The sequence below is a fragment of the Triticum aestivum genome, chromosome 3A (genome assembly GCF_018294505.1).
Source record: "Triticum aestivum cultivar Chinese Spring chromosome 3A, IWGSC CS RefSeq v2.1, whole genome shotgun sequence".
Lineage (NCBI taxonomy): Eukaryota > Viridiplantae > Streptophyta > Magnoliopsida > Poales > Poaceae > Triticum > Triticum aestivum.
The window spans coordinates 257799653-257871741 of NC_057800.1; the positions used below are offsets into that span (position 1 = coordinate 257799653).

The 72089-nt window shown below is 45.3% G+C and overlaps 1 protein-coding gene, 1 non-coding gene and 1 pseudogene across 3 annotated transcripts; 1 reads left to right on the plus strand and 2 right to left on the minus strand.

Annotated features, from left to right (window-relative positions):
• The first annotated feature begins 34212 nt into the window (after positions 1–34212).
• Positions 34213–37586, plus strand: LOC123061137 (pentatricopeptide repeat-containing protein At1g80270, mitochondrial). Its single transcript, XM_044484089.1, has 3 exons — positions 34213–34448; positions 35072–35627; positions 36057–37586. The coding sequence occupies exons 1-3, from the start codon at positions 34414–34416 to the stop codon at positions 37302–37304; spliced, it is 1839 nt and encodes a 612-aa protein (XP_044340024.1). The 5' UTR covers positions 34213–34413; the 3' UTR covers positions 37305–37586.
• Positions 37587–38077: 491 nt separating this feature from the next.
• LOC123061138 (eukaryotic translation initiation factor 6-2-like) lies at positions 38078–40555 on the minus strand (annotated as a pseudogene). The gene is made up of 5 exons (XR_006428555.1): positions 39370–40555; positions 39158–39254; positions 38936–39068; positions 38613–38854; positions 38078–38510 (listed from the first exon to the last, which is right to left on the minus strand). The product of XR_006428555.1 is annotated as a eukaryotic translation initiation factor 6-2-like (transcript).
• Positions 40556–51713: 11158 nt separating this feature from the next.
• Positions 51714–51820, minus strand: LOC123063815 (small nucleolar RNA R71). The gene has a single exon (XR_006430571.1). It is a non-coding gene; the product is annotated as a small nucleolar RNA R71 (small nucleolar RNA).
• Positions 51821–72089: the final 20269 nt, after the last annotated feature.

The following is a 72089-nucleotide window of genomic DNA, read 5'->3' on the forward strand; positions in this document are numbered from 1 at the left end:
CGCCGTGATGTGGTTCCTCTATTGTGCCCTCGAAAGGGATCAAACAAACCCGACAAAAATCATAAAGTGACATCTCCTTATGCTCATCATATAAATAAAATTCCACCATAGGTGGTGAGCTCCTAGAATGGAAATGAAAGTTTTGCACAAAGATATTGGTGAGTAAGAGATACTGGTCGCGTTGGTCGTGGAGGAAGGCGGTGAGGCCTGCATTCTCAGCCAATTCATAAAAATCATCATAAATCCCGGCTGCTCTCAGGAAATCATCAGAAGGCCATTCACATGACCGAACCTCCGCGGTGCGAGGCAGATTATATTTGGGCCTCTCTCCTTTTTCATTTTGCTTTTCCTTCGAGCTTCGGCTCGATGAGCCCCTCAAAAATCTCTTCATTATTTTCTGAAAAAATTCTGAAATTTTTAGTAACTTCAAAATAAAAGTGAACCAAGCTCAACAAAATTGATAGCAACAACTCCTACAAGTGCCTAGAGCCTATATCATGCATTAGAACTACTTTGACCATATAAATTTGACATGCAAGCTCAAGAACAGGGTCACCTAAGCAGCAAAAATTTGCAATGAATAAAGCACTAGAACAAAAACTAATTGGACCAATGGAGGAGTCACATACCAAGGAACAATCTCCCCAAGCGGTTTTGTGAGAGGTGCTTTGAGCAAGGAGATCGAAAATGGCAGCAAAATGAGCTTGGACTCGGGTTTGAGCTGGATATTCGTGTTTGTGGGAGGAAGAAGGAGTGTGTGGGTGCGGGAATAAGTGGAGGGGGGCCACCATGGGCCCACGAGGCAGGGGCGCACCCAGGGGGTAGGGCACGCCCTTCACCCTTGTGGTCAGGTGGAAGCCCCTCCTGTTGTGTTTTGAGTGCCAAATATTCTCAAATATTCCAGAAAAAAACATGTTTAAACTTCAGGGCATTTGGAGAACTTTTATTTTCGGGGTATTTCTATATTGCACGGATAATTCAGATAACAGAGGGAAAATACTTATTTTTATTTTATTTAATATAAATAACAGAAAGTAAAAGGAAGGTACAGAGAGTTGTGCCTTCTAGTTTCATCCATCTCATGCTCATCAAAAGGAATCCACTAACAAGGTTGATCAAGTCTTGTTAACGAACTCATTGCGAATAACATGGAACCGGAGAAATTTCGAATAACACTATGTTACCTCAACGGGGATATGCACATCCCCAATAATAAGAATATCATATTTCTTCTTGACAGTAGGAAGAGGAAATTCAAAACCTCCAAATATAATCGATGGAATTTTTCCAATAGAGTTGATACTATGAACTTGAGGTTGTTTCCTCGGAAAGTGTACCGTATGCTCATTACCATTAACATGAAAAGTGACATTGCCTTTAGTGCAATCAATAACAGCCCCTGCAGTATTCAAAAAGGGTCTTCCAAGAATAATAGACATACTATCGTCCTCGGGAATATCAAGAATAACAAAGTCCGTTAAAATAGTAACGTTTGCAACTACAACAGGCACATCCTCACAAATACCGACAGGTATAGCAGTTGATTTATCAGCCATTTGCAAAGATATTTCAGTAGGTGTCAACTTATTCAAATCAAGTCTACGATATAAAGAGAGAGGCATAACACTAACACCGGCTCCAAGATCACATAAAGCAGTTTTAACATAGTTTCTTTTAATGGAGCATGGTATAGTGGGTACTCCTGGATCTCCAAGTTTCTTTGGTATTCCACCTTTAAAAGTATAATTAGCAAGCATGGTGGAAATTTCAGCTTCCGGTATCTTTCTTTTATTTGTAACAATTTCTTTCATATACTTAGCATAAGGATTCATTTTAAGCATATCAGTTAATCGCATACGCAAAAAGATAGGTCTAATCATTTCAGCAAAGCGCTCAAAATCCTCATCATCCTTTTTCTTGGATGGTTTGGGAGGAAAAGGCATGGGTTTCTGAACCCATGGTTCTCTTTCTTTACCATGTTTCCTAGCAACAAAGTCTTTCTTATTATTACGTTGATTCTTTGATTGTGGGTTATCAAGATCAACAACAGGTTCAATTTCTATATCATTATCATTTCTAGGTTGAGCATCAACATGAACATTATCATTAACATTATCACTAGTTTCAGGTTCATTACCAGATTGTGTTTCAGCATCAGAAATAGAAATATCATTTGGATTCTCAGGTGTATCAATAACAGGTTCACTAGAAGCATGCAAAGTCCTATCATTTTTCTTTTTCTTCCTTTTAGAAGGACTAGGTGCATCTATATTATTTCTCTGAGAATCTTGCTCAATTCTCTTAGGGTGGCCTTCAGGATACAGAGGTTCCTGAGTCATTCTTCCAGTTCTAGTAGCCACTCTAACAGTAAAATCATTATTCTTACTATTCAGTTCATTGAGAAAATCATTTTGAGCCTTAAGTACTTGTTCTACTTGAGTGGTAACCATAGAAGCATGTTTACTAATAAGTTTAAGTTCACCTTTGACATTAGCCATATAATCACCCAAGTGTTCAAGCATATTTGAATTGTATTTCAATTGTCTACCAAAATAAGCATTGAAGTCTTCTTGCTTAACCATAAATTTATCAAACTCATCTAAGCATGGGCTAGCAAACTTAGTAAATGGGATTTCAGCTTTATCATATCTATAGAGAGAATTTACCTTTACTACCTGTGTCGGGTTATCAAGACCATGAGTTTCTTCAATAGGTAATGGATTAAGATCATATGTTTCTTCAACAGGCGGTAAATTAAGACCGTGTATTTCTTCAATAGGAGGTAAATTCTTAACATCTTCAGCTTTAATACCTTTTTCTTTCATAGATTTCTTTGCCTCTTGCATATCTTCAGGACTGAGAAATAGAACACCTCTTTTCTTCGGAGTTGGTTTAGGAATAGGCTCAGGAAGTGTCCAATTATTTTCATTTGTCAACATATTATTCAATAGAATTTCAGCTTCATCCGGTGTTCTTTCCCTGAAAACAGAACCAGCACAACTATCCAGGTAATCTCTGGAAGCATCGGTTAGTCCATTATAAAAGATATCAAGTATTTCATTTTTCTTAAGAGGATGATCAGGCAAAGCATTAAGTAACTTGAGAAGCCTCCCCCAAGCTTGTGGGAGACTCTCTTCTTCAATTTGCACAAAATTATATATATCCCTTAAGGCAGCTTGTTTCTTATGAGCAGGGAAATATTTAGCAGAGAAGTAATAAATCATATCCTGGGGACTACGCACACAACCAGGATCAAGAGAATTAAACCATATCTTAGCATCACCCTTTAATGAGAACGGAAATATTTTAAGGATATAAAAGTAGCGAGTTCTCTCATCATTAGTGAACAGGGTGGCTATATCATTTAATTTAGTAAGATGTGCCACAACAGTTTCAGATTCATAGCCATGAAAAGGATCAGATTCAACCAAAGTAATTATATCAGGATCAACAGAGAATTCATAATCCTTATCGGTAACACAGATAGGTGAAGTAGCAAAAGCAGGGTCAGGTTTCATTCTAGCATTAAGAGATTGCTGCTTCCATTTAGCTAATAACCTCTTGAGTTCGTATCTATCTTTGCAAGCTAAAATAGCTAAAGCAGCTTCTTTTTCAAAAACATAACCCTCAGGAATAACAGGTGATTCATATTCATTAGGGGAGAGTCTTCATCATCACTTTCATCAATATTATCAGATTCAATATTTTCACTCTCTCTAACCCTAGCAAGTTGTTCATCAAGAAATTCACCAAGTGGCACAGTAGTATCAAGCATAGAAGTAGTTTCATCATAAGTATCATGCATAGCAGAAGTGGCATCATCAATAACATGCGACATATCAGAACGAATAGCAGAAGCAGGTTTAGGTGTCGCAAGCTTACTCAAAACAGAAGGTGAATCAAGTGCAGAGCTAGATGGCAGTTCCTTACCTCCCCTCGTAGTTGAGGGATAAATCTTGGTTTTTGGATCTCTCAAGTTCTTCATAATGATAAGCAGATATAAATCCCAAGTGACTCAAAGAATAGAGCTATGCTCCCCGGCAACGGCGCCAGAAAATAGTCTTGATAACCCACAAGTATAGGGGATCGCAACAGTTTTCGAGGGTAGAGTATTCAACCCAAATTTATTGATTCGACACAAGGGGAGCCAAAGAATATTCTCAAGTATTAGCAGCTGAGTTGTCAATTCAACCACACCTGGAAACTTAATATCTGCAGCAAAGTATTTAGTAGCAAAGTAATATGATAGTAGTGGTAACGGTAGCAAAAGGTAACGATAGCAAAAGTAATGTTTTTGGTATTTTGTAGTGATGATAGCAATAGCAACGGAAAAGTAAATAAGCGAAGAACAATATATGGAAAGCTCGTAGGCAATGGATCGGTGATAGAGAATTATGCCGGATGCGGTTCATCATGTAACAGTCATAACCTAGGGTGACACAGAACTAGCTCCAATTCATCAATGTAATGTAGGCATGTATTCCGAATATAGTCATACGTGCTTATGGAAAAGAACTTGCATGACATCTTTTGTCCTACCCTCCCGTGGCAGCGGGGTCCTATGGAAACTAAGGGATATTAAGGCCTCCTTTTAATAGAGTACCGGACCAAAGCATTAACACATAGTGAATACATGAACTCCTCAAACTACGGTCATCACCGGTAAGTATCCCGATTATTGTCACTTCGGGGTTAACGGATCATAACACATAATAGGTGACTATAGACTTGCAAGATAGGATCAAGAACTCTCATATATTGATGAAAACATAATAGGTTCAGATCTGAAATCATGGCACTCGGGCCCTAGTGACAAGCATTAAGCATAGCAAAGTCATAGCAACATCAATCTCAGAACATAGTGGATACTAAGGATCAAACCCTAACAAAACTAACTCGATTACATGATAAATCTCATCCAACCCATCACCGTCCAGCAAGCCTGCGATGGAATTACTCACGCCCGGCGGTGAGCATCATGAAATTGATGATGGAGGAAGGTTGATGATGACGATGGCGACGGATTCCCCTCTCCGGAGCCCCGAACGGACTCCAGATCAGCCCTCCCGAGAGGTTTTAGGGCTTGGCGGCGGCTCCGTATCGTAAAACGCGATGAATCCTTCTTCTTTATTTTTTTCTCCCCGAAAGCAAATATATAGAGTTGGAGTTGAGGTCGGAGGAGCTTCAGGGGGCACGAGGTAGGGGGCACGCCCGCGCGCCCCCCACCCTCGTGGCTAGGGTGTGGGCCCCCTGGTCTTCATCTTTTGCAAGGATTTTTTATTATTTCCGAAAAGATGTTCCATGAAGTTTTAGGTCATTCCGAGAACTTTTGTTTCTGCACATAAATAACACCATGGTAATTCTGCTGAAAACTGCGTCAGTCCAGGTTAGTTCCATTCAAATCATGCAAGTTAGAGTCCAAAACAAGGGCAAAAGTGTTTTGAAAAGTAGATACGACGGAGACGTATCACACACATACTAGGATCAACACTCCCCCTATATTTTATAGACAAGGCATATCTTGCAACAATACGGCTAACACTAAGCAAGATAGTACATGTGAGCATAATGTAAATAGCACAAGATAGCATAAGCTCAATAAGGTACGATAAAGTGCATATGTCTTACACCACATGATAGAAAGGTCTCACAAGCGCAAACCAAACCAAAGCAAACGAGGTCCAATGACAAAGCAAACGAAAACACGACTCACAACTCGCAAATCCTACACTCTCTCCCCCTTTGGCATTGAGACACCAAAAAGGCAGAGAGGACACCTACAACACAAGTGGTGGCTCAAGCAGAGTAATCACTCGCATGCTCCTCGTCAGACTCTCAGATCCGCTGGATATCTGCTCGCCAAACGTCCTCAAGATCCGCTTGTCGCGGCGGCGACTCTCCTTCTAAGCAACATGAGACCGGTACTGCCCCTTGGCCTACATACAGAACAGAGCCTTCATCTTGTTCTTCAGCTTCTTAGCCCAAGAGGGCTCAGAATATGAAGGCGAGTAGCCAGCAGAGCTGTCCTCATCAGCATCCTCCTCCTCAATCTCATCTGCATCCACATCCATCTGAGCAGCCGCTGCCTCAGCACGGGTAGTAGTGTTGGCCCACTGGGGCTTGACATAGAGCTTGATGGGCTCATGACAAATCCAGTTAGGGGCAAGAAACTCATCATTAGGATAGAGCTTCTCCCAAGTCCTCGTGATCAATAGAAATAGGTAAGGTCCATAGATGGGTACCTTACGGGTGAACACCGCAAACCGAAGCTCGCACCACATGATATGTGAGACACCAAGTGGTTGAGTCTAAGAGAGACGCGCCTCCTCACAGATGAGCATCATATCCACCAGATAGGCATGCACTTTGTCCTTGTCACCAATGCGGGGGGAAAGAGAGTTGTGGAAGACGCGATACATGATGTCGAGGAAGGGGTTCAGCACCCACGCCTTCTTTCCACTAGGAAGCAACTTCTCAACATAGTAGGGCTGAAGCTTGTTCTTGTTGGCTAACTCGGGATTGGCATGAGGGCATACACCAACGGGTGTGTTGAGCCCCTCATCGGGAACCTGAAGCAAATCCATGAAGTCCTTCCATGTAGCAGTCATCCGCTGCCCGTTGGTCATCCAGGTCATCTTCCTTTCCTCATCAGTATGGAAGTGGACCGAGGCAAAGAAGTGGGCCACAATCTCAGGGTCATAATCCAAATGGAATGAGATCACGTGCTCAATGCCAAACTGCTCCACGAGGTACAGAGCCTCACCAAAGTAAGCATGGTGCCTATCATCCCTCATGTGATGCATGTCGATCCAGTGGACACCCACATAGATGTTCTGCTTGGCCTTGATCACATCCACATAAGTGAGATATCGCTGCTTGATCCAGAACAGATCATTCCTGCTGAAGTTGGCACGAGGATTCACATAGGGGTTAATCTTCCTTCGAGAGGCAAACTCAGCAAGCGGTATCTCATCCATGCCCTTGGTGGGCTCCTTGAGCTTGGTGGCGGTGGTCTTGGTCCTGCATTGGGGGCATTGGAGCCCTCTGGAGCTTCGTCTTGGTTGTGCAGACGCTTGGAGCCCGTGTCACGACTGGGATTGGAACGGCGAGCAGGAGCACCGGAGCCACCACCTAAGACACAAAACACAAAAACACGCACGAGAAGCGAGAAAGATCAATGCAAAGACCACATCAAAACAGGTGAAACAAGTAGAACTCACACTTGGTAATTGCCACTTGGGAGATTTGACTACAACGGTAGTACCACATGGCTACGCGGTACTAAAATTTTAGTGCTGCTCCTAGCCACGGTAGTACCGCGTCGGGGTGGAACGGTAGTACCTTGTCTCGGAGAGGCAATAAAACTTTAGTTCCACGCCTCGCGCGGTAGTACCGCTCCTGAGGAGCAGTAGTACCATACGCACAGTAGTACCGCACCGGAGATGCGGTAGTACCGCATGGTGTCAGATCCGAAACCTCAACTGGATCCAAGCACAACTGTGACAACAAAGTGGTACTATGGTTGATCAAATCTACCACGGGGCAACATATCAAGTACCATCTCTACACATTACTACTCTCCTACATCCTACTCTTGCATAGATTTAGCCTAAAATCTCAAGAACAACATGCATCTCCCCAAAAACCTAGAAACGAAAGAACGAATCACAGAGAGAGGGATTTGGGGAGAAACCTTGTTCCATGGCAAGACGAAGTGGTGGGGAACGATCCCACCGGACGGAATGCGAGGAGAGCGGCCGGAGATGGAGATCCGGCAAGGGTCTCCGGCGCCGTTCTTGGGCAGGAGAGAGAGAGAGAAACGATGTGGGGAGAAAGAGTGAATGGGTATGGGGGAGTTGGAACTTCCCCTGCCCGCTCTTAACCCCCACACGCTCTCGATTGCGCGGTAGTACCGCGTGTCATCGCGGTAGTACTGCCTGGGCAGAAGTACCGCACCGAGGGCGGTAGTACCGCTTCCCCAGGCGGCAGTAAAAAATTATTGCCGTGCTGGGTGTGGTAGTACAGTGCGCAGCTCCTGCTGTAGTACCGTGTGCCCAAGAAAATGCAGTTTCAAAACAAAGAAGACCAAAGGGCCTTTGCGAAGAAACCTTCAAGCGAACAGACGCACCAAAACACAGAAACACGAGACAACACACACAAGCACGACATGAAGAAAGAGAGACAAGAGACAACGAGGACTAAACAAGCAACCCAACCTCTCCAAAGAGAGGGCGGTGGCTGGAGCCACCTATGTTTGAGTCAATTGGTATGGCGCTGCGAAGAATTATCCTTGGGCCCATGACCAAAACTCGTCTTTGAAGCACAAGTACCATCAACAATGGCTAATGTGAAAGAGTTGATCAATTTATTCATAATGGAGGAGGAGTAGTTCATTGAGAGAACAACACTCCCCCTATGTCCATGCCTACACCTAAACAAGATAACAAGTTGAGTATGGTGGGGTATGCAAGGGTTCAAGAAACATTGCTCGAATCAATGATATTTAGCTCATGCCTTAACTCGCGAAATCTTGCTTCATCCAAGGGCTTCGTGAAGATATCTGCAAGGTTATCAAGAGTGTTGACATAGTTGAGCTCGATCTCCCCTCGCCTAATATGATCCCGGATGAAGTGATACTGAATCTCAATATGCTTCGTCTTGAAGTGTTGCACCGGGTTGAGAGAAATCTTGATGGCACTTTCATTGTCACACCAAAGAGGCACTTTGTCACAAATGACACCGTAATCCTTTAAAGTTTGCCTCATCCATAGAAGTTGTGCACAACAACTACCGGCAGCCACATACTCCGCTTCCATGGACGAGAGAGACACGCAACTTTGCTTCTTGGAAGACCAACTCACCAAAGAGCAACCAAGAAATTGGCACCCTCCCGAAGTTGACTTCCTATCCACTTTGTCTCCCGCCCAATCGGAGTCCGAATAGCCCACTAGGTTGAAGTTAGATCCTCTTGGATACCATAAGCCAAAGTTTGGGGTATGAGACAAATATCAAAAGATTCGCTTGACCGCCACATAGTGGCTTTCCTTAGGTGCGGCTTGAAACCGTGCACACATCCCCACACTCAACATGATATCCGGTCTAGATGCACAAAGGTAAAGCAAGGAGCCAATCATGGAGCGATATACCTTTTGATCCACCGCTTTACCATTGGGATCTATGTCAAGTTGGCATTTGACGGGCATTGGAGTGGAAGCCGGCTTGACATCACTTAGCTTGAATCTCTTGAGCATGTCTTGAGTGTATTTGGCTTGGTTGATGAAGGTTCCTTCTCTTCGTTGCTTGACTTCGAACCCGAGAAAGAACTTCAACTCTCCCATCATGGACATCTTGAACTTGGAGGTCACGAGTGCGGCAAATTCCTCATTGAAAGCTTTGTTAGGGGAACCAAAGATAATATCATCAACATATAGTTAGCACACAAACAACTCCCCTTTGACCTTCTTAGTAAAAAGAGTGGGGTCGATTTTCCCAATTTCAAAACCACGATCTTGCAACAACTCGGTAAGGTGGTCATACCATGCACGTGGGGCTTGCTTAAGGCCATAGAGTGCCTTATCGAGTTGGTACACATGATCGGGAAAATAGGGGTCCTCGAACCCGAGGGGTTGCTTGACATATACCAACTCATTAATAGGACCATTAAGAAATGCACTCTTCACATCCATTTGTTGTAACTTAAAGTTATGATGAGAAGCATAAGCAATCAACATGTGAATGGATTCAAGGTGAGCAACGGGAGCAAAGGTTTCACCGTAGTCGATACCCTCAACTTGGGAGTAGCCTTGAGCTACCAAACGAGCCTTGTTGCGAATGATAATCCCATGAGCATCTTGCTTGTTCTTGAATATCCACTTGGTTCCAATGACATTATGGTTCCCCGTTGGCGTTGGCACCAATCTCCACACCTTGTTGTGCTCGAAGTTGTTGAGTTCTTCATGCATGGCATTAAGCCAATCCGGATCCTCGAGCGCCTCATAGACCTTTTGGGGTTCAACACAAGATACAAATGTGTGATGTTCACAATAGTTTGCTAATTGTCTACGAGTGCTTACCCCCTTTCTTAAGCTTCCAAGCACATTTGTCATGAGATGATCTCTGGTGGATAGCTTGGATGCGATCTTGGCGGCACGATGCTCTAATTCCTCCTCTAGAGAGAGTTGAGGAGTGGTTACTTGATCATCTTGAGCGTCGTCTTGAGCTCATTCTTGATCTTGAGCTTTCTCTTGATCTTGAACTTGCTTGGATGAGAGAACTTGACCTTGGGCATCACTTAGTGATTCAACACCATCTTGAGGTTGATCTTGCCCTTGGTCTTGTTCATGAGGTTGAGGGCCTTCACTTTGTTCTTCGAAAGCGTGTGGGCCTTGGGTTGGTGATGGCTCCACGTGAGTGGAACATTGTCCTTCTCCTTCGGCCACAAGGGGATCCTCAATGGGTAGGATAAAACCAACACCCATTCTTCTTATGGCTTGGGGAGGAATTTCATCACCTACATCACAAGTGCCACTTTGCTCCACTTGGGAGCCGTTATTCTCATCAAACTCCACGTTACATGTATCCTCAATAAGTCTCGTGGACTTACTGAGGACACAGTAAGCATGGGAGTTTGTAGCATAACCAACAAATATGCCCTCATGAGCTCTACCCTAAAATTTAGACAAACGAACACCTTTCTTGAGAATGAAACACTTACACCCAAACACCCGGAAGTACTTGAGGTTGGGCTTGTTACCGGTGAGTATATCATATGGAGTCTTGTTCAAGCCTTTGCGGAGGTAGAGCCGATTAGATGCATGACACGCAGTGTTGATGGCTTCAGCCCAAAAGTTATATGGAGACTTTAACTCCGCCATCATGGTCCTTGCCACATCCATCAACGTCCGGTTCTTCCTCTCCACTACACCATTTTGTTGAGGGGTGTAAGGTGTGGAATATTGATGCTTGATCCCCTCATCACTAAGAAACTCATCCAAGGTGTAGTTCTTGAACTCGGTGCCGTTGTCACTTCTTATTGTCAAGATCTTTGCATTGTGTTGACATTGAGCTTCATTTGCAAAGTCAATGATGGTTTGTTGGGTCTCGCTCTTCCTCTTGAAGAAATATACCCAAGTGTATCTTGAATAATCATCCACAATCACCAAGCAATACTTTCTACCCCCAAGACTATCAAAGGATGGAGGCCCAAAGAGATCCATGTGAAGGAGCTCCAAAGGCCTCTTCGAGTAAATGATAGTCGTGGGAGGGTGAGCCTTTTCATGTAGCTTTCCTTCGATAAAAGCACTGCAAGCATGATCTTTAGCAAAACTAACATTTGTTAGTCCACGGACATGGTCCCCCTTGAGAAGACTTTGCAAAGATCTCATATTGACATGGGCTAAACAGCGATGCCAAAGCCATCCCACATCAACTTTAGCCATTAGGAATGTCGCGGTCTTAGTGGGTCGCTTCGAAAAGTTAATCACATAGAGACCGTTCTCGACATGCCCAACGAAGGCTACTTTAAGAGTCTTGCTCCATAAGAGGGCCACGGTATCAACATCAAAGAAAGTGGCAAAGCCCATGAGTGCAAGTTGACGAACGGAAAGTAAATTGTATGCAAGGGACTCAACAAGCATGACCTTCTCGATCATGAGATCATGAGAAATGACAACCTTGCCAAGTCCCAATACCTGAGAGGACGAGGCATCACCCCACTCGACATTTGTGGGCATATATGGAATGTTGTGAACGTCCACCACCAAGTCCTTGCTTCCGGTCATATGATTAGTGGCTCCACTGTCGAGCAACCATGATCCCCCACCAGAAGCAAACACCTACAAGAGATCAATGCTTGGTTTTAGGTACCCATTTTGTAATGGGTCCTTTGATGTTAGTAACAAGGGTCTTAGGAACCCAAATATACCATTCAATGTACTCATAAGAAGAACTAACAAATTTGGCATAAACATGTCCATCACTAGCACGGCATAATACATAAGAAGGGTTAAAGTCGCCGGCTTTGTCGGGAGGGGTAGCATTGCCCTTCTTGGCATCACTACCCTTCACATTGCTCTTCTTCTTCTTAGAAGCACCCTCTCCCTCCTTCACAAACGTTTGCTTGAGAGGGGGAGGTCGTTTGGCCTTGTCATCCTTCGTCTTGCTCTTGGACTTGGGTGTGAACCCAATTCCTTCCTTGGCCACAACTTCCTTTTGATTGCTCAAAAGGTCATTGAGGTTCTTCTCACCTTGTATGCATGACACAAGGCCTTTCTCAAGTTGCTTCTTCAAATTTGCATTCTCCTCAACAAGATGCACATGCTCACAACATGGGTTAGTAGCATTTGCATTATCAATTAAGACCATATGAGGAAAGGTGGCTTTCTCCTTGGTTAGCTTTACTTGGAGTTGATCATGAGACTCTTTGAGACTAGAATGAGCACCCTTCAAGACCTTGTGAGCCTTGTCAAGTAAGTCAAACTCCTCCTTGAGTCTAGCAAGATCAACCCCAAGCTTGGCCTTCTCGGAGTTTAGCACATGAGATACAATAAGAGCATGATCAAGATCTTTCTTTAATTTAGTGTGGTCACTATTGTATGACTCCTCAAGAGCCAAACGAAGACCTCGCTCTTCCTCAAGAGCATTGGAAAGATCCGAAATCTCATCGGCATAGTCACGACTATGCCCCTCCATCTTAGAGATGGTATCTTCGTGAGCCTCGATCATGTCATTGGCTTCACCAAGTTGTTCCAAGAGAACAACAAAGTGCTTCTTGGATTTACCCTTGAGTTTACTCATAAAGGACTCAAATTCATTCTCCTCCACATTGGACCCCTCATGTTCATCAATGCAATCCGTCAATGAAGGATTATTAATGATGGTAGTTTTGATGTTGGGAGTTACCTTGTTGGTGGCTTTAGCCATGAGTCACTTGGTGGTGATGTTCTCATTGGGTGAGTCGAAGAGAGACGCCCGTGGAGTTGTTGCAATGGCAACGGAGGCCATGGCAACTGACTCACCATCTTCACCATCATCATCCTCATGGTACTCTTCTTGTGCCACCAACCCCTTGGGAGGAGTCTTCTTGATGAAGTTGCTCTTGTTGGGGAAAGACTTGGCCTTGTCTTTTCGGATGAGCTTGCCACCATTGTCTTCCCTTTTCTCATAAGGACATTCGCAACAAAGTGGCTCACATTGCCACAATTATAGCAAGTCCTCACTCGTTGCTTGACCTTTGTGCCACTTGAGTTGTTCAAGTTGAAGTTGGGCCTTGTGTTCTTCTTGCTCCAAAATTGCCTTGAAGCAAGAGCCATGTGTTCATGATAAGCATACTTTGTATCTTCAGGATTGCTCTCCTCTTCTTCTTCTTATTATTATTATTCCACACTAACTTTGGCCTTGAAAGCAAGGTTGGGCTTCTTTGCTCTTTGAGAGCGTAACACCGCATTGTCGGTGGTCTTGTCCAAGATGCTCATAGCCACAAACTCATCCGACACTTCACTTGAGGACAAGGTGTGGAAGTCCGACCTTTGACGAATGACGGAGGACATGGCCTTGTGGTAAGGCATCATGGCCTTGAGGAATTTGCGCTTGATCCAATTGTCATCCGTATCCTTGCTCCCATGATCTCGAAGTGAGACCGCGAGAGTATTCAATCTCCGATAAAGCTCACGAGGTTCTTCATCTTCTTTCATTGCAAACTCATCGGCTTCATCTTGCACCACTTCATAGTTGGAGCGTTGAATGCTTGCGCTTCCCCGGTAGAGGGACACAACATGGCGCCATGCATCCTTGGCCACAGTGAATGGCCGGAGGTGAGCAAGATCTTCGGGTGGAATTGCATCTTGGATGATGAAGAGAGCATTCTCATTGAATTGATTGTCCGCGGCTTCTCTAGGGGTGAAGTTGCTTCGGTCATGCAGATAAAAACCTTCTTTAATGATTCTCCAAAGGTTAGTATTAACATGATTCAAATGACGCTTAAAGTGATAAACCCAAGAATCAAAGTCCTCATTTTTTACAATCTTAGGGGGAGGACTGGCATGATTCAAATGAGTGGAAGGAATCGGTCCACCATAAGTAAGTGGAGGTTCCACATGGGCAAAGATGTCGTTGCCAATTTTACCACTAGAGGAAGGAGCCTTTTCACTAGTAGCTTCCCCCTTGTCAGAGTTAGCATCCGTCACCTTGTTAGTGGGATCACCCACTTTCACTGGCGCGGTAGATAGTTTAAGCCCTTCTATGAATTTATTAAACATGCTTTCAACCTCGGTCGTCATGCAGGTTTTCAATGTGTCTAAAGCCACATTGAATTCCTCACGAGAGACCGTGGTCCCCCCATCGGCCATAGATGAGATCGGATTCGCATCGGAGTGCTCCTCCTCACTGTCTACGGTGTCAACCATACTCTTTGGACGGTAAAGTCCTTAAGAAAGAGACGAGGCTCTGATACCAATTGAAAGGATCGATATAGTTGACTAGAGAAGGGGGTGAATAGGCAACTAACAATTTTTAGCTTTTCTTTACCAATTTAAACTTTGCATCAAAGTAGGTTGTCTAGATATGCAACTAGGTGAGCACCCTATATGATGCAACAAGAACAAGTACACAAGCAAGCAAGGGATATAACACAAATAAGCTTGCACAAGTAAAGGCACGAGATAACCAAGAGTGGAGCCAGTGAAGACGAGGATGTGTTACCGAAGTTCCTTCCTTTTAATGGAAAGTACGTCTCCGTTGGAGCGGTGTGGAGGCACAATGCTCCCCAAGAAGCCACTAGGGCCACCGTATTCTCCTCACACCCTCACACAATGCGAGATGCCGTAATTCCACTATTGGTGCCCTTGGAGGCGGCGACCGGACCTTTACAAACAAGGTTGGTGATATTTCCACAACTTAATTAGAGGCTCCCAATGATACCACAAAGCTTCACCACAATGGAATATGGCTCCGTGGTGACCTCAACCGTCTAGGGTGCTCAAACACCCAAGAGTAACAAGATCCGCAAGGGATGAGTGGTGGAATCAAATTTCTCTTGGTGTAAGTGTAGATCTAGGCCTTCTCAACCAATTCCTAGAGAATCAACAAGTTTGATTGGCTAGGGAGAGAGATCGGGCGAAAATGGAGCTTGGAGCAATAGTGGAGCTTGGGGGTGGAAGAGATGGTCAACTCGGAGAAGAAGACACCCCTTATATAGTGGAAGAACAAATCAAACCGTTATCCACCAACTCAGCCTGCGTAGCACGGTACTACCGCGCCGGGGACGCGGTACTACCGCAAGGGCACACGGTACTACCGTAGGGCCCCGCAGTACTACCGCCCTAGCACCAGAAACCAGAACAGCCCAGATGCAATGAAGCAGAGGGCGGTAGAACCGCTGGCGCGGTATTATTGCTCCCCCTTGTGGTACTACCGCAAGGCAGGGATGGTTCAGATTTTGGGAAGGCACGGACATATAAAAGTACATCCCTGGCAACTTTCGCTGAGTTGGGACCTATGCAAAAATCCGACACGGTAGTACAGCAAGCCAGGAGCGGTACTACCGTGCGGGGTGCGGATGTAGGATGTAAAAAATTACATTCGCTCCTACTGCCGCGCAAGCTGCTGAGCCTGGCCAGAGCGCGCGGTACTACCGCGCACCTAGCGCGGTACTACCGCGTAGGGCACGGATGTAAAAAAATTACATCCGCCCCTACTACCGCAAAAGCAGCAGCGCCTGTCTTGAGGCCACAGTACTACCGCTCCAAGGAAGCGGTACTACCGTGGGCACTTGCGGTACTACCGCGCCAGAGGCCGGTACTACTGTCGGTGTCAAAACCGGCGGATCTCGGGTCGGAGGTCCCGAACTGTGCGTCTAAGGCGGTTGGTAACAGGAGGCAGGGGACACAATGTTTACCCAGGTTCGGGCCCTCTCGATGGAGGTAATACCCTACGTCCTGCTTGATTGATCTTGATGATATGAGTATTACAAGAGTTGATCTACCACGAGATCGTAGAGGCTAAACCCTAGAAGCTAGCCTATGATTATGATTGTTGTCGTCCTACAGACTAAACCCTCCGGTTTATATAGACACCGGAGGGGCTAGGGTTACACAGAGTCGGTTACAAGGGAGGAGATCTACATATCTGAATTGCCAAGCTTGCCTTCCACGCAAAGGAGAGTCCCACCCGGACACGGGACGAAGTCTTCAATCTTGTATCTTCATAGTCCAATAGTCCGGCCAAAATATATAGTTCGGCTATCCAAGGACCCCCTAATCCAGGACTCCCTCAGTAGCCCCTGAACCAGGCTTCAATGACGATGAGTCCGGCACGCAGATTGTCTTCGGCATTGCAAGGCGGGTTCCTTCTCCGAATACTCCATAGAAGATTTTGAACACAAGGATTGTGCCCAGCTCTACAAAAAAATTCCACATACCACCGTAGAGAGTACAATATTTCCACAAATCTAATCTACTGACAACTTTTCATAACATGACATCACGCCATGGCCCGGTCATTATTCGAACCGTTTTTCTCAACCAGCTACCGCACATATTGCGAGGCAGTTTTCTTGGTATGTCTTGTCGAAGCAGAGATTGTATCCCCTTATCACGGGATTCTCATCAATACGGATGTGGGTAACCCAACTGCGCCTGCTGGTATGACTCCTCGATTTTAGGCAAGTTCCGAACGGCCACGCGGAGGACGCTTGATATTCATCCTCTTTATAAAGGGGCACAGACCTGTCCTTTTCTTCTCGCGCTCAATCCTTCCCCTCCCCCACCTCGAGTTCCAACACCCAAGGTTCAGGCTATGCGCCTCAGACCTTCAACCATGTCCGGATCCAACCTTCAAGGCCGGTGGATGGTCTCCTCTGTCACAGAGGGGGACATCAAGAAGCTAAGGGAAGCCAAGTATCTGACCGCCGAAATCTCGCATAGGTTGCCTGCTCAAGGGCAGGTCATCCCCACTCCTGAACCCAACGAGAGCGTCGTATTTGTTTCCCACTTCCTCCGAGGGCTAGGCTTTAGTCTTGATTCCTTTGCCAGAGGGCTTATGTTCTATTATGGGCTCGATTTCCACGATCTAGCCCCGGATTCCATCCTTCACATCTCGTCATTTATCATCGTGTGTGAGGCCTTCCTACGCATCACCCCACACTTCGGCTTATGGCTCAAGACCTTCAATGTTAAGCCGAAGATGATCGATGGGCTACACGCGGAATGCGGAGGTGCCATAATAAGCAAAGTCGTCGATGCTCCATGGCCAAAGGGTTCCTTCCCGGAGGTGTCCAACTTATGGCAGCGGGAGTGGTTTTACATCACAGCTCCCTGAAGTACTAAGTGGGTAGCTGCCTCCACCTTCCGTTCAGGCCCCCCGCCACAACTGGCGTCATGGGTCAACAAGGGGTTGGACTGGGGCCAGTTAATGACGTGCCGACATTGCAAAGTCACATCCGAGATCTCCTCAAGAGGGATGTCAGTATCGTCAAGGTAATGCAGGTTATGCTAGTTCGTCGGGTCCTGCCATGCCAACACCGATCTCTCCGTCTGTGAGAGTTCAACCGGGAAGGACCGCGAACTATTCAACAATTCTTCGGCATGACGCTCGAAGGGATGTATGGATTGTTCTTCGGATCACGGATAAAGTGTCCGGACACCACCGAGGATGCGGGTCTAAACTGCAATCGTTTAGATACCCATGTAAGTTATTCTGCGGCCGAACATGCTGTCTATTTATTTATCACAACATCGTTCTGAAAAAATTGCTCTTGGCCAGGACTGGATAAGAAAGGCGAAGATGATCAGGTGTTCAGCCCCCCTTCCTGAAGGCTCACCGGATCCTGTGCTAGCTAGGATGCTCGAGCACGCACTTTATCAAGTGCCATCAGGGGAAGATAAAGGCAGAGACAAAGAAGCCGAAAGCGGGCCTCACGCATTACTCATCCAAACCGGGGGAATTAGTGTCTCCGCGAAGGAGGATAATCGGGGAGAAGAATCTAGAATCCCCTCTCCCCAAGGAAGGAAAATAACCGCCCCTGAAGACCTGGAAACGAAGGTTTCCAAACGAGGGAAGAAACCTTCGCCAGGGGGCCCTGCCCCGGAGGGCGTCCTTACCGCATAGTGCCCGCAAGGGGGCCAGCCCTCCACCGAGCTGTAAGTGAATCAAGAGTATTTTTGGTAAATATATCCTGCTTTATCTCCGAGGACAATAACTGAGACATATATCTTGCAGTCCAGCTCGTAGCCCTTCTCAACAGAGTTCGTATTTGGGGGATCTTCTTCCGGAGCTGATGGAGAGCGAAACGCCTCCCCCTGCCTCCCCGCCTCCTGGCGTGGACGACCCTGAGCTGTCGTCACGGAGGGTTTCTCCTAACCTGCCAAGGCCAGAAGGTAACCCTTTGGCCACCCGAAGTCCGGAATATTCATCTCCTACGGAGAGCAACAGAAAGAGTCTGGGACTGTCCAGTGCATGACCATACGCACTGATGAGTCTTTTGGAGAAAGCGGCTATCTCAGAGGCGCATCGTACTTTAATGGGTACGGCGGTTGAGAGGATTTCATCCGCCAAAAGTGGGTTGCATGAAGCTTTTGTGAGTCTGCTAAGAGGCTTTGAGGTAGGCAAAGTAATATATAAATTTTTTTGATGGTACCGCACACGCTAGGTGTGCTCTATACAAATAGTAGCCCCTAAGACTCTGGTTGCTGTCCGGAGGCGTCAAACAGAGGATCGTAGTCCCAGGTAATGATTGTGCTACTTTCATGTGCAGGCAGCTGACGGTCCGGTGGCTCGCCGGACTGCTTAATTTGCCGGACTTAGCCGGCAACTTGACGCGGCAGATGCTGACATCGCGCTTGTGAACAAGCGGCTTGACGAGGCACAGGGTATGTATTTTCGGGTGGTCAACAAATATTAAGAGGAGCATGATGCTAGTATCTATAATGTGTTGTGACTGCACATGGAGTTGCCGCCGTGGAGACCCTTCGGGCGGAACTTGCCCAAGCCAAGGAACAAGCCAGGAGGAGTGATGCTGCCGCCCTAAAGGTGGCTGAAGAGTTAAGAGCCGAACAGGCTACTCGTCGCCAAAGCGAAGATAAAATAGCCAACATGGCTATTGAGCTGAAGGATGCCGCTGACCGGTATGAGCTTCTTGAAAAGGAAAGCCAAGCGAAAGCGGCGGACCTGGAGAAAACCATGGTAGCAGCCAAGGAGACCCGCTCTAAAATCAGAGCAGTGAAGGAGGAGCTTCATCAAGCCGGAGATATCACAGCTGGGAAGCCCTTTTTATTGCGGACGAAGTTCGGAGATCCGAAGTATGCCCCTCTGGATCAATTATAGAGTGTTGCAGACGTGTATTCGGACCTGGCAATGAGTGCTGCTGATGTGACTGAGTTTTTCAAAGATCAAAAAGATCACGAAGTGGAAAAGTTGTTCTAGTCATAGTTCAGTGCTCCAACGCGTCCGCTGCTGTTAAATGAGCAAATGGCCGAGTGGGCTGAGCTCCATAGGTTGTCCGGGCTTGCCATGAGGTCTGTCGTGGATCATATTTGGCTGGAAGGACCAAGGCCAAATAGTTATTTTGGGTTAGTGCAAAGATTCATTGGTGTTGTGCCACATATCGATGCTGTAAAGAGGTCGGCGTGCATAGAGGGTGCGCGGATGGCTCTTGCCCGTGTTAAGACATACTGGACAGAGATGGATGCCACCGCTATTGCAACCCGGGGTCCGACCGTAGGCCAGGTCTCGTCCGAGCACTATTTTGAAGAAGTCCTAGAAGACGCTCGTCTAATAGAGGCTCGGTGCTCGAAGAGTATCATGTTCGAGTGACATGTATCCCAATTTGTAAAAACAGTGCTATTTGGCTTATAAAAGGCTGTGTTTATACTTTTGCCTGAAAGTATTATGAGGCCTCCTGTGCGGCCATTTTATGTATGTATATAACCTGAAAGTTTGCAGTTGTCGGCTTCAGCCCCCACGCATATAATGCGGGGGTGTTCGGAAAAGCGCGTATTCACACTTGATCCAACGTCTTGGTCCATTAAGGAGGTGATAGCGCGGCGAACAAGGCAATCAGACTATATTGCTTTAACACTTTCACTTAGCCATAGGAGTTTGACAGTGGGGCTACTATATAGCCCCTGGTACTTCCGCGCTTATCCAAATGCGGTGTGCGTACATACATGACCGAGAAACCAGTCCTTCGTTAATGCGGAGGAATCGCGAAGATTCCGCTGAGTCCTCGAGTGGTTGACCAGTCTCGCGCTTTATCATGACAGTCAGTTTTCGGCTTTCTCTACTGAGGTGCTCATCCAGATGAACCAGGGCACAATCGCAGTAGTTCTCCCGGTGCCACCTTAGCCGATAGAGCGGAACGTAAGGTAGCAAAACACGGGAGCCGGGCAAACCCAACTATTGACCAAAGACATGATTCGGAGCTGATGCATATAAGGCCAAACTCGCGACGCCGAACACTCCCTAAGGTATTCGGTCTTTACAATGTATACTGGGCTGAGTAACGCCCTCGATAATAAGCCCTGAATTTCCAGGTACGTGCATTAGTCTGACGTGACGAAATGTCAATAACGCCAACATCCCTCTTGGTTATGTTGAGTATCCTGAGGGTGTGAAGCAACAAGAGACAGTAAAAAAGGTTTACACAGGGTCTTAATCTAAAAAGAAACCTTTGAACGGGGCCCTGCTGCACGTCTGCGCCTGTGTCTCCGTTGTGCCGTATCCTGGAAGGGTGTAGCACGATGATCATCTGTAAGAGAGAAAAGCCCAGGTGAAAGTTTTCGTGCGAAAAATTGGTTATTCTTAATAAACCTTTAAAATTCAATCTAAATAAGATCAAGCCGAACTGTAGTCCTTTTTACATGTGGGAAGCCCCTAGCACCACCTATGGGGGTATATCCATCGACCCAGTCTTGGGTTTATCTGAGCTGTTACAGCTAGTTGTGCGCCGGACTCGTCTAGCCGTGTCCGCGGTCTTGACGACCTATCATTTATTCTGGTTGGAGAGGGCGTTCAGTGTTCGGCTGCTAAAGCCGCCACACGTTCTTCCGCACGTAAGGAACGTTCTATGTTTCTGCTAACTATGATGATGCCACGTGGACCGGGCATCTTAAGCTTAAGATAAGCGTAATGCGGTATTGCATTAAAACGAGCGAAGGCCGTTCTTCCGAGTAGTGCTTGATAGCCGCTTCGGAATGGAGCGATGTCGAAGGTTAACTTTTCACTTCGGAAGTTGTCGGGAGAACCGAATACAACCTCTAGTACTAGAGAGCCCGTGCAGCGGGCCTCTGGGCCTGGTATTACTCCTTTAAAGGTAGTATTGCTTTGGCTGATTCTTGTCGGGTCTATCCCCATTTTGCGGACTGTGTCCTGATATATCAGATTAAGACTACTGCCGCCGTCCATAAGGACTCGGGTGAGATGGTATCCGTCAATTATTGGGTCTAGTACCAAGGCAGCCAATCCTCCCTGCCGGATATTAGTCGGGTGATCCCTGCGATCAAAAGTGATCGGGCAGGCCGACCAAGGGTTGAACTTGGGGGTAGAGGGCTCCACGGCATGTACGTCTCAGAGTGTGTGTTTGCTCCTTGTCTTCGTTACGTGAATCATGTTCACTGTTTTGACCTCCGGTGGGAATTTTTCTGTCCCCCGGTGTTCGGCTGGCGAGGCTCATCCTCGTCTTCGCTTGGTGTCTCCCTCCCCTTGTGTTCGGCGTTTAGCTTGCCGGCCTGCTTGAAGACCCATCATTCTCTGTTGGTGTGATTTGCGGGTTTGTGGGAGGTGCCATGAATCTGACATAATCTGTCTAGAATCTTGTTTAGGCTGGATGGTCCATCTCTGCTACCTTTAAATGCCTTTTTTCTGTTGACCGGGTCGAGAGCTCCTGAATCCGGCGTTTACCGCCATGTTGCCTGGATGTCTTCCTTGTTTTGACGCTTGCTTTTATTGCGTTGTGGTTTTCCATTGCCATCCCTGACTTCGGATGTGCCTGGGTCGCTAGTGCCGCTATGAGCCAGGCAACTAGCTATCTTCGCCCACGCAAAAGCGGGTCATAAGGCTTGTTAGGGCTGCCATTGTCCTCGGTTTTTCCTGGCCGAGGTGTCTGGCGAGCCATTCGTCCCGGACATTGTGTTTGAAAGTCGCTAAGGCTTCGGCGTCTGGGCAGTCGACAATTTGATTCTTCTTAGTGAGGAATCTGTTCCAAAGCTTTCGGGATGACTCTCCGGGCTGTTGAATTATGTGACTTAAATCGTCTGCATCCGGAGGTCGGACATAGGTCCCTTGAAAATTAGCCCAAAAAGCATCTTCAAGCTCTTCCCAACTTCTAATTGAGTTTTCGGGGAGGCTCTTCAGCCAGTGCCTAGATGGTCCTTGCAACTTGAGGGGCAAGTATTTGATGGCGTGGAGATCATCTCCGCGAGCCATGTGGATATGAAGGATAAAGTCCTCAATCCAGACCCTAGGGTCTGTCGTTCCGTCGTATGCCTCTATGTTCACGGGTTTGAATCCTTCTAGGAATTCGTGATCCAGAACCTCATTGGTGAAGCATAGGGGGTGCGCGGCACCTTGGTATTTGGATGTGTCATGGCATTCTGACGGTTGTAGTGTTCAGTTCTAATTCTGTGTCGGAGCGCGCTTCCTAGATCCGTAGATGGACCTGGTCATACCGGCTTTTTGGTGCAAGTCCTCACGTAAATCGTGTGCTGACTTATGTGCGACACTGTTAGCCGCCCTATCGCGGCCACGGGGTGGTCGATCCGGCTGATCGGCTGTTTTATTTTTCGGCTTTATAGGCTCTAAGGCCTCGTCATCGAATTCGGGCAGCAGCTTGCGTTTTGGATAGCTCTTTGTGTGGCGGCTGCCCTGTACTTTTCTTTAGTGTTGAGTACTTTGTTCCATCTACTGTTGAGTGTATTTTGCGCGGCCTTAAGCCTTTGCTTCTGTTTCTTCAGACTCCTCACGGTGGCGATAAGCCTTCTATGGAGGTCCTCTTGCTCCAAGTTCCTTCCCGGGATGATATGTGCATCATCGTCCGGACTGTTCTCCTCTTCGGAGGCAGGTTGATGAGCTTTACCCTTGGCGTCGCCGTGATCGGACAGCGGCTCCGTGCTATGTTCGTTGTCCGCTGGTTCATCCTGCTCTGTCGCTGGGTCCATGTGGTCGTCATTTGCTTTGGAGTCGACCGGGGTATTGTTCTTTCTTGCGCTGTTATCGCTGTTTTTGCCGAGGCGAGGTTTGGAGTGGCGCCTACATCGTCGCTTTGGTTGCTTCTCGAGGGAATTATCCTCCGCTGCATCCTTCCGTTCCTCGTCATTGTTTTCTTTGGGTGTATCCACCATGTATATATCATGTGATGAAGTGGCTGTCCAGCGCCCTGTGGGCGGTGGTTCCTGTTCCTCTCCTGCATCGTCGTCCATACCGTCGATGTCTTCGGAGTCAAAATCAAGCAGGTCGGTTAGGTCGTCGACAGTGGCTATTAAGTGGGTGGTGGGTGGGGAATGAATTTCTTCGTCGTCCGCTTCCCACTCAAGCCGGACATAGTTCGGCCAAGGGTCTCCTGACAAGGAGAGAGACCTCAATGAATTTAGCACGTCGCCCAAGGGTGAGTGCTGAAAGATATCCGCGGAGGTAAACTCCATGATCGGTGCCCAATTGGATTCGATAGGCACATATGCAGGCGGTTCAGAGCCTGTGGCCGGGGACGAATCCAAGGATCCGGCAACACAGGTCTCATAGGAGGTGGAGTCAGTGTTCGGCTCTATCGCTGCTGGGTGTGCGGCCTCCGTGGCGGGGTCCATCCACCTGTCCTCGGACGGCATGATCTGCTCCATATTGAGGGCCGGAGTAGCCACATGTGTGATCTCCCAAACACCGTCCGGCGGCAGAGCTAAGTCATGTTCGTCGCGACTGTGCGGTGCACCTGACATGGGCTCGAATTCGTCGAAGATCAAGTCTCCGCGGATGTCGGCAGTATAGTTCAAGCCTCCAAACCTGACCTGATGGCCAGGGGCGTAGCTATCAATCTGCTCCAGATGGCCAAGCGAGTTGGCCCGCAGTACGAAGCCACCGAATACGAAGATCTGTCTGGGGAGAAAAACCTCACCCTGGACCGCATCGTTGCCGATGATTGAAGGAGCCATCAAACCTTATGGTGATGACACAGTGGAACTTTCAATGAAAGCACCAATGTCGGTGTCAAAACCGGCGGATCTCGGGTAGGGGGTCCCGAACTATGCGTCTAAGGCAGATGGTAACAGGAGGCAGGGGACACAATGTTTACCCAGGTTCGGGCCCTCTCGATGGAGGTAATACCCTATGTCCTGCTTGATTGATCTTAATGATATGAGTATTACAAGAGTTGATCTACCACGAGATTGTAGATGCTAAACCCTAGAAGATGGCCTATGATTATGATTGTTGTCGTCCTACGGACTAAACCCTCTGGTTTATATAGACATTGGAGGGGGCTAGGGTTACACAGAGTCGGTTACAAGGGAGGGGATCTACATATCCGAATTGCCAAGCTTGCCTTCCACGCGAAGGAGAGTCCCACCCGGACACGGGACGAAGTCTTCAATCTTGTATCTTCATAGTCCAACAGTCCAGCCAAAATATATAGTCCGGCTGTCCGAGGACCCCCTAATCCAGGACTCCCTCAACTACCGCAAGGGCCTGCGGTACTACCGCTCCTAGGAGCAGTACTACTGCATGCCCAGATCAGCAAATATGATATTTTGCATAGACAAGAAAAGACGGATGATGCTCCAAAGTGCCAAAGGAAAGGCGGTGCAAAGGAGTAGACGTGTATGTGATGATTCCACCCAAACCTTTCCAAAGCGGACCCCCTCTTAATAGTATGGCTTTCCTACGACTCAAATCCACCGAAAAGAAACATAGAGAAACGTCGTCTTCAATAGTCTTCGAGGGGTACCAAATCGTCTTGTGCCTAGTGATGAAATGTCTGAAATACTCAATGCACACGATTAGTCCGCAAAAAGCATTGTCATCAATCACCAAAACAACTAAGGGATAAATATGCCCTTACAACGTTGTTGACGAGGAGGCCACCGGAGGCGTGCGTTGGAGCAGAGGAGGACAAGGCGTGTCGTCCTCCCCGTTCGACTGAAGTAGAGGTGGGGCAGGGAACCTCCAGCGATGCCATGACCGCAGAGAGGTGGCTGGAGGCGGCGGGGTCCTTAGATCCGGTCGAGATGGGGAACGACGGCTAGCGTGGTCGTCTCCCAATGGAGCTGAGGCAAGGGAGGAGCAGAGCTTGGGGCGGCCGGACTTGGGGCTCCATGGCCACGGCGGAGCTCCTGCGGATGTTGTTCCAAGAGAGAAAGAGAGGTCAGGGAGGTGAGACGAGGAAGGGAGAGAAAGAAGGGAGGAAGGAAGAAGGCGGAGGGGCAGCGCTGCTGCTGGTCTTCGTCGGTGGCTTGCGGGCGACACACTGCTCCAGCGAGGCAAGGCGCGGTGATGGAAGTCGAGGCCTCAGGCGCCTCCGAGCGTTGAGGCTATGAGGAGCTTTGGTGCGGAAGAACTGGTGCGATGGGGGCCTTGCGATCTGGTGGGAGGTGGCTGCGGGCTGGAAAGAGCTGGTTGGGGCGTGCGGAAAATAGGGAAGTTGGTCGGAGGCGACGCTGGTTGGCGGGGTGGATCCCGAGGGAGAGGAGTGGCGGCGTTGAGGAGGATTGGTGATACGTCTCCAACGTATCTATATTTTTTGATTGCTCCATGCTATTATATTATCTATTTTGAATGTTATTGGGCTTATTTTTTACACTTTTATCATATTTTTGGGACTAACCTATTAACCGGAGGCCCAGCCCAAATTGTTGTTTTTTTGCCTATTTCACTGTTTCGTCGAAAAGGAATATCAAATGGAGTCCAAACGGAATGAAACCTTCGGGAACGTGATTTTCTCAATGAATGTGATCCAGGAGACTTGGAGTGGGCGTCAAGAAACAAATGAGGCAGCCACGAGGCAGGGGCGTGCCCACCCCTCCTGGGCGCGCCCTCCACCCTCGTGGGCCCCTCGTTGCTCCACCGATGTACTTCTTCCTCCTATATATATCCACGTACCCCCCAAACATCCAGGAGCACCACGAAAACCTAATTCCACCACCGCAACCTACTGTACCCAAGAGATCCCATCTTGGGGCCGTTCTCGGAGCTCCGCCGGAGGGTGCATTGATCACGGAGGGCCTCTACATCAACTCCATGGCCTCTCCGACGATGTGTGAGTAGTTTACGTCAGACCTTCGGGTCCATAGCTAGTAGCTAGATGGATTCTTCTCTCTCTTTGGATCTCAATACAAAGTTCTCCTTGATTCTCTTGGAGATCTATTCGATGTAATCTTCTTTTGCGGTGTGTTTGTCGAGATCCGATGAATTGTGGGTTTATGATCCAGATTATCTATGAACAATATTTGAATCTTCTCTGAATTCTTTTATGTATGATTGGTTTATCTTTGCAAGTCTCTTCGAATTATCAGTTTGGTTTGGCCTACTAGATTGATCTTTCTTGCAATGGGAGAAGTGCTCAGCTTTGGGTTCAATCTTGCGGTGCTCGATCCGAGTGACAGAAAGGGAAATGACACGTATTGTATTATTGCCATCGAGGATAAAAAGATGGGGTTTATATCATATTGCATGAGTTTATCCCTCTACATCATGTCATCTTGATTAAAGCGTTACTCTATTGTTATGAACTTAATACTCTAGATGCATGCTGGATAGCGGTCAATGTGTGGAGTAATAGTAGTAGATGCAGAATCGTTTCGGTCTACTTGTCGCGGACGTGATGCCTATATACATGATCATGCCTAGTTATTCTCATAATTATTCGCTTTTCTATCAATTGCTTGACAGTAATTTGTTCACCCACCGTAATACTAATGCTATCTTGAGAGAAGCCACTAGTGAAACCTATGGCCCCCGGGTCTATTTTCCATCATACAAGTTTCCAATCTATTTTATTTTGCTTTATTTACTTTCAATCTATATCATAAAAATACCAAAAATATTTATCTTATTATTATAATCTCTATCAGATCTCACTCTTACAAGTGGTCGTGAAGGGATTGACAACCCCTTTATTGTGTTGGTTGCGAGGTTCTTATTTGTTTGTGTAGGTACGAGGTGACTTGCGTGTGGTCTCCTACTGGAATGATACCTTGGTTCTCAAAAACTAAGAGAAAAACTTGTGTTGCTTTACTGCTCCACCCTTTCCTCTTAAAGGGAAAACTAACGCAGTGCTCAAGAGGTCACAAGAAGGATTTCTGGCGCCGTTGCCGGGGAGATCTACGCCAAGTCAAGACATACCAAGTACCAATCACAACTCTTATCCTTCGCATTACATTATTTGCCATTTGCCTCTCGTTTTCCTCTCCCCCACTTCACCCTTGCCGTTTTATTCGCCTCTTTCCCATCTGTTTTCTTGTACCATGGCCGATTCAAAAAGGGCTAAGGGTTCTCTCCCGGGTTTTACCTTGGATAGTCCCTCTGTTCTCTCTAAGCTCATAAATAATGATGTTATGGAAAGACCTACAGGGGTTATCAATGAGAGTTTGAATAATTTTGATGAAGATGATCTCAGAATTTTTCGTTATTTACTTGATGAATCTTTGAAAGACGCTTGGGATAGGCAATTAAGGATTCGAGCTAGCTATGTGCCCCAATATCAAATTGAGGTTTACCTGAAAAGCTTTTATATTGGTTTGCCCTCCTCATTCAAGCAAGTTTTAGATTCTATCTTTGAAGAAGGTTTTCTTGAGGGGGATCCTATTGGTACTTATGGAAGGATGAAAACTATATTTGGACACCCCATGTGTGAGAAGGTTGAATCTACCTCTCTTTTGTGCTTTTACCAAAATGAAATTATCAAAGAAATGAGGGCTAGCTTAGATGCCAATTTCCGTAACATACTTAATCTTTCTTCTACTATCAATGGCCATGTGCTATCTCAAAATAGAAAGATAAATGCTATGGAAAATAATTTTTCTCTTTTCTTTCCTAATACCAAAGATGGCAATACCTAGATCTATCTTCGCTTTTATGCCTAGCTAGGGGCGTTAAACGATAGCACTTGTTGGGAGGCAACCCAATTTTATTTTTATTCCTTGCTTTTTGCTCCTGTTTAGTAATAAATAATTTATCTAGCCTCTATTTTGGTTGTATTTTTTGTGTTTAATTAGTGTTTGTGCCAAGTAGAACCGTTGGGAAGACTTGGGGAAAGTCTTTTTGATCTTGCTGTAAAAAAACTGAAACTTTAGCGCTCACGAGAATTGCTGCCATTTTTTATTGAAGAGCTATTTAGTTAATTCTTTTTGCAGATGATTAATATATAAATTCCTCACGTACATCAATTTATTTTAGAATTTTTGGGTTCCAGAAGTTTGCGTTAGTTACATATTACTACAGATTGTTCTGTTTTTGACAGATTCTGTTTTTCGTGTGTTGTTTGCTTATTTTGATGAATCTATGGCTAGTAAAAGAGTTTATAAACCATAGAGAAGTTGGAATATAGTAGGTTTAACACCAATATAAATAAAGAATGAGTTCATTACAGTACCTCGAAGTGGTGTTTTGTTTTATTTCGCTAACGGAGCTCACAAGATTTTCTATTTAAGTTTTGTGTTGTGAAGTTTTCAAGTTTTGGGTAAGGATTCGATGGATTATGGAACAAGGAGTGGCAAGATACTAAGATTGGGGATGACCATGGCACCCCAAGGTAAAATACAAGGACACCAAAAAGCCTAAACTTGGGGATGCCCCAGAAGGCATCCCCTCTTTTGTCTTTGTTCACCGGTAACTTTACTTGGAGCTATATTTTTATTCGCCACATGATATGTGTTTTACTTGGAGCGTCTTGTATGATTTGAGTCTTTGCTTTTTAGTTTACCACAATCATCCTTGTTGTACACACCTTTTGAGAGAGACACACATGAATTGGAATTTATTAGAATACTCTATGTGCTTCACTTATATCTTTTGAGCTATATAGTTTTTGCTCTAGTGCTTCGCTTATATCTTTTAGAGCACGGCGGTGGTTCTGTTTTATAGAAATAATTGATCTCTCATGCTTCACTTATATTATTTTGAGAGTCCTTTAGAACAACATGGCAATACTAAAAACTTTCATGTAAGTGCATTGAATACTAAGAGAAGTTTGATACTTGATGATTGTTTTGAGATATGGAGATGGTGATATTAGAGTCATGCTAGTTGAGTAGTTGTGAATTTGAGAAATACTTGTGTTGAAGTTTGTGATTCCCGTAGCATGCACGTATGGTGAACCGTTATGTGATGAAGTCGGAGCATGATTTATTTATTGATTGCCTTCCTTATGAGTGGCGGTCGGGGACGAGCGATGGTCTTTTCCTACCAATCTATCCCCCCAGGAGCATGCGCGTATTACTTTGTTTTGATAACTAATAGATTTTTGCAATAAGTATGTGAGTTCTTTATTACTAATGTTGAGTCCATGGATTATACGCGCCCTCACCCTTCCACATTTGCTAGCCTCTCTAGTACCGCGCAACTTTCGCCAGTACCATAAACCCACCATATACCTTCCTCAAAACAGCCACCATACCTACCTATCATGGCATTTCCATAGCCATTCTGAGATATATTGCCATGCAACTTTCCACCGTTCCGTTTGTTATGACACGCTTCATCATTGTCATATTGCTCTGCATGATCATGTAGTTGACATCATATTTGTGGCAAAGCCACCATTCATAATTCTTTCATACATGTCACCTTTGATTCATTGCATATCCCGGTACACCGCCAGAGGTATTCACATAGAGTCATATTTTGTTCTAAGTATTGAGTTGTAATTCTTGAGTTGTAAGTAAAAAGAAGTGTGATGATCATCATTATTAGAGCATTGTCCCAGTGAGGAAAGGATGATGGAGACTATGATTCCCCCACAAGTCGGGATGAGACTCCGGACGGAAAAAAAAGAAAAGAGGCCAAAAAAAGAAGAAGGCCCAAATAAAAAAATGAGAGAAAAAAAATAGAAGGGACACTGTTACTATCCTTTTTCCATACTTGTGCTTCAAAGTAGCACCATGATCTTCATGATAGAGAGTCTCCTATGTTGTCACTTTCATAAACTAGTGGGAATTTTACATTATAGAACTTGGCTTGTATATTCCAATGATGGGCTTCCTCAAATTGCCCTAGGTCTTCGTGAGCAAGCAAGTTGGATGCACACCCACTCAGTTTCTTTTGTTGAGCTTTCATGCACTTATAGCTCTAGTGCATCCGTTGCATGGCAATCCCTACTCACTCACATTGATATCTATTGATGGGCATCTCCATAGCCCGTTGATATGCCTAGTTGATGTGAGACTATCTTCTCCTTTTTTGTCTTCTCCACAACCACCATTCTATTCCACCATAGTGCTGTATCCATGGCTCACGCTCATATATTGCGTGAAGATTGAAAAAATTTGAGAACATCAAAAGTATGAAACAATTGCTTGGCTTGTCATCGGGGTTGTGCATGATTTAATATTTTGTGTGATGAAGATAGAGCATAGCCAGACTATATGATTTTGTAGGGATAACTTTCTTTGGCCATGTTATTTTGAGAAGACATGATTGCTTAGTTAGTATGCATGAACTATTATTATTTCTATGTTAATATTAAACTTTTATCTTGAATCTTTCAGATCTGAACATTCATGCCTCGATAAAGAAAAATTACATTGAGAAATATGTTAGGAAGTATTCCACATCAAAAATTATTTTATCATTTGCCTACTCGAGGATGAGCAGGAATTAAGCTTGGGGATGTTGATACGTCTCCAACGTATCTATAATTTTTGATTGCTCCATGCTATTATATTATCTATTTTGGATGTTATTGGGCTTCTTTTTACACTTTTATCATATTTTTGGGACTAACCTATTAACCGGAGGCCCAGTCCAAATTGTTGTTTTTTTGCCTATTTCAGTGTTTCGCCGAAAAAGGAATATCAAACGGAGTCCAAATGGAATGAAACCTTCGGGAACATGATTTTCTCAACGAACGTGATCCAGGAGACTTGGAGTGGGCGTCAAGAAATAAACGAGGCGGCCACGAGGCAGGGGGCACGCCTACCCCCCTGACGCGCCCTCCACCCTCGTGGGCCCCTCGTTGCTCCACCGACGTACTTCTTCCTCCTATATATATATATATATATATATATATCCACGTACCCCCAAACATCCAGGAGCACCACGAAAACCTAATTCCACCGCCGCAACCTTCTGTACCCAAGAGATCCCATCTTGGGGCCTTTTCCGGAGCTCCGCCGGAGGGGGCACTGATCACAGAGGGCCTCTACATCAACTCCATGGCCTCTCCGGTGATGTGTGAGTAGTTTACTTCAGACCTTCGTGTAACGCCCCGGACACACCCGCCGATGGTCGTTACTCCTGGCGAGATCTAGACTGGCCCCACAGATCAATACTAGTCTTTTCTGCGCACTTTGTCCTCACTCGTGCGCACCCGGGAGCAACTTCCCGGTCGGTCACCCATCCTGAAACTACTCCAGGCTGAGCACGCTTAACTTTGGAGTTCTATTTGAATGGGCTTCCGGAAAAGAAGGAATTCCTTATTTATATGAGTAGTCTATCATCCCTATAAGCCAGGCTATCACATACACCCCCACTCAGAGGAACCAACGTCTTCGTCGGGCCACAGGAACATTCCCTCTTGGTACATACATCTGTGCATCCAGTCCGGTACATGTGTCATGCCGTGTGCCATGACAGGTCACAAACGTCATGAACAACATGACCGCGCACCTATCCGCAAACATCCGTGTAACCACGAGGGTCGGCTCTGATACCAACTTGTAACGCCCCGGACACACCCGCCGGTGGTCATTACTCCTGGCGGGATCTAGACTGGCCCCACAGATCAATACTAGTCTTTTCTGCGCACTTTGTCCTCACTCCTGCGCACCCGGGAGCAACTTCCCGGTCGGTCACCCATCCTGAAACTACTCCAAGCTGAGCACGCTTAACTTTGGAGTTCTGTTCGAATGGGCTTTCGGAAAAGAAGGAATTCCTTATTTATATGAGTAGTCTATCATCCCTATAAGCCAGGCTATCACACTTCGGGTCCATAGCTAGTAGCTAGATGACTTCTTCTCTCTCTTTGGATCTCGATACAAAGTTCTCCTTGATTCTCTTGGAGATCTATTCGATGTAATCTTCTTTTGCAGTGTGTTTGTCGAGATCCGATGAATTGTGGGTTTATGATCCAGATTATCTATGAATAATATTTGAATCTTCCCTGAATTCTTTTATGTATGATTGGTTTATCTTTGCAAGTCTCTTCGAACTATCAGTTTGGTTTGGCCTACTAGATTGATCTTTCTTGCAATGGGAGAAGTGCTTAGCTTTGGGTTCAATATTGCGGTGCTTGATCCGAGTGACATAAAGGGAAATGACACATATTGTATTGTTGCCATCGAGGATAAAAAGATGGGGTTTATATCATATTGCATGAGTTTATCCCTCTACATCATGTCATCTTGCTTAAAGCATTACTCTGTTCTTATGAACTTAATACTCTAGATGCATGCTGGATAGCGGTCGATGTGTGGAGTAATAGTAGTAGATGCAGAATCCTTTCGGTCTACTTATCACGGACGTGATGCCTATATACATGATCATGCCTAGATATTCTCATAATTATTCGCCTTTCTATCAATTGCTCGACAGTAATTTGTTCACCCACCGTAATACTAATGCTATCTTGAGAGAAACCACTAGTGAAACCTATGGCCCCCGGGTCTATTTTCCATCATACAAGTTTTCAATCTATTTTATTTTGCTTTATTTACTTTCAATCTATATCATAAAAATACCAAAAAAAATTATCTTATTATTGTAATCTACCAGATCTCACTCTTGCAAGTGGCCGTGAAGGGATTGACAAGCCCTTTATTGCGTTAGTTGCGATGTTCTTATTTGTTTGTGTAGGTACGAGGTGACTCGCCGTGGTCTCCTACTGGATTGATACATTGGTTCTCAAAAACTGAGGGAAATACTTACGCTGCTTTACTGCTCCACCCTTTCCTCTTAAGGGAAACCAACACAGTGCTCAAGAGGTAGCAATTGGATGGACTGGACAGGCTAGGGCTAGGGTTGCCCCCTATATATAGCAAGTGGATTTTTGGTTAGGTGCCATCTGGTCCCTTTGATCTTAACCGGACAGGGTGTCATAGGGGGTGGGTGGGCGCGCCCTGGTGCCTTGTTGGTTGCAGGTGGACCCCCTCCGATAGATCTTCGCTCCAGTATTTTTTATTTATTCCCTAAAAAATCTTCAAAATGTTTCGTCTAATTTCTAGAACTTTTATTTCTGCACAAAAAACAACACCATGGTAGTTCTGCTGAGAACGTCAGTCCGGATTAGTTTCATTCAAATCATGCAAATTAGAGTCCAAAATAAGAGCAAAAGTGTTCGGAAAAATAGATACGACGAAGACGTATCAGACCACGACTCGAGCATGCACCACACGACAATGGCAACCACAGGCACACCCTTGCCGTCCGGAACACACGAACCTTCTCACCCTCCTTGAACTGCTTGAGCAACCCCCTCGCGTGATTCACGAGCAATGGTACGCTCGTGAACCGGGCGATGATCTCGCGGGCGATGGCGACCTTGACCGGATCGGTGCCGACCTAGTTGTCGACCATCATCTTCCATACATTGGTCTTCGCCATTGGCGGCACGGGCAGTTGGTTGGTTGGTTAGGGATTTGAGAAAGAGAGAGAGAGAGATGAGGGTGATAGAGACGAGAAGGGAGGCGATGGGACGAGAGCGACGAGAGAGAGGAGTGGTGGAGTGGAGGTGACTATTGAATAAGGCCGCGGCGATTTGATTACTCGGCGTGTGTGACCGACAAGTAGGCTCGAGACGATGACCCTAACGTGTGGTGCCAAACCAGAGCGCGCGTTGGTTTCCAAAAATGCGAGGTGGGTTTGCACAAAAATGCGGCGACACTAAAACGACGGACCAATTGAGATGAGGTGACCGTTCATAGGACCGTATTTGTTACATATTTTTATGTATATAAGAACCGTAATATTATGTTTCTAAAGTTGCAGTACCAAAGTGTTGCACATGAAGGAAGAAAAGTGTAATTTCTCCGCCTAGCGCCCCAACAAAAATATCTAAACTCTCCTCGCCGAACCGCGCCTCTATCCCATCCATTCCCCTCTTCTCGCGGGCGGCTAGGGTTTTAGGTTCCCCTCTCCCCGCTCCCAAAAGGCAGCCCGTCTTCCTCTAGGGTTTTAGCCGCCTCCCTCCCCACCCCCCCTTGCTGCGTTCCCCTTCCCCGCACCGCCGCCTCCCCTTTCCCCAACGCCTCAGGCCACCGCCGCCCAGCAATCTCCCGTGCCGCAAACATGTGGGCGCTCCGCCGAGCCGCCAACCCCCTCAGGTACCGCCCTTCCCCGCCTCCCTCTAGGGATTCAGATGCTCTTGTCCGGATGATGGGTCAGTGGCTTCAGCGGACAGTCTGACGCGTGATCTGTTCCATTAGCTCAGTATATTTCGTCTTGTCGCGGCGACGCCAGTTAAATCTCTTCGTCCTATAGATTCCTTTGATTTGATTCCCCGTGCCGTACTAGCGCGATCCCCATTTAATAATAGGTCGCGATCTATCGTAACCATTGATAATAGCATCTCCAGGTGATGGGAGGTGGAAAGCTCGCACCGTCGTTGGGTTCATTTATTCCTTGATCTGCTCTGTAGTCGGAAATCGCAGTTCTCACCCCGACACCCCTGCTTCCGCACGATGCTGTTGGATGTCCACGTACCTGAAGCCTTGGCATTTCCCCGTTTCCTTTTTTCTTTCTGATGCTTGATTGAAGGACCATACTTGTCCTTTCTTTTACTTGATTGATGTCCAATTATGTGCCCATCTTTCATGAAATGAGCCAGTTATACCTATTTTATCTGCCTGTGGCTGCTTGCTCAGGACTATATAACATGCATCTTGTGTTGCATACACAGTTTAATTCTGTTAACTGGTTTAGCTGACATTTTTTGCCTCTGATTCAGGGTCAGTGCCCGCCAGGTTGCAAGTGTCCGGAGTTGCGCAAGCCTTGACGTACTTCTAAGTGCTGATACTAAGAATGCAGAACGACACTGTGAGCAGGGTTGCCAGAAATCGTGTTGCTGCAGTACACCAAAGCCACCAGCCTGTCGGTTGCCGTTCTCATCTGGCTGGTCCATGTGGAGTAGGAGTTTCTCTTCTCAGACTAGTGCAAATTCTGGTGACAAGGTCGATGACTTGGAGGACGGGTTTTCTGATCTCGAGGTTCCGCCAGAAGCTGATAAAAAGGATGTGGAGTTGCCATCTGAAGAGAGTTCTGATGATGATGCTGTTGATGGAATTGGCTTGTTGGGAGATGATGCTGATGCAAAACCTGACAAGGAGCCAATGAAGAAGGCCTCCCAGTCCCCCCTTCTCAAGGTGATGTTGGAAGCTCCAAGGAATGGTGTCTCTGGAACACTGAAGAAATGGCTTGATGGTGGCAATACATTTGATAGAAGTGATATCTTTTATGTCATTATGAACCTTAGGAAGCGGAAGTTCTACTTCAAAGCATTGCAGGTGTTTAACTTTTGCCCTGTATAACTTTTCTGTCTATTTCCCCATGATTGTGAATTCTTTTTTTTTACACGCTGCTCATATTATGGATAGACATGCAAGCAATCTCTGGCTTAAAAAAAATCAAAATGAAGTCAAAATTACTTTTTTTACTGGATGCATTTGTACAACCTCAAGTCCTTTTTTGTTCTTCAAACCATTTATAGAACGCCTATTATTTGTTGTTTCATAGCTATACAATGGAATTAACATTCTTTGAACAATAAAACATGTTCCTTATATAGCCTTTTGCCGTGTCAATCGCCACCTGTTTAATTTCTTTACTACTTGTCTCTATAGTATCATGAGAATACATGACTGTTCTTATTGTAGTCTCTTATCCCAGCATGTTTGTCTTATTACATGAAAGATAATTCATTCACTTTTACGCAGCTCCTGGAGTGGCTTGAAGATTCCAAAGTAATTGATCTGGGAGAACGTGATTATGCTTCGCGCCTTGATTTGGTGGCTAAAGTTCATGGTGTTTACAAAGCTGAAAAGTATATAGATAGCATTCCTATATCTCATAGGGGTGAGATTGTATACAGAACTCTTTTAGCTAATTGTGTGTCTGAAGCAAATGTGAAGAAGTCAGAGGAAGTCTTCAATAAGATGAAGGATCTTGGGTTCCCAGTTACAGTATTTGCTATCAATCAGCTTCTGCTACTGTACAAAGGGGTGGACAAGAAGAAGATTGCTGATGTTCTCGCGAAGATGGAAAAGGAGAATGTGAAACCATCACTCTTCACTTATAAGCTCCTTGTGGACACCAAAGGTGCTATAAGAGATATTGCAGGTATGGAAAAAGTTATTGAGTCGATGCAAGCAGAAGGTGTTGAGCCAGATCTTCTGTTTCAAGCAACAATTGCAAAACACTACATATTTGCTGGTCACCGTGAGAAAGCTGAAGCAATTTTGGAGTCAATGGAGGGTGGTGATATCAAAGGAAACCGCAATGCCTGCAAGATTTTATTACCTTTGTATGCTTTTCTTGGAAAGAAGGATGATGTTGAGCGGATGTGGCAGGTTTGCGAGGCCAATCCTCGTCTAGACGAGTGCTTGTCTGCTATAGAATCTTTTGGTAGGCTTGGAGACGTTGAACGGGCAGAGGAAGTCTTTGAGGATATGTTCGCGACATGGAAAACACTCTCCTCCAAATTCTACAATGCTTTGATGAAGGTGTATGCTGATCAAAACCTTTTCGAGAAGGGTAAGGAGCTAGCAAAGCGCATGGATGAGGATGGTTGCAGACTAGGCATCTCAACAATTGATTCGCTGGTGAAGCTCTATGTGGGCGCTGGAGAGGTGGATAAAGCTGAATCTATACTGCACAAGCTGTCTAAAAGTAACAAGATGAAGCCTCAGTACAGCTCATACCTCATGTTGCTTGATACTTATTCAAAGAAAGGGGACATCCACAATTCAGAGAAGGTGTTTGACCAGTTGCGGCAGATGGGTTATAATGGGAGGGTTAGGCAGTACCAGTTGCTGCTAAATGCATATGTGCATGCAAAGACACCTGTTTATGGATTTAGAGAGAGGATGAAGGCTGATAACATTTTCCCCAATAATGTCATTGCGTCTTTACTTGCTGCTACCGATCCATTCAACAAGAAGACATTATCTGACATGCTCGAGTAGGATCTGGAATACCGTTAGGTTCATCCCGTTGCCATGCAATATACATTTGCTGCTTACGGGTTTCTGCTAAAGTATATGATTGAGATAATAATGTTTTGGTCATGTAACGAACCACTAGTGTTTGTTTTGCACTTGGGTGCTCATGCACTACTGAACTTTCTGCCAGGAATAGATATCGAGCTGCTGCCCTAGATTCTTATTTATGTTGATCCTTAAATTATGTTTCTTTCTACTTGTTTCCCTGTAAATATTCCCTATTTTACCAGCAATTTTTGAAGGACCGATGGCTGAGGGCCTTAGATTGCTTTTTGTGGGAATTCTCTACTGATGCTCGTATGATGGATGTGGACATTGAAGTTTGTTCCTGGAATTTCTTATAATAAAGTGTAGTGGTCTTGTCTAATCTGCAGCGTTCCTTTGGTACAACCTATGAAGAAAACTTTAGGCCAATTTTACTTGGGTTCACAGCAATTCTGTAGGGATTCTAAAGGATAGGAATTTTGCAGGAAAATTTTCTTTGCAGCACTAAGCTTGTAGGAATGGATTCCTATTCCTGTGTAGGATTGAAATCAATCCTTCATATTTCAAAGGAAAAATGACATTAGTCTGAACCAACGTAAAAATTCGTATCTTATGAATCAAGTGACTTCTCTTTCTATCTCTTTCCCTATACTATAGGATTGACAATTGAGATGCATGTCATATCACTTATACTATTCCTCCAAAGAGGCCTTGAGCTGAAAAACAGAACTGTAGGACTCGCAATATTTGGCTATTGCATTGTCATTTGTGCCCTCATTTTTGTTTATAACTCAGGTCTTCAGAGATAAACCCTCCGGCCTTTGCTACTTGAAAGTCTTATCACGAGCTTAAAAGTACTACTTCATAATATTCATGGCAAACACAGATACAGCAAGGGAGAAAATCCCTCAAGGCAAAATTCCCCTAAAGAAAGCAGCTTTCAACCAAGGATTTTCTGACGTCTGCGCCCAATGCCCCCGGCCGGGCGTCCCTCAGCCTGAAGACGCTCTCCACCACTGAGAGCTCGGTGGCCGTGGTGTCGGAACCGCAGAAGGCCGCCCAGTCGTTGACCACCATGCCGGCCGCAATGCCCTCGCTCCCCCGGTTGACGGTGCCGGCGACGAGGGGCACCTGCAGCAGCGTCGACAGCTCGTCCAGGTCCTCCACCGACGTCTGCGGGTGAACCTACACACACGAACAGTCAGGTCGACGAGTTTCAGAAATCAAGCAGTGAGCTAGGTTGAACCCTAGGTAGCTGGCGTGGGTGTGATGAGGAGCGTAGCTTACAAGTCCCCCTTTGTTGGAGAAGGCGCAGGAGCTGCCGACCAGGATGCTCCCTGCGATGGTCTGCCTAAACACCTCCACCCCAAGAACGTCCGAGATGATCTCCTCGGTTTCCCTGGTGAGATCTGGGTTTGTGAGAGCCACGTGGTCGTTGCAAGCAATGCAGTTGCCGAGGGCGGAGAGCCGCTCGTCGACACGCTGGACGACCACCTCATCAGGCAGGCTATTCTTGAGGTGCTGGAGCTCTGTGGCAGGCAGGCATTTCAAACCCATGTCAGGTCACTGCTGACTCACTCACTGGACAAGGAAGGACCTTTCTTTCTTACCTTGGTCGTTGGTGGTGTGTGGTAGAAGAAAAGGCCCTTCTTGTTGCCCATGCACAATGTCCCGAGGATCCTCATGCCGCCGATGGATGCCTTGACCACCGGGACGGTGTCGGCGAGCTCGGCCTCAAACACACTGCAACCACAGGACCAATTAGAAGAGAAGAAGCCACCAGGGGAGGGGGTCGCGATTAACCATGACAGATCGAGTCGAGGACAGCCAACCTGGTGAAATTCCCCACCCCACCGGCCGGGACGAGGCAGTAGGCGTTGGTGAGCCTCGCGAACACCCCGACCTCGCATGAGTTCTCAAACTTGAGGCCTGCAGCAGAGAGACACCAAACCAAAGCATCATCACAATTCACATCGATCAATTTTTTCTTTTTTTAAAAAGAGAGGAAACCTAACAAGGCAGGCAGGATCGGAGGGGGACTTACGAGACGCCATTGTCGGACGAGCTCGCGAAAACCTCTGTCGCCGGCGAGTAGGGTAGGGTTTAGCGGGCGGGCGCGCGGGCCGATGAGGTGCGCGCAGTTGGTCAAGATGTTCCGGGGATGGAGGTTGTGGCTAGGTGAGGTGAACTCCTCTTATAATACGCATCACAGGCTGCACGTGCCGTGGTTACGTTTTCTCCAAGTTTTTGTGCCCACCACGGATCTGCTCTTGGCTTTTGCTTTTTTTTGAACAAAAGATGGGTCACGCGACCCAGAAACTGCATTAACCATAGATCGGTAGCACTAGCACACCGTAGTTTACAACAGGACACACAAAGGAAAGAAAATTACAGACCAGTCCCTGTTTTTTGCATGGAGGACCCCGAACAGGAAACAAGAAATGCAATCGGGTCCAAATCATCTCCCAACCGGATCCAATCCCGTCGTCGCCGGGGACGTTAGCACTTGGTACGTCGGGACCTCCGCAGCTGCTTCTCCCATAGCACAACACCGCAGAAGAAGAAGCCTTAGACTCCGATTCGGAGATGAACTGCCTCCCATCTAGGCACCAGGCCGGGAGGAAGAGAAAGGGCCGCCCTTCGGCCAGCATATTCAATGGCGAGACGGTGAGGACCGGCTGCCGACAGCCGAAGCGGGCGCCGTTGCCTCGTCTCAAACCCATTGAGGATGAGCTCCTTCCCAAACTGCAAAGTCCAGCTCGCCGCCTCTCCTTCTTCCTCCATCCACCACCACGATGGCTTGAAAAGAAAGGGTAGAGCAGCCGGGCCTCCACCTTAACAGGAAACACAACGAGCTTATTGAAGGAGTCGCCGCCGTCATTTCCTCCGGTTGCACGCAGCACCTCGCCACCGCAACCATCAGAAACGCCGACGCTAGCCACCAGGCGCAGCTCGCGTGCGCCGGCGGCGCGCTCCACCACGGCATAGCGCCAGACACCACTTGGGCAAGACTCGATCTAATCCTAGACCTGCTATTTACAGATCTCCACACACCTCTCCCATCTCTCGTCCGGCCGGCATCGCCGTCGTCGGAGATTGGGGATCGGGCGGGATCGGGGAAGCTACAGGCGACTCTCAAGGGGCTCTCTAGAAGGGACTCGCTCCTGCTTTGGTTCGGTTGGCTACTTGGCTTTTGCTTTGCTTCGGTTGTTTTGGGTTTATGTTGGCGCCAAGCTTCTCTCGCGCTGCCAGCCGCAGCGCCTCCCGGAGGTCAAATCCAATAATCCCCATGGTGACAAAAGAAAAAGGAAGGGAAAATGTTATCTGACTGACGTTCTCCAGGAGTCTGGTGCTGACGAACTACCTTTTAACCGAGACCACTGATTCCTAACCTTTTGCTGACGAATTTTTTTGCCGTGACCGACGATGTGGAAGCATCTTTTTTTTTTTCTAGAACCGCCGATAATTTTACTGGGACCGGCGAATTTTGTGCAGCGACCGGCGACTATTGAGGATTTTTTTTCCTAAAATTTGTTGTTTGCTAGGACACAGTCGTGCAAAGCCAAATGATAGCGAGTGAGGGGCGGCGATGGCAGTGTTGCTACCGGTGATTGGGGGGGAGGGGGGGTAGGAAAGGCGACGAAGTTTGCTACACGCTGGATGGTGGTGCCACGAGAGATCAGAGAGAGTGCAAACACGGCGACCGAGTGTTGCGACCACGAGCATGCAGAGCTACAAACCAGTGAAGACGAGATGGGTGAGCAGCGTCGACGACGAGGCTGGATCATCACCTATGGTCCAAGGCCCCAAACGGGCTGACAATAAACCACTCTCACGGGTGAGGGAAACTTTTTGTTCTCTTCTTTTCTGCTTTTTTTTTACCATGTCGGCCTATTTGGTGGCCACCCGTTGAATGTTGAGCCAGTCGACTAAATAATACCCTTAGTGCAACGTGTGGGCCTCTCTGGTGGCGTATCCCTCGTGAGTCATGAGTTCTCATAGTTAACTAATGTTTTTCCGCAAGAGCTATATCTCACTTATAGCGAGATAGAAGCTACTCTTGCATCAGGAACAACACACGCGGCCCGGCAAATTAGGGCAGGACTCGCTCACTATAGGTTTGCTCTGCTCCGGTTTTCTCCCATTTTTCATTTTTTTCATTTTTCTTTTGTTTTCCTTTTTGTTTTTATTTTTTAACCATATTTTGTTTTTCCCTTTTCTTCGTTATAATTCCAGTTTTCTTTATATTACACTTGTATTCTTTGTTTTTCACTTGTTTTTATTTTCTTTTCTGTTGTTCTTCGTTTTTCTTTTGGTTTTCTTTTCTTTTCTCTGTTTTCATTGTTTTGTTTCCTTTTATCTTTCTTCGATTTTCATTTATTCTCTCTGGTTTTTGTATTTATATTTCTTTTTCACCAATTTATTTGGTTTTCTTTGGGTTCATTTCTTTCTTTCTTTTTCTTTGTGTTTCTTTATGGTTTTCACCAGTTTAAAAACCTTTTTGATTGTCATTTGTCTTGTTTTCTATGTGTTGTTTGTATAGTTTTTTCTTGGTTTTTATACATGCTAAACATTTTAAAAGTACACAGCTAACATTTTTTAAATAAATATTTTTGAGGTATGTACTTTTCGTATACGTCAACAATATGTTTTTATACAAGTTTAATTCTTTCTAATTACTTGATAAACATTTTCTAAATATATGTGTTTGATGGCTAGTTTTTTTTTCATATGCATACATTTTGTGTATACATCAGGAATGTTTAAATACATGATTAACATTTATGTTTCACAACTACTTCTTTTCATGCAGATTGTATATTTACCTTATACATCTGAATTTTTTGAATATAAGTTCAATTTTTTTGAAATATATGATTAAATTTTTTTAATACACGATCACCATTTTTAAAAGTTTATGTTTTGTTGTTCAAATTTTTAGTGCATGTTTCAAAATTTCCATATACATAATGAACATTTTTATACACTTTTAATATTTTGAAATAGATGATTAACATTTTTTTTCAAATATTTAATGTTTGATGACTAATTTTTTTTCATATACATTGTACATTTTTTGTATATATCAGGAACATTTTTAATACCTTTTTAACTTTTTTTTATACGCAATCAACATTTTTTTATAGAACTAGCAAAACAATAAAAGACACAAAGTTTATTTTGCGGGAAAAAGACATAATGTTTTTGCGGGCATAAAAGATTCAACTTCATATAATAGAGGCGCTTGCCCCATCAGGATTGGACCCCGCAGCCACTGCGACGCATATGTGTTCACTGAAAAAAGAGCAATGCAGTTTTTATAAGCTCTTGGCAGGCCGCCTGGGCCTGGCCATGGACACGGCGCTGCGCGGGCGAGCTTTGGTACGACCTCGTTTTTCAACTGTCCGTTTGTGCGCAAAGACAAGTTGTTGCTACGGCATTTTCTAAGAGCATCTCCAGTCGTTTGCCCCTGTGGGTCAGAAAAAGCACCGCTTATGGGCGAACCGGCGATATTTTCATCATGAGATAGGTTCTCAGTTGCCACCCCAGACTTTTTTTGTAAACATTTAAAAAAAACATACGGTCAAAATTCGACAAACACGACATATATTCGGCAAACACGTCATAGATTAGGCATTCCACAGTTTTTTTACATATAGAAAATATAAAATCTACTAAAAAATAAAGGGCCGCGCCTACAGGCCGAAGAACTGGCTGAACGCGGCGTAGTCGTCGTCGCCGCCGTCCTCCTTCTCCTTCACACGGCCATCCCTGCTGGACCCGGGGTCGCCCCGGCAGACAGGTTTGGCCGACGGCGGCGCGTCGTCCTCGTTGCTGTCCTCGAGCACGATCACGCCTCCCTCCTCGCGTCCAAGGCGGCGCGGGGCGATCTCCTCCAGGGCGTGGCGCTGGCGCTCCATCTCCAGCCGGGCTCAATCCTCCCGCGCACACTTCATGGCGGCCTCGTCATCGAGTGCATCATCGGGCTCGCTCTTCACGGTGGCGAGCCCCGGCTCCGTCTTCGGCTTGACGAGGTGGGGGAGGGGGGAGGAGGAGGCACGACCGCCCTCATTGATGACGAAGCCGACGCTGCGGGTGCGCTGGCCAAGCGGCATTTCTACGGGCTTGGCCTTGACGCTGACGAGTGCCGGCGACCCGGAGGAGTGGGAGGAGGATCGGGAGGAGGAGGAGGAGGACCCACCCAGCATTCTCCTCGGCAGCGACGCGCCGCCACTCCGGCGGGGGGCCGGGGCAGCCGGGTACTCGAGCGGCGGATCGTTGCCGCCCTCGAGGTACTCGAGGACCGCGTGGAGTGTGCGGCCCGGGGCTCCCCACCACAGGCGGCGACCGTCGCTGTTGTTGCGCCCCCGCACCACCGGCACGTTGTTGATGGAGGCTAGCCGCTCCGCCCGCTGGCGTTCGAAGTACGTCGCTCGCGCCTCGTGGTTGCTGGCGTCATACTCCGGGAGGGCCCAGTCCTCCTCCGACAGGGAGGCCCGCACATGCTCGATCTCGGCGTGGAAGTAGGCGGGGTGTTCAACGTCGGGAAGAGGAGGGACGGGGACGCCCCCGACGCTGAGCCTCCACCGCCCCGGCATGCGCATGTCAGGGGGCACCGGGTAGTTCGCCTCGTGGAGGAGGTGGGCTTCCCACTCATGTAGCAAGCGGCGGCCGAAGCCGTTGGCCGCCGCCGCGTCGCCGGGGAACAGTTCGCCCATCTGTTGTGCGTGCACGCGGTGGCTAGACGGGGAGGGAGGGAAAAAGAGGGCGTCAGCGACGAGAGAGGGGGCTGCGGGCGGGTGCTTCCACCGGCGAGGGAGGGGGCGACTTTTATAGCGGCCAGAGGGCGGCAACATGTGTACGCATGGCGGGAAGGGGCGCGTCGCCGCACTGCGCCGGCCCGTGAGGAAGCAATGGAAGGCTGACCGGCGGCAGCCTTGGCATTGATTCCCCACAGGAAACCAAGGCGATGAGGACGACGAGGCGCGGGGGCCGCTGAGTCGGCAGGCCTGCCGTTCTTTCGCGTCAAAAACGATTGCCACGGCGCCCCCGAGCGCCCTCCAGCGCGCCGGGTTCGGCCTGTGTCTGTCGGTGCCAGTTTCAAACCTAACCGGCAAAAAATAGGCTCCTAGAAGGACCTGTTGGGAACGGAACTGAGCCATTTTTTCGATGCCGACACTAAAAAATGGTCATAGAGGAGCTTGTTGGGGACGCGGCTGGAGATGCTCAGACAAAGTCGTCCGTCGTTTGATAGCTGTGACGTCACAATTTGACGCAGCTACACAAACCCACGTAGTTCCCTCGGATCACCTAATCTAACTCGGAAAACAGACCCGCGGCGCCCATCTCTCGCTTCACCCGGATCGCACGATAGCAAACTGACACGCCAGCATGCAAAACTGTCCAGGTGTGGCACCCCATTCCAGGCAGTGGAAGATGATCATTGATGGGAGCGGTGGTACCGAGGTATGGTGCCGGAAGTTCATCAAGATCATCGTCTGCGGGAGTTTCATGAGTCAAGGAGTCGTGCGAGTCAACACATCTCGGTCGGTCGGTCATCATCGTTGTGTCAGCGTCGTCATGTCCAAGTGCTCGTCTTTGTGAGGAGGCGTTGAAGATGAAGCCCATCCAGGTCGTCTATGTGTCTCGACGAGATGATCAAGTTCAACTATGTGGGGGCGGTAAACCAGTGAAGGTGAGTCTCTTCAAGGGTGGTGTGATCCACAAGGAGCCGGCATGTATCTTGCTAGGGTGGATGATGAAGTCCACCGGGTGGGGTATTCCACATGTTACTGGCGAGGCTGGGTAGTCCAAGACATAATTGAAGTGGTCCGTAAATTCGCCAAGTTGAAATTGGGGAGACACTTTTGCGAGCAATCAAGACCGTCAATTTGATTTGTCGTGGTGTAAGCAGATGAGTTGACATGGGATGGATTTACAACGATTCAAGATCGGAGAAGCACAGAAGACAAGTGTCAAGATTAGGAAGAGATTGTTAGCTGTAATCTTGAGCAAAATAGACAGGTATACATGCACATACGTGCTGTGGTTACATGTGCGTGTGAGTATAGTTTCCTATACGTGTTTGCGTTAGGTTGGTTTGTGTTCGGTTCATATACGTAGAGTACACTGGTCCACGTAAGTACAATTAGTCCTAGTCCTAGTCGTAGTTAAATAGAAGTTGTTGCACAGGAGTCCGGTCAGGATTTGTATCATGGGCGTGGGCTTGTGTCCGTGTACTGGTCTGCATATATATATATATGCACCAGGTTGATCATGTAACATTGACAGAAAAAGAGAAAACAGAAAATAAAAAAAGAGAAACAAAGGGCACGACAAAAGTCCTTGGCTATAAAAGTTTTGTGTTTATTGTGATTTGATGTAATCGGTTCTGAGGACGAATTTCAACACTCCGTCCGTCCGGCCGGCAGAGCGTGCGTACCCATGCACAGAGAGTATGGGAATTGGTGCGTGCGGTGAACCTGCCCAAACAGCGTGCCCCGCTGATGATGGATAGATAGATGCCTCGCCCCTTCTTCTTTCTCTCAACTCCCTCGCCCCACCGGACCTTTTTCTTTATGATGGAGCGGCACCACGCTGACCGGTCACTGTCTTCTAATCGTGCGTGTAAATCTAGATGCGCCCCGTCAGCTTGGCCGTACCGGTAATCTGGAATGTGATTGATTATCCAGGGTTCTCATGGGGATTGCCTATCCATGCCATCTGCTGCAGAGTGATGATGCTACTGCTCCGCCGTCTCTCACTAAACTATGCTCGATCCGTGACGTGTTTCTGTTAGACCTAGTACAGCGCATTTCGTCTGAAACACACTCATCATCGTCTCTAAGCTTCTTCTTTCTCATCTTGCGGGGGCGTTCTAAGCTTCTTAATTATGCGAGTCATCAATCATGCATTACACGTTTCGTCAAATACAAACAAAGCGAATCCACGACAACGCTGGCCGGTTGTTGTAATCTCATATGGAATTGATCTACTACTACCAGAGTACCACTCCTATTTTATATCCCAACATGCATGTTAGGCTGTTAGTTCCGTGGTTGAACCGCCTCGTTGCTGGGAAACCGACACTCTTTTTGTTCTGCTATTATCCTTAAGTACTAGTAGCCAAAGATTACCTACATCAACTTCCTAGAATGTTCTTTCTTCTGGCCTAAAACCACAATCAAAGAGCTAGGTAAAATTCATCATGCATCTAATCAGACCTTATAGGATTGTTGCTTTGATGCTAAGTGCCCAGCTGCAGCTGTGTGGGATATCGTCTGTGTCTTTTTGAACCTGTGACGTAGAACAACGATATGCATGTTAGGTTGTTAGTTCCGTGGTTGAACTGCCACGTTGCTGGGAGACCGACACTCTTTTGTTCTGCTATTATCCTCAACTACTAGTAGCCATGATTACTTACATCAACTTCCTAGAGTGTTCTTTCTTCTAGCCTAAATCCACAATCAAAGAGCTAGCCAAATTCACCATGCATCTTATCAGACCTTATAGGATTGTTGCTCTGATGCTGAGTGCCCAGCTGCGGCTGCGTGAGATATCGTCTGTGTCTTTTTGAACATGTGACTGTAGAACAATGGTATTTTCATTAAATTAATAGTAAAATATTTACAAGCAATAATACAAAGGGGAAATCACCCAATTTCAATTCTAGGCAGCATAAAAATTAAATTATAAGTTCTGTACTATTCAATTCTAGCCACACCCATATTAGATGTCGTGCAGTTTCCCAAACTCTAATGTTTAAGAGGCATTAGATTAGGTTCGATCGCTTCAGCTCCTGTCTCGTTTGATCTCTCGATCACCCCGATGCCGTCGGCCCCGACCGCCGCCGCCGTCTCACCCTTCGTCGCCCCGGCTGCCGCTGCTCAGGTCGCCCCAACCTCCTTGTTTTCTGCGTCGCGACCGCTCATCCCATTGGGCGCCGCCTCCATGGCTGCCGCGGCCCAGACCGGTGCCGCCCTCCGTTCCCCGTCCAGATGCCTCCAGGCTCCCATGGCGCCGCCGAGCCGCCGGTCCACTACGCCGCCGCAGCATCTCCTGGTCTGGTCCCGAACGCGACACCAGTGGCCGATCTACGCAACTACGCTGCCGCCGCTCCTAATGGCCTCGCCCCGCCCTGTACACATCCGCATGCATCTGGTGCAGCGCCCGTGGCTGCTTCCTGGTTGGATTACCGGCCGTACCAGCAGCAACATGCATATGGTGCAGCGCCCGCGTATACATATGGATTACCAGGCGTACCAGCGCCGACATATGGTGCAGCGCCCGCGGCCGCTTCCAGCGGCGTTCTGCCCCAACAGCAGCAGCAAGCGCCGGCGACAGGATCCCACGGCGCCGCCACGGCCCCTCCATGGTCGACTACATCTACGACTGCTCCGTTGTTTTACGCCTACCCGACTGCCTCGGTGACCGCGCCTCCTTATGGCGCGTCCTTCTTGTATGGGGCGCCCTACGGTGGTCCGTCGATTGAGCTGGTGGCCTCCTTCGTGCTACCGAGTGGTCCTTCACCTCGGGGTTTTTATGCACCATTGCCGTCTTCGGATCATGGTGTACTCAATGCACCGTTCTACTTTGCGCATCTCATCCCAGTGAAGCTGATGACGGATAACTATCTGTCGTGGCGTGCTTAGGTGATGCCACTTCTTCGCAGTCGTTACCTGGAGGGTTTTGTCGATGGCACTCTGCCGTGCCCCCCACCATACCACCCGGGGCATCATGCGTGGGTTGCTTAGGATCATGCCATACTCTCTGCCATCTAGTCCTCTCTCACGAAGGGGGTCTCGTCACTAGTCATCTTCGCCGCTACATCTCGAGATGCGTGAACGACTCTTCATATCAGTTTTGCTTCACAGTGTCAGGCGCGGGCTCATGCTATCTGCACTACGCTTGGGGAGGTGAAGCTTCATGATCTCAGCGTCACTGACTACTTCAACAAGGTGACGGGTATGGCTGACACACTTGCCTCCATTGGCAAGGCTCTTGGTCCGGAGGAGTTCACCTCTTATGTGCTCAATGGACTGAGTGACGACTATGATAATTTGGTGGAGAATATCAATGGTTGTGACACTCCCATTCAGCCGCGTTAGTTGTACACACGTCTCCTCGCTTCGGAGCAGCGCATCCAGGCTCGCCGCTCTACGTCGAGTTTCCCTTCCACCAACATTGCAACGCTGGGAAGGGCAAGCCCTACAAGCCACCAACTGGTGGCAAACCTCCGTCGACCGTGCCTAACTCGTGGAACACCACTACCTCGACGGGAGGCCGAGTCCGTGCCTGCTGTCCTTCATGTGGTGCTCAGGTCCCCTACCAGCTATGCAGACTTGATGGTCACCTTGCCTCTTGATGTCGTCGTCGCTTGAAGCAGGATTTCTTGGGGATCGAGAACAATGGCAAGGGTAATGAGAAGCAGGCTGGCCTGGCGAGTTATGAGCAGGGGCATACTCCTTCCTATCCAATTGATGCATGTCGGTACATGGATATGGGAGCTACCAATCACCTGACGAGTGAGATGGGCAAGCTCTCTACATAGGAGCCGTACCGTGGACATGACCAGGTTCGCACCGCTAATGGGGAAGGTATGCACATCTCATATATTGGTCAGGCATCACTTCTTAAACGTCGATCCACACAATTACGTCTTCTTAATGTCCCTTGTGTTCCCACTGTTTCACCTAGTTTACTTTCAGTTCCTAAACTTACCCGTGATAATAATGTTCTTGCTGAATTTCATCATTTTTATTTTTTTGTTAAGGATCAGGACACGAGGGACGTACTCCTTAGAGGTCGACTGCGTAATAATGGTCTCTATGCACTTGATGTGCCACTAGCTCCTAGTGCTTTCAGCGGTGTTCGTGTGTCTCCGTCACATTGGCATGCACGCCTTAGTCATCCTGCCACTCCCATCGTTCGCCATGTACTTCATCGTCATGAGCTTACAGTAGTGTCAAATAGACATGTTGATGCAGTTTGTGATGCCTGTCAGCAAGGCAAGAGTCACCAACTTCCTTTTTCCGAGTCAAGTCGTGCAGTCAATAAACCGCCTGAACTTGTGTTTTCAAATGTATGAGGCCATGCCCAAACCTATGTTAGTGGCCATAATTACTATGTCAGTTTCATTGATGCTTACAGTCATAAAGGGTACAAGTGTCTTCATGTTCCCTCTAACCGCATCTACATTTCACGTGATGTGGTGTTTGATGAGAATGTTTTTCCTTTTTCCGCACTTCCGGTCACCTCCACCACTCTCACTGCACCTGAGAAATACGCTTTACCTTTGCCTGATCAATTTGTTGATGCTGCATATACCCCCTTGTTGCTATCTAACCATGGTGCAGGTACTGGGTGCAGAGCACGCCTTGAGCTTCTGGATGAGTAGCTGCCCGCATCCTCTCGGATGTCCGCCGAGCCCGCTCGCGACATCACTCCGTCACCTGGTGATAGCACATTTATGCATATAGTATTTTAAGCCTTTTTGCATCTCAAGTTAAACATTTGACCACAATAATTACTTATAAAATATTCATTCCTACAGAAATGTTCCTATTATGACATTTCTTACAACACTTCTTCATATTATGCAGAATTGGTGCGTTTAGGCACCCAATCTTCATCGAAAATGCTTCCAACACTAAAGCAGGGATCAACTTGGAGAAGAGTTCAGTTCTAAAGGGGGCAAAACCGAAAAGAACCAGAGGAAGCGTCCTGTGGCACGCGTGAGAGGAGCCCGGGGCTGGCGCGACCGGCCAGACAGCTGTCTGTTGCCACGCGCGACTGGTCCTCCTCGCTATTCACCCACCACACCAAACGAAGGCCAGGGAGGCAGGATAACGACCGGATCCACCACTACGCCTCCATCAACGCCGCCGCCAGCGCCGCCTGATCCACCACCGTGCCTCCACCATCTCCATCACCCGCCTCCACCATAACCAGCGCCATCATCCAGTCATCATCGTCACCACCAGCGCCGCATCTCCTATGCCTTGCCACTGCCACTCCTTCTCCCCTCCTCCTCGCTACTGAGAGGGAGAGGATTGACTAAAGGCCAGGGGCGTCGGGCCTTCTGGTGGTGCTCTGCTCCAGATCTTCCCAAGGAATCTTCTCTGCTACTCTTCCTCAACGACCACGCGGAAGCCTCTCCTACTACAGATCGTCTCCAATGTGGTCCTGCTTTTATTCTTCTTCGCCTGCAACGTCTTCAGCTTCGAATTGAAGATCATCAAGACCCATAGGCTTTGAATCTCTATCTTCTCTTGTTCCTGTTTCCTAAATATATGCACTATTGAGTCTGAAATTTACCTTGTTACTTGTGTACCTTTGCTGAATCCTCATGTATCCTTGCTGAATTGTTGTGACCCTTTGTTGGATATTGAGTTAGTAGTTATTGTCGTGTGAGCTATTGTTACTTTAATTGGTTGCATGAGTTGTGTGTGATGTCTGAACCCTCTCCCATCTGCTAGTGTTACTTGTCTGTTTGATTATAAGTAAACCACTAAAAAGAGACAATCCTATTTCTGAACCCCTTTACCTCTGCTGCTTATTATTTGGTTTTAACTTGTGCTAGTGGCTGCTTGTTATCACTACGGTTTGATCATTCTGTTCCGTTGTTCTGAATGTTTTGAATGTGTCCTTCGAAGTTCTAGATCCCTGTGGAGAACACGGCATCCGTAGTTTGGGCGTAAAAACCCTGCTATATTACACTTGATCATCTTGGCGCCGTTGGCGGGGATTTAAATTTCATTAGCACATTAGTAGAAGCAGATCAGGATTTATTTTAGGCAACTAACCATTTCCTAACATTGGCTGCAGTTTTGAGAGAAACTAGCATGTGTCAATTTCAGGAATTTTACAGGAAATTGTCTTATGCTTCAACCTAAATATTCACTAGAGCCATTTGATCCAGAAATTGAAAGGACTTTATTGAGGAGAAGAAGAGAGAATCAAACGCGGTTTCAAGTTGCCGAAACTTTGCAAGATCAAGAAGAAGAAAAGATGACTGATCAAGTTCCTTTGCTCAGGGACTTGTGGATCCCAAGGGATCATGGGATACCAGGAGAAATGGTTCAACCAATTATTCAGGCGAACAATTTTGAATTGAAGCCTGCTCTGATTAACATGGTACAACAGTCCAGATTTGGTGGAACAGCTTTAGAAGACCCACATGAGCATATAAGGACTTTCTTGGAGTATTGTAACACCCTTAAGCAAAATGGAGTTTCACCGAGTGCTATCAGATTATCACTATTCCCATTTTCCTTGAGAGATGGAGCAAGAGTATGGCTTCACTCATTGCTTGAACATCTGAAAGATACTTGGGAGACCTTATTGCAGACATTTCTTGAGAGATACTTCCCACCCACAAAAGCTGCCAAATACAGGGACAAGTTAACAAGGTTTACTCAATATGATGGAGAAAGTTTGTATGACGCATGGCAAAGATTCAACTCTTTAATCAGAATGTGTCCTCATCATGGTTTAGAAAGATGGCTGGTGTTACAAACCTTTTACAAAGGACTGTCCACTCAGACCAGAGCTTTTGTCGATTCTGCTGCTAGAGGAGGAATTATGAATAAAACCCTTGATGAAGCATTTGCATTGATTGAAAGTATGGCGTCTCATCATTTTCAATGGTCAAGTGAAAGAGCAATAGCACCAACACATCCTGGTGTGTATAATGTGTCTGCAAATGATAGCATGGCGGCTCAGATTGACATCTTGAACAAGAAGATGGATAGTATCATGTCAAATTGCATCGGTACCTCCGTAGCTTCAGTAAGTGTGCCTCAAATGTGTGATGTATGTGGCCAAGCAGGTCATCCTTCAACAGAATGTACCTTCTATTCAACAATTGGATCATCGGTTTCAGAAGTAAGTTATGCTCAAGGTCAAGGTCCATTCTCAAATAGCTATAATCCTTCTTGGAGGAACCATCCAAACTTGTCGTACAAGAACAATCAGTCATATGCAAGTGGATCGACAGTACAAGGAAATCGACCACCAAATCATCCAAGTCAATTTCAAGTGCCGAGGCAGAATGAACAACAAAATGTTCAGTCAAATGGAATGGAGGAAATCATGAAGATGCAGTTGGAATTAATGAACAAGATGGCAAATGAAGTTAATGGCTTAAAAGATTCTGTTAAGATGCTTGTGAGCAAAATGGATAGTATGGTGGGAGAAAATGAAGCAAGGCTGCCTGCTCAACCAATTCCAAACCCGAAAGCTCACTGTGGGGCGATATCTTCAGTTGATGCAGTGACTACAAGGAGTGGAGCCATGACAGGACCATTACTTCCTACTCCGAAGACATATGTGCCTCCTGCTATGAGGCCAAGTTCATCCGGAACTTCACCTTCAACATCATCAGAGAAAATAAAGGAGAAATAAGTTGATAATCGAATTGAAACTGAAGTCAAATTTCCTGGTTTTCAAACAAGAGCTGAGCCTTTGCTAGAGGAAGCAATAACAACCAACAACATTCCCTTTCCTGAGAGGTTCAACAAACCCAAAGATGACAAGCAATTTGCCAAATTTTTGGAAACTATGAAAGGAGTTCAGATTACTATTCCTATTCTTGAAGCTGTCTTGCATGTTCAGATGTATGCCAAATATTTCAAGGAATTATTAACAAAGAAAAGAAGCATGTCTGAGCCAGAAGTTGTAACTCTATCAAAGGAATGCAGTGCAATAATTCAGAACTCCATGCCTGAAAAATTGGATGATCCAGGAAGTTTTTGTGTGCCATGTGTGATTGGAAACAAAACTTACAGTGCTCTATGTGACTTGGGTTCAAGTGTTACTGTGTTACCACATTCAGTTAGCAAAAGGATGTTCTTGGGAGAATTAAATCCAACATCCATAACTCTTCAGTTGGCCGATAGAACATATAAGAGACCTGTTGGAATTCTTGAGGATGTTCCAATCAAAGTTGGGAAGTTTGCTTATCCGGTTGACTTTGTAGTGCTAGATATGGAGGACAAGAGTGAGGCTGTGATTCTTGGAAGACCATATCTGGCCACAGCTGGTGCACTTATTGATGTCCAAGAAGCTAAATTGAGCTTGAGGTTCGGAAATGAAAAGGTGGAGTTTGACATGAAGCATGCAACACATGTTCCGCAAAGTGAAGAACACTGCTACAGAATTGATACATTACAGAAATGTGTGGAAGAAGGTTATGAAGAGAGGTATGGAAGTAATTGTTGTGAAGTAGTTGAGGAGGACAATAGTGAAATTAGATACGAGGAAATCAGACCTGTGAGCATGTTGGAAAGTTGTGCAAGGTCATTAGAGAAGATGCAACCAAGGCAAATAGAAATGAAACAACTTCCAGAAAGTTTGAAGTATGCATTCTTAGATAATGAAAACCAGTGGCCAATTATTGTAAACAGTGATTTGACGGAAACACAAATAAAAGGGCTTCAAGCAGTTTTGCAAAAGTACAAGGATGTTATCGGATATTCGATTGATGATATGAAAGGGATAAAACCTGCTGTCTGCTCTCATAGAATTTACTTGAAAGAAAGTAGTGTGCCAATTAGAGAAAACCAAAGAAGGTTAAATCCCCATTTGCAAGAGGTGGTCAAAAAGGAGATTCTGAAATTGCTCTCTGCTGATATCATATACCCAATTTAGGATAGCGAGTGGGTGAGTCCCATTCACATGGTGCCCAAAAAAGGAGAAATAACTATCATTGAAAACGAACAAGGGCAAACTATTCCTAGTAGGACTGTCACAGGGTGGAGAATGGTCAATTATTTTAGAAAGTTAAGTGAAGTAACAAGGAAGGACCATTTTCCTTTACCATTTATTGACCAAATGCTGGAAAGGCTTGCTGGGCATGAATATCTGCTGCTTAGATGGGTATTCAGGATTCTTGCAAATCCCAATTCACCCGGATGATCAAGACAAAACAACTTTCACTTGCCCATACGGAACATTTGCTTACAAAAGATTAGCTTATGGACTTTGTAATGCACCCCCAACATTTCAAAGGTTTATACTCTCTATATTCTCAGATATGATAGGAATTAAAGTGGAGGTGTTCATAGATGATATTACAGTCGTTGGAAAAAGTTATGAAGATTGCTTGAATAATCTGGCAACAGTTCTTTAGAGGTGTTCAGAACACAATCTAGTCCTAAACTGGGAGAAGTGTCAGTTTCTTGTAAGGGAAGGAATTATTTTGGGACATTTGGTATCTAAAAGAGGAATTGAGGTTGATCAAGCAAAAGTCGAAGTAATATCAAAACTTCCACCACCTGTAAATGTGAAGGGAGTGAGGAGCTTTTTGGGACATGCTGGGTTCTACAGAAGATTCATAAAGGATTTCTCAAAGATCGCCAAACCCCTCACTAATCTCCTAAACAATGATGTTAAGTTCAACTTTGATGCAGAATGTGAAAAATCCTTCAACCTGCTCAAGGAAGCATTGGTCACAGCTCCAATAGTGCAATCCCCTGACTGGGAATTACCATTTGAGATAATGTGTGATGCAAGTGACTTTGCTGTAGGTGCGGTACTTGGACAAAGAAAAGGAAAAGATTTGCATGTAATATACTATGCTAGCAAAACACTTGATGATGCTCAAGCTAATTACACAACCACCGAAAAGGAGTTGTTGGCAGTAGTGTATGCTTTCTACAAATTTAGGCAATATCTTGTGGGATCTCATTGTGTAGTTTATACAGACCACGCTGCAATAAGATATCTACTCAGCAAGAAAGAAGCCAAGCCAAGGTTAATTAGATGGATACTCTTGCTTCAAGAATTTGATATGGAAATCAAGGACAAGAAAGGAGCTGAAAATGTTGTGGCAGATCACTTGTCGAGATTGCAAAACAATGCATTAGACTCCTTGGCAATCAATGATGTTTCACCAGGGATCAATCTTATGCAAGTGACTAGTATACAAAACTATACACCATGGTACGCAGATATAGTTAATTATCTGGTCTGTAACAAAGTTCCTATAGATTTTGGGTATCAAAAGAAGAAAAAATTCCTATCAGATATGAAGCACTTCTTTTGGGATGAACCTTACTTATTCAAGCATTATGCTGATGGTATTGTTCGAAGATGCTTGTCGGAAGGTGAAACTAAAAGTGTGATCTATCATTGCCATTCATCCCCTTATGGAGGTCATGCAAGTACTCGAAAGACTCAAGCAAAAATTTTGCAAGCATGATTTTATTGGCCAACTTTATTCAAGGATGTACATTCCTATATTGAAGCTTGTGATCCTTGTCAGAGAACTGGAAAGATTTCAAAAAGGCAAGAGATGCCTCAAAAAGGAATTCTTGAAGTAGAGCTCTTTGATGTATGGGGAATTGATTATGTTGGACCCTTGCCATCATAAAAAGGGTACAAATACATATTGGTGGTAGTGGACTATGGGTCAATATGGGTTGAGGCTGTACCAACCGTCAACGCTGATTCCAAGTCACTTTGCAATTTATTTAAGCAAGTGATCTTTCCAAGATTTGGTGTGCCACGGATTGTTATCAGTGATGGAGGAACGCATTTCAACAACTCCCAACTAGAATCTCTCTTAGCAAAATATGGAGTTCATAATCACAGAATTACAACTCCATATCACCCACAAGCAAATGGACAGGTGGAGCTCTCTAATAGAGAAATAAAGGCTATCCTCGAGAAGGTAGTATCAAAGTCAAGGTCTGATTGGGTACTGAAATTACCAGACACACTTTGGGCATATAGGACAGCTTATAAAACACCAATTGGAATGTCACCATTCAGGTTAATATATGGAAAAGCATGTCATCTACCTGTTGAACTTGAACACAAAGCTCAATGGGCAATAAGGAAACTCAATATGGACCTTGATACAGCAGGAAAACATAGAAAACTTCAACTCTGTGAAATGGAAGAACTGAGAGCTGACTCTTACGAGAGTGCAAGAATTTACAAAGAAAAGACCAAGATCTGGCATGATAAGCATATATTGAGGAAAGAATTTCATCTTGGACAGTTGGTATTGGTCTATGATACGAGGTTTCATTTATTTCCCGGTAAATTCAAGTCAAGATGGTATGGCCCTTGCAAGGTGAAGAAGATTCTGAAAAGTGGTGCTATCCAAGTGCAAAGTACTTCTGGAGGTCTCTTCCTTGTAAACGGTCAAAGACTGAAGCCCTATATCCCTGGAGACACACCTCTGATTTCTGAAGATGAGAATGGAAGCGAAGATCAAGACCTGGAGAAGGAAATTCAAGAAGGCGAGGGGAGCCAAGGGGTGATGTCAATCCCTGCAGGACCCTGACCCCTACTGAAGAGACATGGTCGAGCTAAAGACCTAAAACAAGCGCTTTTCAGGAGGCAACCTGAATCTTTAATAAGTTCTTTTTCTATTTAGTTTTCACAGAAGAGTTTTTATGTGTTTATGTCTTTCTTTTTCAGTGAATAAAGGCAAGGGGAGCACAAATAGGGAATACAAAACGGGAAGAGTGGAGAAAAGAAACTAGGGGAGAAGATTATACAAATACCAGGTGATTCTGTTCCACTTGAAGCAACCTTTAGAAAATTTAGTATGAGGACTGGCATTGAATTGCCTTGAAAATCTTTCTTTTTCTGCACTGTGACACGTTACTCATCACTGCAAAGTAGGATTTACCTCAAGAAGATTGTTTATTCTCTTAATACTAAAACTATGCAGATGTCTTCTTCTTATGGTAAATTGTGATAATGAATACTTTATACCTCCGTGTAAATGTTCAATGGGAATGCCTTGAGTCTAAGTGAAACCTACTGATGAATTGATTTGCTGTGTCTGACTGTCCCAAGTTAAGCTAAGTAGCCGGGGGCACTTAAGTAGTAACTATGATCTCTGGATCTGTAGTCTGTGAAAAACAGTGCCATTAGCTATGGATTTCTCTTTCAATTACTCCTATTTTACTTAAGCTAAGTAATCTTCGTATAAATAAATAAAATATTTATAATTATTTAAGTCCGATCGACCTACAGTAGCATGTCATGTTCCCTGGATCGGTGGCTTGTGAAATCTGGTAGATTGGACTGTAAAATTTTATATAATCGTCGAACCAGGTGTATACCATGTTCTCTGGATCGGTGGTATGTTCCTTTGGGGAGATAACAATGATAATAATAATAATAATAATAATAATAATAATAATAATAATAATAATAATAATAATAATAATAATAATAATAATTGGTCGAGCCAGGTGTATACTATGTTCTCGGGATCGGTAGTATGCTCCTTCGGTGAGACTGATATAATATCTTCACTTGTGCTTTAAATTCTATAAGTAACTTGTTTTTTAATTGATTTTGGGGTCCCAGCTTATCTTAGGGCTGAAGACACAGTTAGCTCTTGATTAATGGGATTCACTTTCACTCAAGGCCATTGACTTGGAACATTTACAGTGTGTTATAAATTATTGCTTATCACAATCTAGCTTCAGTAGAGTACAGTTGCCTAGTTCCAGTATTGTCGGAATTACTATCTTTCCAAAAGTGCATCTTTACTAGGCAGTGTGGGTAGTGTCACCATCATTCTCCTTTACTTGAGGACAAGCAAAGATCTGGGTGTGGGGGAAATTGATAGCACATTTATGCATATAGTATTTTAAGCCTTTTTGCATCTCAAGTTAAACATTTGACCACAATAATTACTTATAAAATATTCATTCCTACAGAAATGTTCCTATTATGACATTTCTTACAACACTTCTTCATATTATGCAGAATTGGTGCGTTTAGGCACCCAATCTTCATCGAAAATGCTTCCAACACTAAAGCAGGGATCAACTTGGAGAGGAGTTCAGTTCTAAAGGGGGCAAAACCGAAAAGAACCAGAGGAAGCGTCCTGTGGCACGCGTGAGAGGAGCCGGGGGCTGGCGCGACCGGCCATACAGCTGTCTGTTGCCACACGCGGCTGGTCCTCCTCGCTATTCACCCACCACACCAAACGAAGGCAAGGGAGGCAGGGTAACGACCGGATCCACCACCACGCCTCCATCAACGCCGCCGCCAGCGCCGCCTGATCCACCACCGTTCCTCCACCATCTCCATCACCCGCCTCCACCATAACCAGTGCCATCATCCAGTCATCATCGTCACCACCAGCGCCGCATCTCCTATGCCTTGCCACTGCCACTCCTTCTCCCCTCCTCCTCGCTACTGAGAGGGAGAGGATTGACTAAAGGCCAGGGGCGTCGGGCCTTCTGGTGGTGCTCTGCTCCAGATCTTCCCAAGGAATCTTCTCTGCTACTCTTCCTCAACGACCACGCGGAAGCCTCTCCTACTACAGATCGTCTCCAATGTGGTCCTGCTTTTATTCTTCTTCGCCTGCAACGTCTTCAGCTTCAAATTGAAGATCATCAAGACCCATAGGCTTTGAATCTCTATCTTCTCTTGTTCCTGTTCCCTAAATATATGCACTATTGAGTCTGAAATTTACCTTGTTACTTGTGTACCTTTGCTGAATCCTCATGTATCCTTGCTGAATTGTTGTGACCCTTTGTTGGATATTGAGTTAGTAGTTATTGTCGTGTGAGCTATTGTTACTTTAATTGGTTGCATGAGTTGTGTGTGATGTCTGAACCCTCTTCCATCTGCTAGTGTTACTTGTCTGTTTGATTATAAGTAAACCACTAAAAAGAGACAATCCTATTTCTGAACCCCTTTACCTCTGCTGCTTATTATTTGGTTTTAACTTGTGCTAGTGGCTGCTTGTTATCACTACGGTTTGATCATTCTGTTCCGTTGTTCTGAATGTTTTGAATGTGTGCTTCGAAGTTCTAGATCCCTGTGGAGAACATGACATCCGTAGTTTGGGCGTAAAAACCCTGCTATATTACACTTGATCATCTGGCCTACCGACGGGGCTGGCCGAGCCGGGCACAGGGCTTCCCGATGCGCCGACCAAGCCGACATCCTCGCCTGCGTCCATGCCCGAGCCGGCGCCCGCGCCGGCATTCCCGCCCGTGTCGACTGAGCGGGCATCGTCGCCTGAGCCAACTCCCTCACCTGGCCTGTCACCTGGTGTGACTTGTTCTGCATCTGGGGAGTAGTCTGCGTCGTCGTCTTCATCTTTGCCGACCCCGTCTCCGCCACCACCTCCGCCGCCTGTCACTATTCTGTGTGCTCGTACGCGTAGTCAGAGTGGTATTTTTCGGCCGAAGGACCGCACTGACGGCACGGTTGCATGGATTGCGGCATGTATGGCACAGACAGATGCTGGCCCCACTGCTGAGCCTCGACATTTTCAGGCAGCTCTTCGGATTCCTCATTGGCGCAATGTTGTGGAGTAGGAGTTCAGGCACTATAGAGGAATAATACTTGGCGCTTGGTTCCTCGTGTGTGTGGTGTCAACATCGACTCCAAGTGGGTGTTTAAGGCAAAGAAGCATGCTGATGGATCTATTGAGCAGTACAAGGCACGACTGGTGGCTAAAGGGTTTAAACAACAGTATGGTCTTGATTATGAGGATACCTTCAGTCCAGTTGTCAAACCTACCACCATTCGTGTGCTTCTATCCTTGGCTATTGCCAAAGGGTGGTCTCTGCGTCAGCTTGATGTCCAAAATGCTTTCCTCCATGGGGTCTTGGAGGAAGAGGTCTACATGCGGAAACCTCTAGGTTTTGTTGATCCTGCTCATCCGCATCATTGAGTCATCTTGATAAGGCGCTTTATGGACTCAAGCAGGCTCCCCGTGCATGGTATGCCTAACTTGGCTCAGTTCTTTGACGTCTTGGGTTTTCTCCGCCCACTTCTGACACATCTCCGTTCATGTTCCATTGTCCTAAGGTTACTATGTACCTGCTAGTTTATGTTGATGACATTATTCTTATCAGCTCCTCAAGGACTGCTGCTGATCGTCTGCTGTCTGCTCTGAGTGGTCATTTTGCTGTCAAGGATCTGGGTGCTCTACATTACTTCCTTGGTCTGGAGGTTTCACAGTCTCCTGCTGGCCTAACTCTCACTCAGCATAAGTATTCCTTGGACTTGCTACGACGTGCAGGTATGTTGCAGTGGAAGCATGCTACCACCCCTATGTCTACGACTGATCGGTTATCAGCCTTGGATGGTGCCTTGCTTCCTTCAAATGATGCTACAGAGTACCGCAACATTGTTGGTGGGTTGCAGTACTTGACTATCACACGGCCGGACATCTCTTATGCGGTAAACCGTGTGTGCTAGTATCTTCATGCTCCTCGGACTTCACACTGGTCAGCTGTGAAGTGCATACTGCATTATCTCTCTCATACTGTCACCTATGGTTTGCATCTTCGGTCTACCTCCTCGAATGCTCTCTCGGCGTTATTTGATGCTGATTGGGCTGGGAGCCTGGATGACTGGTGATCAACGAGGGGCTATGCTATCTTCTTTGGTCACAACTTGATCGCCTGGAGTGCTCGCAAGCAGGCCACCGTCTCTCGGATTAGCACTGAAGCAGAGTCTAAGGCGGTTGCCAATGCCACGGCTAAGCTCATGTTGGTACAGTCTCTCTTGAGAGAGTTGGTAGTCTCTCAAGAGCAACCACCGGTTCTTTGGTGTGATAATATTGGTGCGACGTATCTTTCATCTAATCCAGTTTTCCTTCCTCGTACCAAGCACATCAAAGTTGAATATCACTTTGTGAGGGAACGTGTTGCACAGAAGCTTCTTCATATCAAGTTCATATCCTCTAAGGATCAACTTCCTGACTGATAACCCATAAGTATATGTGACCGCAACAGTTTTCGAGGGTAGAGTATTCAACCCAAATTTATTAATTTCACATAAGGGAGCCAAAGAATATTTACAAGTATTAGTAGCTGAGTTGTCAATTCAACCACACCTAGAGATTAATTATCTGCAGCAAAGTGATCAGTAGCAAAGTAGTATGATAGCTTTTATAGTAGTAGCAACAACAATAGTAACGGTAACATTGATAGCACTGATTTGGCGGCGAGTATAACAGTAACGTAGCAGTAGTAAAGAACAACATGAGAGATATCCGTAGGCATTGGATCGATGAATTCGTTGGATGATATTCATCATATAACAGTCATAACCTAGGGCGATACAACACTAGCTCCAGTTCACAAATATAATGTAGGCATGTATTCCATAAATAGTCATACATGCTTATGGAAAGAACTTGCATGACATCTTTTGTCCTACCCTCTCGTGGCAGTGGGGTCCTATTGGAAACTAAAGGATATTAAGGCCTACTTTTAATAGAGAACCGGAACAAAGCATTAGCACATAGTGAATACATGAACTCCTCAAACTACGGTCATCACCGGGAAGTGTCCTGACTATTGTCACTCCAGGGTTGCCGGATCATAACACATAGTAAGTGACTATAACTTGCAAGATCGGATCTAGAACATAGATATAATGGTTATGTGAAATCATGGCACCCGGGCCCAAAGTGACAAGCATTAAGCATGACAAAGTCATAGCAACATCAATCTCAGAACATAATGGATACAAGGGATCAAGCCCTAACAAAACTAACTCGATTACATGATGAATCTCATCCAACTCCTCACCGACCAGCGAGCCTACGAGGGAATTACTCACTCCCGGTGGGGAGCATCATGGAATTGACAATGACGAAGGGTTGGTGATGACGAAGATCGAAGATCCCCCTCTTCGGAGCCCCAAACGGACTCCAGATCTGGCCTCTCGATGAAGAACAGGAGGTGGCGGCGGCTTTGTCTCGTGAAACACGATAATTTGTTCTCCCTGTTTTTTTCTCCAAATATGTGATTTTATAGCATCAGGGTTGAGGTCTGCGGGGCCACCAGGTGGGGACAACCCACCTGGGCGTGCCTAGAGGGGGGGGGAGGCTGGTGGGTTGTGCCCACCCAGGTGCCCCCCTCCGGTGGTTCTTGGCTCCAGAAATTCTTATTTATTGAATAAAAAATCCTTGCAACATTTCGTTCCAATCCGAGAACTTTTATTTCTGCACAAAAAAACAACACCATGGTAGTTCTGTTGAAAATAGCATCAGTCCGGGTTAATTTCATTCAAATCATGCAAATTAGAGTCCAAAACAAGAGGAAAGGCGTTAGGAAAAGTAGATACGACGGAGACGCATCAACTCCCCCAAGCAATCCAGTTGATAAAATGAAAGTGAAAAAGAAAACTTTTACGAACTCTTTTGCTCTTGTTTACGTAAATAAGCTTAAGTAGCACTGATACGTCTCCGTTGTATCTACTTTTCCAAACACTTTTGCCCTTGTTTTGGACTCTAACTTGCATGATTTGAATGGAACTAACCTGGACTAACGCTGTTTTCAGCAGAATTGCCATGGTGTTAGATAACCCACAAGTATAGGGGATCAATTGTAGCCTCTTTCGATAAATAAGAGTGTCGAACCCAACGAGGAGCTAAAGTTAGAACAAATATTCCCTCAAGTTCTATCGACCACCGATACAACTCTACGCACGCTTGACGTTCGCTTTACCTAGAACAAGTATGAAACTAGAAGTACTTTGTAGGTGTTTTTGGGTAAGCTTGCAAGAAAGTAAAGAACACAAAAATAAAAGCTAGGGGCTGTTTAGATAAAGACACAACTAAATTAGTTTTAGTAGAGAGCTTTTGTCAACAAGAAGGTTATTTGTCCCTAGGCAATCGATAACTAGACCGGTAATCACTATTGCAATTTTATTTGAGGGAGAGGCATATAATATACTTTCTCTACTTGGATCATATGCACTTATGATTGGAACTCTAGCAAGCATCCGCAACTCCTAAAGATTCATTAAGGTAAAACCCAACCATAGCATTAAAGTATCAAGTCCCCTTTATCCCATACGCAAACAACCTACTTACTCGGGTCTGTGCTTCTGTCACTCACGCCACTCACCATAAGCAAATCATGAACATATTGCAAACCCTACAGCGGGAATCCCTCACGCTTGCGCGACACGGAGAGCACCATAGGACAGCACCAATAATAAAACATACAACTCAAACCAATCTTGATCATCAAATAACCCGTAGGACAAAACATATCTACTCAAACATCATAAGATAGCCATACATCATTGGGAAATAATATATAGCATTGATCACCATGTTTAGGTAGAGATTACAGCGGGTAAGAGAGAGGTTACACCGCTGCATAGAGGTGGAAGAGTTGGTGATGATGGCAGTGAAGTTGTTGGTGAAGATGGCGGTGATGGTGATGGCCCCGGCAGCGCTCCGGCGCCACCGGAAGCAAGGGGGAGAGGGCCCCCCTTCTTCTTCTTCTTCTTCCTTGACCTCCTCCCTAGATGGGAGAAGGGTTTCCCCTCTGGTCCTTGGCTCCCATGGCGTGGGAGGGGCGAGAGCCCCTCCGACATTGGATCTATCTCTCTGTCTCTCTCTGGTTCTACGTTCTCTCCTGGCTCTGTTTCACCGTTTCGTATATATATGGAGATCCGTAACTCCGATTAGCCTAAAACCTTCGCCGTGATTCCCCCCCCCAAATATTAGCTTTCTTGCGGCAAAAGAAGAGCATCAACCGCCTTACGGTGGGCTCACGAGGGTAGGGGGAGCGCCCAGGGGGGGCAGGCGCGCCCCCTGCCTCGTGACCACCTCGCGCACTGGTTCGCGTTGATTTTCCTTCCAAATTTTCCAAAAATAAGCTGCATCCGTTTTTATCCCGTTTGGACTCTGTTTGATATGGATATTCTGCGAAACCAAAAACATGCAACAAACAAGAACTGGCACTGGGCACTGGATCAATATGTTAGTCCCAAAAATAATATAAAAAGTTGCCAAAAAGTATATGAAAGTTGAATAATATTGGCATGGAACAATCAAAAATTATAGATATGACGGAGACGTATCAACATCCCCAAGCTTAATTCCTGCTCGTCCTCGAGTAGGTAAATGATAAAAAAGATAATTTTTGATGTGGAATGCTACCTAGCATAATCTTGATCATATGTCTAATCATGGCATGAATATTAAGACACGAGTGATTCAAAGCAATAGTCTATCCTTTGACATAAAAATAATAATACTTCAAGCATACCAACCAAGCAATTATGTCTTATTGAAATAACATAGCCAGAGAAAGCTCATCCCTACAAAATCATATAGTCTGGCTATGCTCCATCTTCACCACACAAAGCATTCACATCATGCACAACCCCGATGACAAGCCAAGCAATTGTTTCATACTTTTGACGTTTCTCAAACCTTTTCAACTTTCACGCAATACATGAGCGTGAGCCATGGACATAGCACTATAGGTGGAATAGAATATGACGATGGAGGAGACAAAAGGGAAAAGATAGTCTCACATCAACTAGGCGTATCAACGGGCTATGGAGATGCCCATCAATAGATATCAATGTGAGTGAGTAGGGATTGCCATGCAATGGATGCACTAGAGCTATAAGTGTATGAAATCTCTAACTAAAACTAAGTGGGTGTGCATCCAACTTGCTTGCTCATGAAGACCTCGGGCATTTGAGGAAGCCCACATCGAAATATACAAGCCAAGTTCTATAATGAAAATTCCCACTAGTATATGAAAGGGATAACTCAAGAGACTCTCTTTATGAAGAACATGGTGCTACTCTGAAGCACAAGTGTGGTAAAAGGATAGTAACATTGCCCCTTCTCTCTTTTTCTCTCATTTTTTTATTTTTTGGTGGGCTTCTTTGGCCTCTTTTTTATTTGGGCTTCTTTGGCCTCTTTTATTTTTTTGTAAAGTCCGGAGTCTCATCCCGAATGGGGGAATCATAGTCTCCATCATCCTTTCCTCACTAGGGCAATGCTCTAATAATGATGATCATCACACTTTTATTTACTTACAACTCAATATTACAACTCGATACTAGAACAAAGATATGACTCTATATGAATGCCTCCGGCGGTGTACCGAGATGTGCAATGATCTAGCGTAGCAATGATATCAAAAAATGGACAAGCCATGAAAACATCATGCTAGCTATCTTATGATCATGCAAATCAATATGACAATGAATGCTCGAGTCATGTATATGATGATGATGGAAGTTGCATGGCAATATATCTCGGAATGGCTATGGAAATACCATGATAGGTAGGTATGGTGGCTGTTTTGAGGAAGGTATATGGTGGGTTTATGGTACCGGCGAAAGTTGCGCGGTACTAGAGATGCTAGCAATGGTGGAAGGGTGAGAGTGCGTATAATCCATGGACTCAACATTAGTCATAAAGAACTCACATACTTATTGCAAAAGTCTATTAGTTATCGAAACAAAGTACTATGCGCATGCTCCTAGGGGGATAGATTGGTAGGAAAAGACCATCGCTCGTCTCCGACCGCCACTCATAAGGAAGACAATCAATAAACACCTCATGCTCGGACTTCGTTACATAACGGTTCACCATACGTGCATGCGACGGGACTTGCAAACCTCAACACAAGTATTTCTCAATTTCACAATTACCCGACTAGCATGACTCTAATATCACCATCCTTATATCGCAAAACTATTGCAAGGAATCAAACATATCATATTCAGCGATCTACAAGTTTTATGTAGGATTTTATGACTAACCATGTGAATGACCAGTTCCTGTCATCTCTCTAAATAGATATAAGTGAAGCAAGAGAGTTTAATTCTTTCTACAAAAGATATGCCCGTACTCTAACAAATATAACTGAAGCAAAAGAACATTCTACAAATGGCGGTTGTCTAAGTGAAGAGAAACAGGCAATCCAAACTTCAAATGATATAAGTGAAGCACATGAAGCATTCTATAAAGCCATACTCAAAAGATATAAGTGAAGTGCAAAGAGCGTTCTATAAATCAACCAAGGACCATCTCATACCAGCATGGTGCATAAAAGAAAAGTAAAAACCTAAATGCAAAAGACGCTCCAAGACTTGCACATATCGCATGAACGAAACGAATCCGAAAACATACCGATACTTGTTGAAGAAAGAGGGGATGCCTCCCCAGCATCCCCAAGCTTAGACGCTTGAGTCTCCTTGAATATTTACTTGGGGTGCCTCGGGCATCCCCAAGCTTGAGCTCTTGCCTCTCTTCCTTCTTCTCATATCGAGACCTTCTCGATCATCGAACACTTCATCCACACAAAACTTCAACAGAAAACTCGGTAAGATCCGTTAGTATAATAAAGCAAATCACTACTCTAAGTACTGTTGCAAACCAATTCATATTTTGTTTTTGCATTGTGTCTACTGTAATATAACTTTTTAATGGCTTAATCCACTAATATGAATCGATAGTTTCATCAAAACAAGTAAACTATGCATCAAAAACAGAATCTGTCTAAAACAGAACAGTCTGTAGCAATCTGAACATTCACCATACTTATGATACTTGAAAAATTATGCACAAATTAGGAAAAATAAAAATTTTGTACAGAAAGACATTGCAAAAAGAATCAGAACCATTTGAAGTTCCAGCTAAAAATGTAAAATCGCTCACTACAGCCAAAGTTTCTGTCCTGCACCGTACAAACCATCAAGCAAATGTAAACATCCTAAAGGCAAACCTTGGCATATTATTTTTATAATACAATGGAATTGTACACGGGGATAATTATTTTTATTTAAAAGTTTCTGTAATCAAGATTCACAAAGTTTCCGTGAGCATGAACAAAGTTCAAGGCTAGCTCCCACATTAACAATGCTCGTCTTTCTCACTTTCGCTTTTCTTTTTGAAAAAGTTTTGGGTTTCCCTCTTTATTTTTGTTGTTTTTAAACTATATGAAAGCACTCAAAAGAAATAAATGACTCTCTAAAACTTCCGGGTTGTCTCCCTGGCAGCGCTTTCTTTAAAGCCATTAAGCTAGGCATATAGTGCTCAAGTAATGAATCCACCCGGATCCCAAGGTATATCAAAGCCAATTTTAATTAGCAATGATTTGTAATTTAGTAGTGATCACAAAGTAACATATATCATGTAATGACGAAGTCTAACTCTCTTCCTATGCATCGGCATGTCATAAAAGAACAATTCATGCACACAAAGTAAAGGCCAATGCATAGTATAAACAATTTCTTGCAATTTTATCGTGTTGGAAACATAGAGAGGTGGAGATATAGTTCCTCTCTCATAATAATTGCAAGTAGGAGCATCAAGCACATGCATATTATACTCATCAAAATCATCATGTGTAGTAGTAAAAGGCAACCCATCAATATAATCCTTAATAAGTGCAAACTTCTCCGATATAGTGTAGTTGGGAGAATTCAAAAAGATAATAGGACTATCATGCGTGGGTGCAATAGCAACAACTTCATGTTTAACATAAGGAACTATAGCAAGTTCATCTCCATAAGCATCATTCATATTGGCATCTTGGCCACAAGCATAGAAAGCATCATCAAAAAGGGATATTTCAAGAGAATCAAAGGGATCATAACAGTCATCATAGCAATCATCCTCCGGTAAGCATGAAGGGGAATTAAACAATGTATGAGTTGAAGAGTTACTCTCATTAGAAGGTGGGCACGGGTGATCAATCCGCTCTTCCTCCTTTTGTTCTTCGCTCTCCTCCTCATCTTTTTCATCCAATGAGCTCATAGTTTCATCAATTTCTTCTTCCATAGACTCCCGCAAAACATTAGTCTCTTCTTGGACAGCGAAGTATTCCTCAATATATTGTTTATCATAGGTATTAGAAGCATAATTCTCATAACAATATTCAAGTATAGCAAATTTTTCAGATTTGTAAAGAGTAGCATCATACTTTTCAATCAAAGAAGCAATTTCAAAAGCACCCTTAAAAGCAACAAATTCTTCAATTTGTTGAACATCATAGTAATTATAAAAACCATTAGAATATGAAGATAAGATTCCATTATCAATAAACTCACATTGGTAGGGAAGGTGTTTCTTAGGGTTTTTAGAACAACAAGTAAAATCACAATAATAACATAAATTCCAAGCATAACATTGCATAGTATTAGTTTGATGCTGTAAAAGTTTCCCTTCTTCAGATATACGGTGTCGCACATAACAAGCATGCTCATCTAAAGATTTTCCCTCAACTAAGCTAGTTGGGGTTTCAGCACGAGCACATATGGATCGAAGATGATCCAAGTAATAAGCTTTAGCAGTGTGATAGATTTTGAGTGGTTCTTCAACCATTGGTTCAGTAGGCACAACTAATTTTTTTTTGGTATTTTGCGTTTCCTACCCATAACTAAAGATAGAAAACAACTAAGAACAACAAATAAAAATTACTTAGTGATAAAGCAAACAAGCACACACGAGAATATTCACCCCACGCTATTGCTCCCCGGCAACGGCGCCAGAAAAAGGTCTTGGTAACCCACAAGTATAGGGGATCAATTGTAACCTCTGTCGATAAGTAAGAGTGTCGAACCCAATGAGGAGCTAAAGGTAGAACAAATATTCCCTCAAGTTCTATCGACCACCGATACAACTCTACGCACGCTTGACGTTCGCTTTACCTAGAACAAGTATGAAACTAGAAGTACTTTGTAGGTGTTTTTGGGTAAGCTTGCAAGAAAGTAAAGAACACGAAAATAAAATCTAGGGGCTGTTTAGATAAAGACACAACTAAATTAGTTTTAGTAGAGATCTTTTGTCAACAAGAAGGTTATTTGTCCCTAGGCAATCGATAACTAGACCGGTAATCACTATTGCAATTTTATTTGAGGGAGAGGCATAAGCTAACATACTTTCTCTACTTGGATCATATGCACTTATGATTGGAACTCTAGCAAGCATCCACAACTACTAAAGATTCATTAAGATAAAACCCAACCATAGCATTAAAGTATCAAGTCCCCTTTATCCCATACGCAAACAACCTACTTACTCGGGTCTGTGCTTCTGTCACTCACGCCACCCACCATAAGCAAATCATGAACATATTGCAAACCCTACAGCGGGAATCCCTCACGCTTGCGCGACACAGAGAGCACCATAGGACAACAACAATAATAAAACATACAACTCAAACCAATCTTGATCATCAAATAGCCCGTAGGACAAAACAGATCTACTCAAACATCATAAGATAGCCATACATCATTGGGAAATAATATATAGTGTTGAGCACCATGTTTAGGTAGAGATTACAGTGGGTAAGAGAGAGGTTACACCGCTGCATAGAGGTGGGAAGAGTTGGTGATGATGGTGGTGAAGTTGTTGGTGAAGATGGCGGTGATGGTGATGGCCCCAGCAGCGCTCCGGCGCCACCGGAAGCAAGGGGGAGAGGGCCCCCCTTCTTCTTCTTCCTTGACCTCCTTCCTAGATGGGAGAAGGGTTTCCCCTCTGGTCCTTGGCTCCCATGGCGTGGGAGGGGCGAGAGCCCCTCCGAGATTGGATCTATCTCTCTGTCTCTCTCTGGTTCTGCATTCTCTCCTGGCTCTGTTTCACCGTTTCGTATATATATGGAGATCCGTAACTCCGATTGGCCTGAGATCTTCGCCGTGATTTTTTTCCTGAATATTAGCTTTCTTGCGGCAAAAGAAGAGCGTCAATTGCCTTACGGTGGGGTCACGAGGGTAGGGGGCTGCGCGCCCAGGGGGGAAGGCGCGCCCCCCTGCCTCGTGACCACCTCGGGCACTGCTTCGCGTTGATTTTCCTTCCAAATTTTCCAAAAATAAGCTCTATCCATTTTTATCCCGTTTGGACTCTGTTTGATATGGATTCTACGAAACCAAAAACATGCAACAAACAAGAACTGGCACTAGACACTGGATCAATATGCTAGTCCTAAAAATAATATAAAAAGTTGCGAAAAAGTATATGAAAGTTGAATAATATTGGCATGGAACAATCAAAAATTATCGATACGACGGAGACGTATCAGTGTTATTTATGTGCACAAACAAAAGTTCTCGGAATGACCTGAAACTTCCCGGAGATTATTTTTGGAAATAATAAAAAATACTGGCAAAAGCTCAAGACCAGGGGCCCACACCGTAGCCACGAGGGTGGGGGGCGCGCCTCCCTATCTAGTGGGCCCTCTGGAGCTGCTCCGACCTCAACTCCAACTCTATATATTCGTGTTCGGAGAGAAAAAAATCAAGGAGAAAGATTTATCGCGTTTTATGATATGGAGCCACTGCCAAGCCCTAAACTCTCTCGCGAGGGCTGATCTGGAGTCCGTTCTGGGCTCCAGAGAGGGGAATCCGTCGCCATCGTCATCATCAACCATCCTCCATCACAAATTTCATGATGCTCACCGCCGTGCGTGAGTAATTCCATTGTAGGCTTGCTGGACGGTGATGGGTTGGATGAGATTTATCATGTAATCGAGTTAGTTTTGTTAGGGTTTGATCCCTAGTATCCAGTATGTTCTGAGAATGATGTTGCTATGACTTTGCTATGCTTAATGCTTGTCACTAGGGCCTGAGTGCCATGATTTCAGATCTGAACCTATTATGTTTTCATGAATATATGTGAGTTCTTGATCCTATCTTGCAAGTCTATAGTCACCTACTATGTGTTATGATCCGACAACCCCGAAGTGACAATAATCGAGACCACTTCCGGTGATGACCGTAGTTTGAGGAGTTCATGTATTCACTATGTGTTAATGCTTTGGTACGGTACTCTATTAAAAGGAGGCCTTAATATCCCTTAGTTTCCGCTAGGACCCCGCTGCCACGGGAGGATAGGACAAAAGATTTCATGCAAGTTCTTTTCCATAAGCACGTATGACTATATTCGGAATACATGCCTACATTACATTGATGAATTGGAGCTAGTTCTGTGTCACCCTAGGTTATGACTGTTACATGATGAACCACATCCGGCATAATTCTCCATCACCGATCCATTGCCTACGAGCTTTCCATATATTGTTCTTCACTTATTTACTTTTCCGTTGCTATTGTTATCATCACTACAAAATAGCAAAAACATTACTTTTGCTACCATTACTTTTGCTATCGTTACCACTACTATCATATTACTTTGCTACTAAATACTTTGCTGCAGATATTAAGTTTCCAGGTGTGGTTGAATTGGCAACTCAGCTGCTAATACTTGAGAATATTCTTTGGCTCCCCTTGTGTCAAATCAATAAATTTGGGTTGAATACTCTACCCTCGAAAACTGTTGCGATCCCCTATACTTGTGGGCTATCAAGACTATTTTCTGACGCCATTGCCGGGGAGCATAGCTCCATTCTTTGAGTCACTTGGGATTTATATCCTCTTATCATTATGAAGAACTTGAAAGATCCAAGAACCAAGATTTATCCCTCAACTACGAGGGGAGGTAAGGAACTGCCATCTAGCTCTGCACTTGATTCACCTTCTGTTTTGAGTAAGCTTGCAACACCTAAACCTGCTTCTGCTATTAATTCGGATATGTCGCATATTATTGATGATGCCACTTCTGCTATGCATGATACTTATGATGAAACTACTTCTATGTCTGATACTACTGTGCCACTCGGTGAATTTCTTGATGAACAACTCGCTAGGGCTACAGAGAATGAAATTATTGAAACTGATAATACTGATGAAAGTGATTGTGAAGGCTCTCCTAATAAATATGAATTACCTGTTGTGCCTTAGGGCTATGTTATGGATGAAGAAACTAGAAGAGACTTTCTTGCTTGCAATGATAGAAGTGATCTTAAGAAATTATTAGCTAAGCTTAAACAAAAAACTCTGAATACTAGAATGAAATATGATCCTGCTTATGCTACTTCACCTATCTTTGTTACTGATAAGGATTATGAATTTTCTATTGATCCTGATATAATTATTTTGGTTGAATCTGATCCTTTTTATGGCTATGAATCTGAAACTGTTGTGGAACATCTT

Coding starts and splice junctions, on each gene's coding strand:
- LOC123061137 (XM_044484089.1), top strand. CDS start 34,414: ATGTGGGCGCTCCGCCGAGCCGCCAACCCCCTCAG. Junction 34,449..35,071: donor CGAGCCGCCAACCCCCTCAG/GTACCGCCCTTC, acceptor CCTCTGATTCAG/GGTCAGTGCCCGCCAGGTTG. Junction 35,628..36,056: donor TCTACTTCAAAGCATTGCAG/GTGTTTAACTTT, acceptor ACTTTTACGCAG/CTCCTGGAGTGGCTTGAAGA.